The following is a 72,089-nucleotide window of genomic DNA, read 5'->3' as shown; positions in this document are numbered from 1 at the left end:
TAAACACAAATGCTTCATGTTGAAGTGTGCCCCTGGTTATCCGTAAATAAAAACTGTGCCGTCTGGTTTGCATAATATAAGCAAATTGAAATGATTAATACTTTTACTTTTGATACTTAAGTATATTTTAGCAATTCCATTTACTTTTGATACTTAAGTATATTGAAAACAAAATACTTTTAGACTTTTACTCAAGTAGTATGACATTTGAGTACTTTTTCCACCACTGGTTGAAGCATACATCATCAATAGGAATGACAACCGTTTTGTTCTCAGATATTCAAAAACGTGTCTTGTAAGAGTAAGAGAACAAGAAAAAAGCCATAGATATTATAATTCAGAGGAAGGGAAGGGAAAGAGGATACCTAGTCAGTTGCACAACAGAATGCGTTCAACCGAAATGTGTCTTCTGCATTTAACCCACTCCCCCTGAATCAGATGTATAGTAGCTGTGCTCTATTTTTTTCCAGAGTCAGTGTCAGCTGAGGTAAAATAACTAGAGCAGCTCATAGCCCAGCCTTTCAACCAGTCAGTCAGTCAGCCTAGCACAGTCTCTGCCCAGAGCACAGTCAGCAGTGGTGGAAAATATATACTTAAAATATACTTAAGTATCAAAAGTAAAAGTAGGAATAATTTCTAAATTATTATTATTAAGCAAAGCAGGTGGTACTATTTTCTTGTTTTTAAAATGTACAGATAGTGGCACACTTCAACATAATTTACAAAAGATGCATTTGTGTTTAATGAGTCCACCAGATCAGAGGCAGTAGGGATGACCACATATTCTTTTGTGTGTGAATTGGACCATTTTCCTGTCCTGCTAAGCATTCAAAATGTAACAAGTACTTTTGGGTGTCAGGGAAAATGTATGGAGTAAAACATACAATATTTTCTTTAGGAATTTTGCGAAGTAAAAGTTAAGTAGTCAAAAATATAAATAGTAAAGTACAAATACCCCCAAAAACCACTTAAGTAGTTAAAGATAAAGTTTTTTACTTATGTATCTTTACATCACTGCCAGTCAGTCCAGACAAACATAGCTCAGCCCAGTGGAGACATGTTCCCAGCACAGAAAGATGTGCAGACACAACACTGAGTTCAGCAGGAGTGTGGACTAACACTGAGGATTTGCCTTCCACACAAACACACACACACACACACACACATTAAAGGGCAGGCATAGCGGGGTGCCTGTGACTCATGCCTTGATAAAACAGGTCTGACAATGTAATGGGAAATTATTTGATAAATTATTTTCCTGGATTTTATTTACTGTTGATATAGATTGATATGGAACGTCTAGGAGCAACAACGGTTCAGCCGCGAAGTGGTAGGCCACACAAGCTCACAGAATGGGACCGCCGAGTGCTGAAGCGTGTAGCGTGTGTAAATCGTCTGTTGCAACACTCACTACTGAGTTCCAAACTGCCTCTGGAAGCAACGTCAGCACAATGTTCGTCGGAAGCTTCATAAAATGGGGTTTTATGGCAGAGCAGCCGCACACAAGCCTACGTTTGGTGGAGGAGGAAAAATGGTCTGGGGCTGTTTTTCATGGTTCGGGTTAGGCCCCTTAGTTCCAGTGAAGCGGAATCTTAACGCTATAGCATACAATGACATTCTAGACGATTATGCTTCCAACTTTGATGTAACAGTTTGGGGAAGGCCCTTTCCTGTTTCAGCATGACAATGCCCCCGTGCAGAAAGTGAGGTTCATACAGAAATGGTTTGTTGAGATCGGTGTGGAAGAACTTGACTGGCCTAACCTCAACCCCATCAAACACCTTGGGGATGAATTGGAACGCCCGCTGCGAGCCAGGCCTAATCGCCCAACATCAGTGCCTGACCTCACTAATGCTCTTGTGGCTGAATGGAAGCAAGTCCCCGCAGCAATGTTCCAACATCCAGTGGAATGCCTTCCCATTAGAGTGGAGGCTGTTATAGCAGCAAAAGGGGGACCAAATCCATATTAATGGCCATGATTTTGGAATGAGATGTTCGACGAGCAGGTGTCCTCATACTTTTGATCATGTAGTGTATGTAATAAACATAATTGTATGTGGGGGAAGATGCAGACAAGACGCAGACAAGACGCAGACAGACACATTCCCTTGGGCCAAGGGAAACAGGAGTTAACCATGTAAGTAAAATATTTTATTACGTCGTTTTCACTTTACAGTTACATTGACATTTTAGTCATTTATCAGTTGCTCTTATTCAGAGCGACTTACAGTTAGTGCATTCATCTTCATCACTTGTTAGTCTATAAGTACTGATGTTCCTAACTTTGACCTGTTTAACTGCCAGTATCAAATGTCTGCCATTGTTGAAGACTGAGCCGTGGGCACATTGATAATGTATGGAAATCTGGAAAAATTTGGAAAAAGTGAAGGGGTCTGAATACTTTCCGAATGCACTGTACTTAATGAAACCACAGTAGCAGGGCAGGAGCTCAGCAACCAACGTGAAATAGGCTACAGATCTGAGAGGTCCTTACTGTACAAGCATTAGACAGCCTTACATTGTGTTTTAATATCTCAACATCATAATAACTGAAAGTAGAATATCGTTTATAAGTCTACTTACTGCAGGCCTACTGTTTCTGCCTGAACTCTTGACCTGTAACAGACCCATATCCTCATCAACATTAATCACTGCAGGATTCTGTCGAGACCTCCTCTCCATCACCGGCATTTAGAGAACTTACCCACAAACCCCTCCTCTCTCTCTAATCATCCTGTTGTGTGTGGCGCCATGGTGATGAGGTCTTAATCTCTGACACCACGCTAAGGCAGGACAGATGGCCACCACCTGACCAAGGAGCCATAGAAACAACACCCCGCCTCTGAGGTCAGATATGTCATTCAACATGGACACTGGAGAAATCTACCACGATCCACCTGATAAGGAAGCTAAGGTGCAAGAAGGTCAGAGAGTAAATGACATCATATAACTTTTCCGGTGTATAACTTCTCTAAATGTATGATCCCATTTGCCAATTTTTTTTTACGTTTTTTTTTAAAATAATTGTTCAAAAATGTATAAAGACCAAAACATTCAGTCCAGGTGCCCCTTTATTGTATTTTTTATAATTTTTTTAGCAATTCTCAATAAGTCTTTTAGGGGCTCTGACAGTCCTTTTTGGTCGTTCTGCTGAAGTGCTTCCTGAAACAGTTGGACAGTGTTCGTTGTCAGTCGGGGTGTTCTGACTGAATTGTCCATTTCTAAAGGCATTTTACGCTTCAGCAGTATCCTCCTGATGATCCTCAGTCCCTTGAGTGAATGGCTGAAGCCTTAGATCCACTCTGTTTCATCTCAGTTGTGATCCATGCTCTGTTTGGATCTCATAGGATCGCGATGCAACTTCCCTCTGCACACACCCTTGTTGCATCCAGGTTCCTGTAGTGATGTCTCTGAGTCGTACATGATCTCCAGGTTTCAGTTCAGGTAAGTGTCTTGCACTTTTGTCGTGTCGCTGTTTTTGTTTGTCTTTCTGTTTTTCCTTCGAGTTTGACTTTGTGAGCACCTCTGGGTGTTAGCAAGTCCTCATGGATGGGTAGATTGGTTCTGATGCGATGTCCCATCAACATTTGTGCAGGTGAAAGTCCGTTCTGCAGCGGTGTGCTGCAGCAGATCATAAGATTTTTTAGGAAATCCTCCTTTCCATCATGTGCCTTTTTCATCAGACCTTTCACAATTTTGACTGAACTCTCTGCTAAGCCGTTGGACCTTGGGTAGTTGGGGCTGGAGGTGTTGTGTCGGAATCCCCAGTCGTTAGTGAACGATCAGAATTCGGAACTTGAGAACTCCGGGCCTTTGTCCGAGTACATTTCAGACGCAACCCCATGTCTTGCAAAGACTGATTTCAGGTAGGAGATTACAGCTTTGCTGGAGGTAGTTGGCAGTGTTGCTACTTCAGGGTAGTTTGAGTAGTAGTCGGTAACAACAATGTGACTTTTGCCATTGCAGTCAAAAAGGTCAACTCCAACTTTGTAGTCGGGTCTGTTGGGTACTGGATGAGGCATTAGCACGTCGTCCTTGTTCTTTGGGCACTCCATGTTGTTGATGGCTGATGTTTTCCTCTGGTCTGGTTTGACTCCATCCTCTGAAAGTACGTTTCCCACGAAGGTAAGTGTTTTCACACCAAACTCGCATTTGTCCTTGTTTAGTTTTAGGTTGACTTTCCGTGTCAGGTCCAGCACTTGTCTCACTCTCGCATCGTGTTCTTCTTTTGTGGACCCCCAGACAATGATGTCATCCATCATGGTCTCCACTCCAGGAATGTGCTCGAAGATCATGTGGATTGTCTTGTGGTAGACCTCTGGCACTGAGAGAATCCCATATGGTAGACGAAGAAATCTGTACCTGCCCTCAGGTGTGTTGAATGTGCATAGCCTTGAGCTTGCATCGTCTAGCTTCATTTGCCAGAATCCTGATGAGGCATCAAGCTTACTGAACCACTTTGCTCCAGCAAACTGCAACATTATCTCTTCTCTGGTTGGCAACTTGAAATGCTCTCTTGATTGCTTTGTTGAGGGGTCTAGACATATCCTGAGATCGCTGTTCTTTTTCACCACAATAACCAGTGAGCTTACCCAGTCTGTAGGTTCATCCAGTTTTGTGATGACATCCATCTTTTCCATGCGTCCGAGTTCCTCCTTGAGCTTTTTCTTCAGTGCAAATGGAACTTTTCTGCATGCATGCACAACTGGAGTACTTTTGTCATCAGTACATATTTTGTGTTCTCCTGGTAAACATCCAAGACCCTCAAACACGTCCTCATACTCAGCCAGGATCGATTCTTGGTCATTTTCAGTCTGTGATGTCACTACATACACTCTTTTCAACAAATTGACCTTTTCACATGCATTGATTCCTAGAATAGGCTGTACACTCTTTTCCACAATCAGCAGCTGTGCTCTGAACTGTTTTCCTTTGTGTTGTAAAGTTACTATGCAGCTTCCTTTGACTGGTACGTTCTCCCCAGTATAACCAGAAACCTTAATTTCCATCGGGTGTATTTTGCTCTTCACGTTCAGTGTTTTGTAGTCATCCAGCGCCAACAGGTTTACCTGTGCTCCAGTATCAAGCTTGAATGGTATTATAGTTTAATTCATAGTCAATGGCACAATCCATTCAGCATTTACTGCATTGCATATTTCCACAGAATCAACAAAGAATTCTTCAATCTCCTCCTTGACTGTGTGAACCTTTTTTCTTTGTAGCCTTAGCTTTGCAGAATTTTGAGAAATTATTATTTTTTCCCACAGTTGTTATATGATTTGCCATATGCAGGGCAATGTTTTGGCTTGTGGATGAATCCACATTTTCCACATGTAGTGTTTTGATTTCTCTCTTTTGCTTGTTTTTGTTTTGTAAGGAGTTGTGTGTGGTGCTCCTGTCTTTTTATTGCATACACTGACGTCTCATCCCTGCACAGCTATTTAGCTTGTGCTCTGGTGGTTTCAGCTGCTCGACACATATTCACTGTTTTATCCAAAGTTAAATCTTGCTCACGCAGCAATCTCTCCTTGAGTCCATTATCAAGTTTGCCACAGACTATCCTGTCTTTCACTAGTGTGTCTTTCAGATTTTCAAATTCACACGTTTTGCTCAGTGTGTTCAGCTCAGCCAAATACTGGTCAAAACTGACTCCCTGTTTCTGATCATGAGAGAAACTTGTATCTCTCAAACATGACCTTTCTGGCTTGGTACAAAGTACTCCTCAAATGTATCCATTAGCACAGTCAATGTCAAGTTTGCCTCGTCTTGCTGAAAGCTATTGTAAATGTCCAATGCTTCCTCTCCAATAACATGCAGAAAAATGGAAGCTTTCAATTTGTCATCATCTCCCCCTGCACCACTGGCTGCTAGGTAGATATTGAATGTCTGCTTGAAACGTTTCCAATTGTCAGCTAGATTGCCTGTTAACTGCATAGGAGTAGGAGGACTAAGCCTATCCATGACGGAGAACAGGAACAGTGTCAATTCCTCTTACTTCAGTATGTTGCTCATCAACTTGATTGTCAACAGATCCCAATGCAGCCTTGCTCTCGCTGCTGTCACTCTCGCAGCTGTGGCTCGTTGCCCTCGCTCTTGCAAGCTAGCATCTTCGACTACTCACGTCACTTGACTTGTGTTAGAATGTTCAATTTTCGTCACGGGAATTTGCAATTACTCCTTTCTTTTCTCTGTCTCGTCATAGCGACTACCAATCTAACACCATGTTATGTTTGTTCCTTGTATAATGACAAACCGGGGCGTAGGTTTAACTACTTTTAATGAACATATTCTTCAGCTAGAAAACTCTTTGTTTAGCCATGCAAGGCATTCTTCAACCACCTTCCCCGCCCGCATAGCCTGCTGGGTAACGTAGTGTAAATGTTATTAACACATAACAACACACACCCTACCTCTACAGTGCACTCTCTTATTGTGTAACCGGGACAAGGGGACATGGCAAGACAAGGGATTCTCCAAAGAGCAAACATGTGATTCACATGATAAAGGATATATATGGTGTGTATCGTGTGGATGGATGCTTCAATTCCCTATATTTAGTTCCAACTCATCAATACATTTGATTTCCGTTGACAGACACTTCTTGGTGAATTAGGAGAGGAGTAGGATATTTTGACATGCTCTCTCACAGACCTGCATCTTTACTTATTAAAATCCTTCCACCCCCCAAACACCCCACCCCGTACACTCCCTCGCCATCCCTCCCCCCGCCCTGCTCCTCTCCATTCCTCCTCCCCTTGTCTGTGTCTGAGAGACCAGGAGACTGACAGTGAAAGCTTGTTGCATATCTAATGTGTTCGTACTTTCCCATCTGTGGGTGATGAATGTTTGATGTGCTGCATCAACCTAGGACTCCAGTGGCCTGAAGACAACATGACCATGCCCAGCCCGCTCCAACCCAGACCTGGGCCTGTATTTACATGACATATCTGGGATCAGTTTTGCCTTTTAGATCATAATGAATAAGATTACTTCAACAGGAGGGAACTGATCCTAGATCAGCACTCCTAGTCTGCCCAGCCCCTTCCAAACAAGCTCTCTGGCTTTGTCTGGAAGTGTAAACGCTTTCAAGTCACTGGGTTCGTTTGATTGGTAAGGCGAAAGCAACCGACTGCAGACGAAAGTTCAGGAGTGAAGTCGGGGGAGGTGCATCTGCGACAGCCGAAAGTCGGACACTGATGTGGCTCAGTGCAACATGGCAGTGCTGCCATTGTTTATAACATTTATTCTTTATAATGTTGAAATAAAAATGTCTCTGACAGCCATATCACACACTCACAAATTGAAAATATATACACTGAGTGTACAAAACATTAAAACATCTTCCTAATATCCTTCTTTAACCTGTCTCCTCCCCTTCATCTACACTGATTGAAGTGGATTTAACAAGTGACATCAATAAGGGATCATAGCTTTCACCTGGATTCACCTGGTCAGTGTATGTAATTATTACCCTAGAACGTCCGTTATTCCAGAGAACGATTCGGACGGGATTCTATTTTTCCAAACTGCCCCCTGTAATTATAATTTTTCAATAAATTGACAGTTATGACAGAAGCCTGGATTTTTTTTTTTCCTAGGCATGAAGATATTTAAAGTCCAGGCGATAACAGGCTACACTGATAACTCGAGTTTGGTTTCCAAGTTTCTTAACCATACCAAACCATCTTTGGTATTGATGGTGTCGCCATAATATTTGAATTGAGGAAGTGCAATAATTGTATTTATAATTGTATTTTTTATTATTTTCACCAATATTACTCATCAATACATGGATATTCCTGTGTATACAATGAAACAATTACAATTTTAATAATAAAACACCAGGCAAGGATAAGAATAATGACATTTAACATCGTCAAAAGTAAATATAGGTAATTTTGGAGATTTTATACACAACCATTCATGAATTTCAATCAAGGGTTTACTAGAATGGCGGCATGAAAAAAATGCTCTATAGATTCTGAATCAGAGGAGCAAAAAAAACAAAAGTTTTTTTGTCAAAATTATACCTTTTGTGCAAGAAATCATTAACAGGGTAGATGGAAAGGGGATTGTACTTAAATCCCATTTTCCAGAAAAATATAATTTGTTGGTGAAACTTAGACAATTTCACAGGGAGTTTTGGAGCATCAAAATCACATTTCATTATCAATTCAAGTCCACCAAGTTCATTAAACGGAACGTTAGGGATATGATACGACATAGAAGTAGGATTAGATAGACATAATTTCAACCATTTCATCTTAAAAGTACCCACTAACGACTCAAAATCAAGAGCCTGTAAACCTCCATGATCATAGTCTTTTACTAATTGAGATTTCCGAATATGTGTTTTATTCCTCAAAATAAATCTAAATATACCAAAACTGACTTTTGTGATTTTATTACAGAAAGAAGAAAGAAGGGACTGACTTGAATAAATGATTCTAGATAAAACCATCAGTCTTGGACAAAGAATACGACCCACAATTGAGATATTGCGTTTCAGCCTCTGACTTAAAGAAACTCTCAGGGAATGAATTATACTATCAATGTTTAAAGATTCTCTATCTGAATCACTATCGTTTTTAGTTATAACAATTCTTAAATATGTAACTTCCTTTATAATAGGTATGGAGAGTTAACCCAGAGGGCATAGGAAATGTCTTTATTCTGTCAATAGCCAAGGGAATAGCCACCCTATCGTTTAGGAAAAGGGCATTATCATCTGCAAATTGACTGATATTTATATCTTGACCAAAAATACAGATCCCTTTTAAATTCTCAGATGTGTTAAGAAATACGACTAATAAATCTGTGGCTACAATAAATAAAAGATGGGTGGGAGATTGGACAACCATGTCTAATTCCTCTAGTAATTGTCACATCATGACCATTGAGTGCTCTTATTTTCTATGGTAGAGTAGGTCAGGGTGTGACTGGGGGGTTTATTCTAGTTGAATTTTTCTATGTTGTTTTTTGTCAAGTTTCTGTTTTTCTATGTTGGGTTTTTTGGATGATCCCCAATTAGAGGCAGCTGGTCATCGTTGTCTCTAATTGGGGATCATATTTAAGTAGTTGTTTTTCGCACCTTTGTTTTGTGGGAGATTATTTTTAGTTAGTGCATGTAGCACCTCTTTGTCACGTTTTGTTTATGGTTATTTGTATGTCTTGCAAAGTTTCACATTATAATCAAATATGTGGAACGATATTCACGCTGCGCCTTGGTCCGTTCCTACACACAAACGTGACAGTAATAGAGAAACGAGGGGATGTTCTATCTACCACCAAACTGCTAGTATCAATATACATCATCCTTATCACTTTACAGAAATTCTCCCCGCACCCAAAAGTAGAGAGAGTTCTTAATAAAAAGTTGTGCTCTAAAGTGTCAAAAAAATGTTTTAAACAATGTAAAGCCATCTTCTATGAACTCACTGTAACCTGTTTTCAGCCTATTAACATAGACATTGGCTAGTGACTTATAGCCAGTTGCCAACAACGTGATTGGTCTCCAATTGTCAGAGTAAAGAGAGTCCTTCTTTGGTTTGGGTATAAGAACTGTCATGTAGTAACTATCATTAATGTGTTCTCCTTTTAAGTTATGGATGAGAAAGGGAACTTGACATTTCCAAACGTTTAGCTCAGTTGTATGCGGCTTCGCGATCTATTAACAGCAAGGGTTGCATTAAATAGGCGCAATATTCTTTTTATGATGCATTTGATGTGAATTAATTCGCAAAAAACGTACAAACAAAGCATTCACTCTGAAATTTGATACAAGTAGGCCCTTCATACTATATATAGGTCATGCACAGCACTTTGTTCAATATATCGAATCAGTTATTGCTTTCTTGCTCAAATCGCGAGCAACACCTGCCAAACTCAGACATTTCTCTCAAAACACAGAAATGTCAATTCGCACGGGACTACTTTGCCCTAAAAAACAGTAGGTCATTCTGGCTGGAATTGATACTCTCCTGCCATGTAAAAATTACTGACATGACAGATTCGGACGGGATGAAAACTTACAGATGTGGTGTTTTGTGCTCGTGCGCGTAATTACATTACTCCACCTCCCCCAGTAAAACGAATTTTGTCCGAATAGGGTTTATGTCATGGATAGAGTATGTGTTCTTAATGTTTTGTACACTCCGTGTGTGTGTGTGTGTGTACATTGTACAATCAATTGGTGAAAGAGAGCCTCAAATACCACATTAGTTTGTACATATCCACTGTATACATGAATTGCGGCAAAGTTGGTTCCTGTTTGAAACACGTCTTTGGTCACATTTGTGTGGGTCAATCAAAAATACCCTAATGATTGGATGACAATAGAGCCGCCCACAATGCAGGTAATGGCTGCAGAATGAACTTGGAGAAGAGCAACTGCAGAAACTTGCAGTTGACTGCAGTCAAAACTTAATTACCTTTGATCACATGATTTTTTTGATAAAGTTCATGCACTTGACATGTAGGCGCAAGTTGGACCATTTTTATCCCAATAATGCAACACACTTTGAAAGGCGGTGACCAACGTGCCCACTGACTTCACATCTCCTTAATTCATTGTAAAACCAAGTAAGTTCTGGCTACTCAAACATTTTGATGAAAGCAATTACCAAAACAAAAAATCTGTTAAGAAACGTATAAAGCTGAAGGGAACAGTACTACCTTAATATGAGGAGTACAAATGTTTTTTAGAGTAATGTATATGTAAATTTAACGACCCCACTATGCCACACATGCAATAATTTCCCAGTGTGCCTTGCCTTTTCGATTGAATTGTAGAGTTACCACCCATGACTGTATTTGTTAGTGACAGAGACATGGTTGTTGAATTCATGCTTTGTCAGTTCTGTGGCCTTCAACAAGTGAGACCTATCTAATCACACTTAATATATCTGAATACATTTATTTAAAGTGATTCTGTAGTCATTACTCAAACTGATAGTGTCACAGTGGGTCCAAATTTGAGAGGTATCAGCTGTAAAAAAATAAAAACAATTAATAATTATACATTTTTGTCCGCCCCAGTTTTATCATTGGAAAGTGATACGAAACGAGGCAAAGGTGTGCTTTAGGACCAAGCGGATGCCTCCAAGCGGTCGGGTAGGCTGTTTGGAGTGTTTATCCAACTGGATAAAAGGAATATATATATATAAGTTAAGTCCCCCCGACTTCTAAAACCACAGTGGCGCCCCTGGTTTCCACCCATGACTGTATTTGTTTGTGACAGAGACATGGTTGTCAAATTTGTTTAGTTTCAGCCATGTGGCCTTCACCGAGTGAGTTCCTAGATGGATGTTATCATTATAATTAAATTCTTTATGACAATACATTACATATCTCATAAGGACTTATTTTGATGCCTAGCTTTACCCTAATAGAGTGGCCTGAAACTCATAGTTTACATGCCACATCAGGTCTGTGAGTTGGGTTGCAGAATTCTGTTCATTTTCCCCAAATTCCCAGATTTTCAAAACATCCTGGTTGAAAGATTTCTGGGAATCTTCCAACTCGGATTTCTAGGACGCTTGGGCAATTTATTAGAATTTTGCAACCCTACCTGCAAGTCACGTTATGCTGATTTGCAAAGTGATGTGTAATTCCTATACATTTGATACCGGAGCTCCGAGGCATGCGTCGAAATCGATAAGCAGTTTACTTTGAAGCAGTGTGCCGATGCTTGTATCACTTTATCAGAAGCATGTGATCAAGGATGTCCGAAGCTTAATTTTGTCAAACAACCACCTGAATGGTTTTGTATTGGTTTCAGTAAAAGACAAAAAGGCTACCCTGCGCATGTGCTGTGGCATGTGCGATGTCATCTATAATAATATTGACCAGTAAGTGCGACAAAATAAATAACGTAATTTTCTAAACTAATCTAATATGTTGGATTTAATGCACCCGTTACTGTGATGGTTGTTCCACTTTAGATGATTGAGGTAGTCTCAATATTTCATCTTCCTTACTCAGGCAGTCATTTTTTATGCAGGTTGTGTGGTGATTAACAATGCTACTTCTTAGACATCCTAATTCTGGTTGTATTTCAATAGGACTTACACATCACTTTGCCTGCCAATATAATGTGGTTTGCTGTCCTGATGTGGCTTTTAAATCAGGAGATTCCTAACACTGCTGTGTTAGGTTATAACTAGGTCCTCAAAGAAAGGCCTTATGATGTATGTAATGTATTGTCACAAATAATACAATTATAAAGACTAATAAGGCTGGTGAAATTGTTCATTGAGGGTTCTAGGAAGAACCCTCCAAAGATAAAAGGGTTCTCGGTACCGCACCTTCATAAACTGTTCTATGAAGCACCTTTAGGTGATCAAATGTTTCTTGGTAGAACCCTTCATAGAGGGTTTTAGGCAGAACCCTTCATAGTGGGTTCTAGGTAAAACCATACACAGGGGATTCTCTAAGAACCCTACATAGAGGGGTCTAGATTGGACCCTCTGTAAAGGGTTCTACCCAGCACCAAAAAAGGTTCCCCTATGAGGACAAACCGAAGAACCCTGTATGGTTATGCTTAGCACCTTTTTTTCTAAGAGTGTAGCTGTCTGGCTTTCATGTCCTTTTCTTTTGAATACTCCTTTCATGTCAAAAGCTTCTTTTTTTTTTACATAATTGTCAGACAGTCAAAGATAGGATTTGTTCTAATTAATATGCACAGATCTGTTTTTGTTATGTATCTTACCATATCAACAACTGGGGAGTCACAATGAGCAAAAAAGAGGGGAGCTGGAGAATGTAATTAAGGGAATACTAGGGAATGCCGTGATATTATCAAATAAAATAAAATGTTATTTGTCACATGCGCCAAATACAATAGGTCATTTGACTTAAGTCACTTGGAAATGAACGGCATATATGCAGTTGTAAAAAAAAACATCTAATGCAATATATCGATTTACAAATACAACTAAAAAGGTGTTTGTTTGTGGATAGCGAATTGCATTTGTGGAAAAGGATTTAAGTTTTGGATTGATGGTTTACATTTGCGGAAAGTGATTTACATTTATGGATTGGTGATTTACATTTATGCGAAGTGATTTACATTTGTGGAAAGTGATTTACATTTGGCATGATATTGATCACATACTTTGATTCGCTGTAGATGGGAGCGCGAGCGCACCAGAGCACCGATTTCTAGTGTCCCTCTCCTCCCCCGGTTAAAAATCATGACACAATGTCTAGGGGTATAAAAGCAGGACCACTCCTTTCACGGCGCACTGTAAGTCTGGTGACGATCACTCAACTCCGTAGCCGGACAGGGGTGTGTGCTGCCTGGTGTGAATGCGAGGATGGCGACGCTTGTGGAGTCCGCAGATATTGAGACTTTAAGCAGCTCTAGCAACGTTATGGCATCCCCGATGTCCGCGAGTCTCTCGCACCGTTTTGTTGACAACAAATTTTACCTGCTTGTGGTTATTGGGGAAATGGTCACGGAGGATCACTTGAAGTGTGCCATTGCCGATATAGAAAAAGGTAAGAAGATTGAGGGATGCGATATCCTATTACCATTTTGAGGATGTGGTGTAGGCTAGCCCATGATGGTAGCGGCAGCAACAACACTATGTGCTGAATGCTTTGTCATAGGCTACAACTATACTCTATCTTATTTGGAATATTGTGAGAAGAACTGGCCTAGGTCTACATCATGCGCCAAGTCTGGATCCATGTTTTTGTAACTTAGGTTACTTTACGCATAACACTATCTAATTTTGGATACATGTACTTCCATTGCCATTATTGGCAATGAAGCTCTCGGGCAACCAGAAAAACGTGAAAATAATTGTGTTGTTGTTAGTGATGTGATATTGCATGCTGCGCGCACGGCCCATCCCAGTGTGGTATCTGCAAATCTGTGGTTAGCGCAAATCAAACAGATGGCATCGGTCCACACCTCAACACCCTTTCCTCCTTACCTTCCTCCATACACAATTTCTATAGGAGAGAATATATTATGTTATGGAAAGGTAAAGCCTACCTTTCTATAACACAATATCTTCTGCAGTGTTACTTTAAATCAGTCACCCACGTGGAAAAGCTGTCGGGATTCGGGAATGATTCAGCATTCTTATTGTGCGTCAATAAGACATGTTTTTGCTTTTCTTCGAGATGTGATGCGGATCAGGGCCAGGATATAGACCACCTGCGTCAATACATTTTTCATGTTTTGGTTTAGTGCATCCGTTGTTTAGTTGTCGGAAATGTATTCATAGGCCTACTGTTATAGAGGGGCCCGAGCCTATATTGTGCCCTTTACCCACACCTAAACCATAAAAAATGTATATATTTTTGGTGTTATATAACATTGCTACACTTTGTATTACTGAGACAGCTTTTGTTCCACTGTGTCACATTTTGCCAACAGAACAACAAAGGAGGGTGTAGGTTAGTCTACTTATTGGCAGGTGCGCGCACTCCAATAGTTCCATATTTTCAACATGATGTTGCTTTATGTACATGCGTGATAACACTCCTATTGCTGCTGCATCTTAAATCATCCACCGTGCCCGCCCTAACAGGACCCATCCCATTCCTCATCCTTGCTTTCTCATTCCTGTATCATGGTCTCTCTCATCCGACACCGGCATGTAGGCGTGGCCCACTCCGCACTGCGGTCCCTACGTAAAGTCGTAGGGAGCATTATTCAAACAAAACATAAAGGCGTTTGGGAATGACGGTGCTTGTGTCGTATGTCAGCATTGGGTGGGTCCTGGGTGGTCATACAGGTTGGCATGACAAGAAACTGTGGCGGAAGAAAAAATGTGTGGGCGGATTAAAGGGCCATGTTTCGTAAACTTGTGGAACATTGAAAAACCTGCTGAGGCCTACTGCACTCCAATGAAAATGAATGCTATGGTTTTCTCCTGCATTTGATTGTTTACAGTATAAAAACACTAACAGAATTGCATGGATTATAAAAACAACATATGATGGAATCTGACACGTTCATATTTTAGGCCATATTCACTAAATTGTTGGTTATGCTTAGTAGATGGGGCCTATATTTTGAAGAGTTATTTATTCATTACGATGTCAAATCTGTTCAAATGCTTTTGCCAAAAATGCATGCTTTACATGAATTCCCTAAGGGATTTTAAAGGGAAAACTAGACATTTGTTTTGAAACCTATTATTATATGTATTTATTATTATTATGTTTGGTTGCGTAGCCTATTATGTGTAAAGGAACTTCATCGAAAAAAAACGTACTTAGGTTGTTGCATGTGTTGTTGAATGTCTGGTTTGAATGGGTCATGTCAGATATCAATCAGGAATTGGACACAGCTGCATCATGCTGTAATACTTCGTCATCTTCTAGGAGGGCATTTTCTCTCCTGATGAATCAATCAGCACAGACCCTTTGGTTTTCTACTGTTTGTGACTTAATCACCTCCATGATGTTATCCCAGGCCCTGACCGTGTCCAGACTGCTCGTCAATACGTTGCACCTTATTTTGTCCTTTAGGCCTACTGGTTGTTATCTGCACTTTGGGGTCAATGTTGTTACTGCCAAGAGATGTGTTGGGTCATTGTCCTGTTGAAAAACAAATGATAGTCCCACTAAGAGCAAACAAGATGGTATGGCGTATCACTGCAGAATGCTATATATATATATATATATATATATATATATATATATATATATATATATATATATGCAGCAGTGCCAAGGAGAGCTGATAAACAACAACATACCCCTGGTTATCATGACTCAGCCTTGGCCAGCAGCACCACCCACAGCACCTGGCAAACTGAAGTTAAAACACTTTATAGATATTTCCATTTATAGATTTCCTCTCTCATGCCAAATGGTATATTTTAATTCCAGGACAGGCCCAATGAACTGGAAGAGTGAGACCAATGTTTAATAGATGCTCATGACAACATTGAAACTTATAAATTGAACAAATCTGGACCTGTTGCCAACCCAGCTAACACATTTGGTTCCTTAGAAGTTGTGGGAATGTACATTTTTGGTTTTCCAGGACGAGTGAGACCAATGTTTAATAGATGCTGGTGACAACATTGAAACTTATAAATTGAACAAAACTGGACCTGTTGCCAACCCAGCTAACACAGTTGGTTCCTTGGAAGTTGTGGGAATGTACATTTTTGGTTTCCTATTGGTTCTGGGAATGAAGCCATAAGTTTCCTGACCGGTAAAACTGAATGTTTTTTCAAATTTCTGAGAACAGAAGTGAATATTTAGCCTGTTCTGGGAATGTTAATTTTACATTGCAAATAAACAAGGTAATTATGTTTTTTATTTTTAATAAATTTGCAAACATAAAAAAAAAAACGTTTTTGCTTTGTCATTATGGGGTATTGTGTGTAGATTGCTGTAAAAACAAATCTATTTTAGAATAAGGCTGCAACATAACAAAATGTGGAAAAAGTAATGGGTTCTGAATACTTTCCGAAGGCACTGTATATCCTGCCTCAAACATCATTATGCCTAGACCAATATACAGCTACACCTGCATCAAAAGACGTTCAAATCCAAAAATAATCACTGCTGCAGACCAAAGCAACGGAGGTTCTGAGAATATTTTACTTTCCTGTGAGGTTTTATTTTCCTTCTGAGAACAGAAATGATAAGTTATTTGAAGGTAATTCAATAATGTTCTGAGAACATGTTTCAATGAGTCTTTCAATAACACTGCTAGCTTAGGTTAACTGTTTTGAACTCCAGGCACAGATAGGACATATGGAAATTCATATCCTTAGGCACTAATCATGCAAACACATTTATTTTTTATTGTGACATGACGTCAGTGAGATTCAAATCTATGATCTCCTGTTCTCTATCAATGGAATTAGTCCACTGATGGAGCTAGCATGACATGTTGTTTTAACTCATACATAGCTGTTCATTTTAGTCTATTCAAACAGACCCTATTTCAAAGGAAACAAGTGCTCATTAAGATCACGATGGGCCAATTAGTGCGCACAGCCAACACACCTCTGCACACGTAACAAGATAGAGGATAGACAGAGTTTTGTTGATGCTGAGAACGGAATGTAAATGTTTTTAAATAACATTTTTAGAATGTTCTTTGAACATTACTAATGTTTTCTTGTGTTTTTTTATGGAACGTTATCTTAATGTTCTAAGAACATTAATTTAAATAAAACCATGAGGAAACCTGCAGAAAGCGTTATGCTAAAGTACTGAAATTCCCATAGAAGAACATTGTCTTCTCCGAACATTCTGGGAACATGACTTTAAATAGAACCATGAGGAAACCTGTAGGAAACGTTATGCTGAAGTACTGAAATTCCCACTTAAGAAACATATGGTTCTCCGAACATTATGTGCTAGCTGGGTATCCTGCAGCATTCCCAGAACGCTATGGGAAGGTTGTATGCAAATTAACCATAGGACAACCACACTCTCACCAAGCTCTAAGAAACATATGGCTCTCACAATGTTATGTGCTAGCTGGGAAGGCCCTTGATGCAACATGTATGGGGAATATTCATAGTGTGCCAGCTTCTGCCTGACTTGCCTAGTGATAGAAGAAGTGGGCTTTTGCACTGATGTCTTTCTGTTCCTCAATCTTTTTGTTTTGTTTTCTGTGCAGGGATTCGCTCATGGGACACCAACCTCATCGACTGTAACCTAGACCAGGAACTCAAGCTCTTTGTCTCCAGACATTCAGCCCGTTTCTCTGCAGACGTACGAGGTAAAGTCAAGCACAAAGTAAATGTGAAGATGTGACAATGCACTATTGGCAACTTTACAGTCTATGCGTGTTTAATGTTGAATATTCACCCTCCTTTATTTTACCTTTACTTCTTTACATTTTCAGAGGATACCTCTCGCTCTCTCTCTTGCTCTCTCTCTCCTAACTCTGTCTCTGTACCTTCGTTAGGTACTAGGTGCAGTAACCCCCCAGCAGTGTTTAGTGTGTGATCACTGTGCTGTCTGTGATTGTATTATGTATCCCTGGATCTGTAGTGTCAGCAGTGAGCTTGGCTGTCTCCCTATAGCGTGGGCAATAAAGGAGTGGTCCTGATGGACTAATAACTAGCAGGACATGTGGCATGGCAGTGGACAGGGTGACCTTGACCGGGAACAGACGTGCAGCCGACCTTTTGGCTTCACAAGGTGTCCCATTTTATAGGCCTTATTCCATACGGATAATCTACCTAATATCCATGTTATTACATTGGAATATACAGCTTTTATTACTATGGAATATTGTCTCTGTATTGTAAAGTATAACCCATACAGGTCATGATCAGCTAGGCTGCCGATTGGGCTGATGGCTCCCGCCAAAAGAGAATAGATCGCAGGTGTCGTGTTTTGTGTTAGTTACAAGCACACATCTACCTGGTGTAAGTTTGAACTGCACCTTGACAGTATACATAGATTCATATTTTTACTGTCCTTGAAAGAGAACATTTCCCACATCTCCATGAGTACAAAGGCTATTTTAAGCTTAGGAGTTAGGTTTAGGGTTACAATTAGGGTTACAATTATGGTTAGGGTAAGGGGTTAGGTTTATGAGTTAGGGTCACGGGTCACAGGTTAAGGTTTAGGGGTTAGGGAAAATAGGGTTTTGAATGGAAATCAATTTTAAGTCACCATGAGGATAGAAAAACAAGTGTGTTTGTTTGTGTGTGTGTTTGCCTTTATGATCTCACCTCTCTGACCTTGGGTTGTGTCATTGTCAACTGACAGCTGGTGAATCAGCAGCAGTTTGTATATTTACATACCTAGAGGTTTGCATATTCAATTTGTTTTGATTATTCTTGTCAATGATTGTGTGATGTTGGGATATCCTTGGTGGATGCAGTGGAATACATTGAGGCATGCTACATTCAAATCATATGAAATCCTCACAAACAAACCAAAATAAATGCTAAATATAGATGAAAACCAAAGCCATTTATTACAATAGTGGTCGAAACTGGATTCTAGCTTTGTGGATTCTAGCTGTGTGTCTAGCCAAAATACACTTTGACACTTCTAATGTCGACCGCTAAACAGTGACACAGCAGGGGTCAGTAGCCATTTTACTTTCACCTCACTGAGCATAAAAGCCTTTAAGTGAGGCGCACTGTCCTCCTCTTTATTCCTCCTGTTATCCCTCTCGCTCCTCCAGACAGCCTCTCCCTCTCTTTCTCTCCTCCAGCCTCTCCCTCTCTTTCTCTCCTCCAGCCTCGCTCTCTCTTCCTCTGTGTGTGTGTGTTGCTGCCGAGCAATGTGGCCAGGGTGCAGATGCACAGGAGACCCGTGGGTAATTAGCTCGATGAACCCCCCCTCCCCCCAGTGGCCTGGGTCTGGGGCTCACAATGAAGGATGGAGGGAGGGATAAAAGGAGGGAGTTGGGGGAATGAGAGAAAGATGAACTCCTCAGTAGCCTGGGTCTCACAATAAAAGGAGAGAAGAGAGGGATGCACTGTAAAAAAAAAAAGAAGAAGAAGAATTAAAAATAAACATGTTGATTCAACGTACAATATGATTGTGGGTTTGCTCAATTGAAGTTGATTCAACATACGATTGTAATGCAACCAGCTGCAATAGGATTGTGAGTTGGCACAACATTTGGGAATATAGCTGACCCAACATACATTTTCAAGTTAAATTGTATGTTCACTCAACTTTGAATTTTAGGTTGAGTGAACATACAATTCAACTTGAGAATGTATTCTACCTTATTTGCATATTTCCCAGAGTGCCTTTCCAGTGAATTGTAGTTACCACCCATGACTGTATTTGTTAGCGACAGAGATAGTATTGTTGTATTCGATGCATTTTAGTACTTTAGCCATCACCAAGTGAGTGCCTAAGTCAACTTTGGGCAAAGGTTGGCCTGGGGGCTATACATGGACTGCAACTTGATTCAGTATGGTCTGTGGAATAATGCTCAGATCACATGAAGAATTTGGTTTACAACATTTTTGAGAAATGTATTTGTTATTCAAATTAAACGGCCATTGAATACATGCCTTTGTGTAATGATTTAACTCCTACAGCTTGTGGGACATTTATTTTGAAGGAAGGTATACATAACTGCATGAGGACAGACAGTGACTGACAGGCTAACACATGTCACGGTTACAAATAGTAGCTAGCTATAAATTGCGCAAAAATGAGTTTTTCAAAGATTTCAAAGAAAAGGAAAGTAGACAATGAATGTAGGGTGTTCCAGCAAGAGTGGACATCGAAATATTTCCTTATTGAGGTATCAGGGAAAGCTGTTTGGTGTATGTTCTATGTTTTCTATTTCTCTGTGGGTTTTCTAGTTTTTCTATTTCTGTTAGTTTTGGGAACGACCTCCAATTCGAAGCAGCTGGTTGTCGTTGCTTCTAATTGGAGGCCATATTTAAGTGGGTTTATTTTCTCTTGTGTTTGTGGGTAGTTGTTTTTCGTATAGTCCTTACGTCACTGTTGGTTGACGTCGATTTATTTTGTTTAAGTGTTCACTTATATAAATAAAAGAAGATGAGCACAATACCCGCTGCGCCGTGGTCCACTTTCTACGACGCACCTGACAGAACTACCCACCAACCAAGGACCAAGCAACGGAAGAGGGAGCAGCGAGAAAGGTATCTGGAGTCGTGGACATGGGAGGAAATTTTGGACAGGGCAGGACCATGGCACCAGGCTGGGGAGTACAGACGCCCTATGGAGGTGCTGGAGGCAGCCAAGGCGGAGCGGCGCCATTACGAGGTGTTATACACGCCGAGTGGCAAGTGCGAGAGGCAGCCCCCAAATTTTTTTGGGGGGGGCACACGGGGAGTTGGGCAGAGTCAGGATGGAGACTTGAGCCAACTCCCCGTGCTTATTACGGGGAGAGACGGATCAAGAGAGCACCGTGCTATGCGGAAGTGCGCACGGTCTCGCCCATCCGCACGCACAGTCCGGTACGGGTGATACCAGCCCCCCGCAGGTGCCGTGCTAGAGTGGGCATCCAGCCAGGGAGAAGTATGCTTGCGCAATATATCTGGCCACCAGTGCATCTCCTGGGCCCAGGCTACCCTGCGCCTGCTCTACGCACGGCAGCCATCTTGCCTCAGCACAGCCCAGTTCGCCCTGTGCCAGCGATCCGCCCGTGCCGGGCTACAGTAACAATCCAGCCAGGACGGGTTGTGCAGGCTGTGCGCTCCAGACCTCCAGTGCGTGTTCAAGACCCGGTGTATCCTGTTCCTGCTCCTCGCACTAGCACTGAGGTGCGTGTCCCTAGTCTGGTGCCTCCAAAGCCAGCCCCATGCACCAGGCCTTTAGTGCGCCTGTCCAGTCCAGTACGTCCTGTTCCTGCTCCTCGCACTAGCCCTGTGGTGCGCGTCCCTAGTCTGGCGCCTCCAAAGCCAGCCCCACGCACCAGGCCTTTAGTGCGCAGTCCCCGTCTAGAGCTTCCGGAGACAGTGCCCCGTCTAGAGCTTCCGGAGACAGTGCCCCGTCTAGAGCTTCCGGCGACAGTGCCCCGTCTAGAGCTTCCGGCGACAGTGCGCCGTCTAGAGCTTCCGGCGACAGGGCCCCGTCTAGAGCTTCCGGCGACAGGGCCCCGTCTAGAGCTTCCGGCGACAGGGCCCCGTCTAGAGCTTCCGGCGACAGGGCCCCGTCTAGAGCTTCCGGCGACAGGGCCCCGTCTAGAGCTTCCGGCGACAGGGCCCCGTCTAGTGCTTCCGGCGACGGCCCACAGTCCGGAACTGACAGACGGCCCACAGTCCGGAACCGACAGACGGCCCACAGTCCGGAACCGGCGCAGCCAGAGTCGCCCTCCAGTCCTGCACCTCCAGAGACGTGCCTCAGCCCGAGGTCTCCAGCGACGCGCCTTAGCCCTGACCCTTCAGCGGGGGTGGACAGGTTAGGTTGGGGACTAGGGCCAGAACTAGAGCCACCTCCGTAGGGGGGAGTATTGGGGAAGGGGGGGTGTTTGCACAGGAACCGTCGTGACGGTGGCCACCCTCCCATCCCTCCCTGTAGTTGTGTTTTTTTTGTTGTGGGGTTTTTGTTTGTCTTATGGTTAAGGTGCATTCGGTGTCTGCACCTTTGGGGGGGGGGGGGGGGGGTACTGTCACGTCCTGACCAGAAAAGGGGTCATTTTGTTATTGTAGTTGGTCAGGACGTGGCAGGGGTGTGTTTGTTTTGTGTGTTTCAGGGTTTTTTGGGTTATGATCTATGTTAATATATTTCTATGTTTGTTCTAGTTCTTATATTTCTATGTTTAGTTTATTGGGCTGACCTTCAATTGGAGGCAGCTGTTCCTCGTTGCCTCTAATTGAAGGTTCTATTTAGTAGGGGTGTTTTTTCCATGGGTTTTGTGGGTAGTTGTTCCGTGTATAGCTGTGAGCTTTACAGGACTGTTTTTCGTCGTTGTTTTTGTATAAGTGTTTTTTTTTTTTCTAATAAAAGAAGATGAGTATTCATATACCCGCTGCGTTTTGGTCCACCTTTTACGACGCACCTGACAAGTTGGCTTTTTTACAATGTGGAGGGAGACAATAATAAGCTGTGTAAAGTCTTATAACATAGTAAGGATGATTTATGAGAAGCTTCTCATCTAGTATTCGCCACAATCAAAAATGTAATTAGATATGATATAAATAAATAATATGCTCCTAGGAGATAATTGACTAGAAATGTCATTACCATTTTGCATAGTGCATAAATTATGGCGTTATTCATGTTGAGAAATGTACTATGCTGGTGTGCTTTTAAACTGTCTTCATTGTGCTGTAAATTGGCCTGGTTTTAACACCGCTTCCCCAATAAACACAATTATTAACAAACATAAATAAGCAAGTGCATCTGTTCTCATGTTCATCCTCAATTAAAAGCTTTGAAAACATCAAAAGCCTACCATACTAACAGCGTTATCACATATGGTTAATAAAAACAATTTAATCCTGGGCAATGCCATGATAACGGAGTGACACTGAGACTCATACTTTTCACTTTAAAATGTATGTCCAACCAAAACCAATGATTGCAAAGTTAAACAAACTATACAAGTCTGTGCACAATTACTACGTTTAACAATTTCTACAGAACATTTTACAAAAATACATTTACTTGAAGAACAGTAGAGATGCAAAGTTCAGTAACAGAATGACAGTTTGTGCACAATACCGAAAGGACACTTTTCACCAGAACCACTAGTTATTGCTGAACGATTTAGGTTCCACGGAATAAATCAGGAATAGGGGGAATCAGTGACGATGGTTGCTGCTGCATTAAATAAACTATCAGAGCACTGTGAGTTGAATGATGTTCTAAATGACACCATTAGAAACAGACTAGCATGTGGGCTATGGAGTGAAGCTATACAAAAGACTATTGACTGAAAGTAATCTGACATTGGCAAAGGCCATTGAAGTCAGTGTGTCCATGGAACTAGCTGCTAAAGAGGCTCAGCAGTTAAGTTCATCAGTAAAAGTGTACAGAGTTGAAACTGAAATCAGAGACAGGGAAATTAAGGCACATTATTATTATATCTATATATTTAACTAGGCAAGTCAGTTAATTAAGAACAAATTCTTATTTATAATGACAGCCTACACCGGCCAAACCCAGACGACGCTGGGCACTGCCCTATGGGACTCCCAGACACGGCCGGTTGTGATACAGCCTGGATTCGAACCAGGGTGTCTGTAGTGAGGGCCACATCAAAGAAGCCTGCAGAAACAAAAAGAGCTCAGAGAAAATGTCAAAGACTGAAAACAAGAACGAGACATTCCAGGAGCAGATCATGCATTCTGGTGAAGAGAAGCGGATTGCTTTCGCATCGAGGACATTGAACAAAGCAGTAACTAACGCACAGATAGGACGAGAAGCACTAGGCATCATCTTTGGAGTGTTTCCGTTTCACCAGGATGTGTACTGGAGGAACTTACAGATCATCGCCCACTGACGAGCATCTTTGGATACTGGGGTTCCGTCACTTGCTGCAAGCATATCAAATAAAAATGGAATAAAATTTAAACAACAGGTGTAGACCAGCAGAGACTGCTGAGGGGAGGACAGCTCATAATAATGGATGGAACAGAGCAAATTGAATGGCATCAAACACATGGAAACCATGTGTTTGATATATTTAATACCATTTCACTTATTCCGCTCCAGCCATTACAACGAGCCCGTCCTCCCCAATTAAGGTAGCACCAACCTCCTGGGGTGTAGACTAACAGAATACAAAAGTTTTTACCCTTGTCGGATGGTCAAAATTAGGGCGACTAAATCAATGGAGGCCAGAGAAAAAAAGTGGTCATAAATCAGGAAAAAAGACTGGATGCTGTGGGAGAATTAAGGCTACCATTGAACTCGTCATCTTTCTTCTCAAATCCGGAGCACATAAAACAATACAGAGGTAAGATAGATATCGATTTTGAGACATGAGTATTTTCATATTTTAGTATAGGGTGTTCATATTAAATACAAAGTACCTGTTATTTTTCGAAGACTTCTCACAAAAACAAGCGTATCTCTGTAAAATGTCAATGGAGCACTGAGCATACCGCAAGATTTTTATTTTCAAAGCCTTTTACATTTAATTCAGCTTGTCATGCTTATTTTGCTATTTGTGACCCGCAGAAACAACTTGGAATACGACGACCACAAATCCCCCCCAACAAAAAACATTTTGGCGATAAAGCTGCACCGCTCTGTCAACTTAGTTCAGTGCTTATTATTGGAAGTATTAAACTATGAAATACAGCTTTTTTAAATAATGTTAATGATATGTTAGAGAAAGACCCCTTTGAACATTTCAAAACATGAAGAATTACATTTGTCTTGGTAAAGTCTATTTTATAACATAAGGATGTGAAATGTCCTCACCAAGCGCGTTTTCACCCATTTTGGGCAGAGTGGGTGGACACCCTAAAGAGGGGAGACGAGGTCAGTGAAATATCAAGGGACCTCTGAATTCAGTTCAGTTCAAATCAAATCCCCAAAAAATTGTCACATGCACATGGTTAGCAGATGTTATTGCGAGTGTAGCAAAGTGCTTCTAGTTCCGACAGTGCAGCAATATCTAACAAGTAATCTAACAATTCCATAACAACTTCCTAATACACACAAATCTAAGTAAAGGAATTGAATAAGAATATATACATATAAATACAGTTGAAGTCAGAAGTTTAAATACAACTTAGCCAAATACATTCAAACTCAGTTTTTCACAATTCCTTACATTTAATCCAAGTAAAATGTCCCTGTTTTAGGTCAGTTAGGATCCCACTTTATTTTAAAAATGTAGAGAGAATGATTTATTTCAGCTTTTATTTCTTTCATCACATTCCCAGTGGGTCAGAAGTTTACATACACTCAATTAGTATTTGGTAGCATTGCCTTTATATTGCTTAACTTGGGTCAAACGTTTTGGGTAGCCTTCCACAAGCTTCCCACAATAAGTTGGGTGAATTTTGGCCCATTCCTCCTGACAGAGCTGGTGTAACTGAGTCAGGTTTGTAGGCCTCCTTTCTCGCACACACTTTTTCAGATCTGCCCACAAATTTTCTATAGGATTGAGGTCAGGGCTTTGTGATAGTCACTCCAATACCTTGACTTTGTTGTCCTTAAGCCATTTTGCCACAACTTTAGAAGTATGCTTGGGGTCATTGTCCATTTGGAAGACCCATTTGTGACCAAGCTTTAACTTCCTCACTGATGTCTTGAGATGTCATCTATTTTGTGAAGTGCACCAGTTCCTCCTGCAGCAAAGCACCCCCACAACATGATGCTGCCACTCCCGTGCTTCACGATTAGGATGGTGTTCTTCGGCTTGCAAGCCACCCCTTTTTCCTCCAAACATAACGATGGTCATTATGACCAACGAGTTCTATTTTTGTTTCATTTGACCAGAGGACATTTCTCCAAAAAATACAATCTTTGTCACCATGTGCAGTTGGAAACCGTAGTCTGGCTTTTTTATGGCGGTTTTGGAGCAGTGGCTTCTTCCTTGCTGAGCGGCCTTTCAGGTTATGTCAATATAGGACTCATTTTACTGTGGATATAGATACTTTTGTACCTGTTTCCTCCAGCATCTTCACAGGGTCCTTTGCTGTTGTTCTGGGATTGATTTGCACTTTTCACACCAAAGTACGTTCATCTCTAGGAGACAGAACGCATCTCCTTCCTGAGCGGTATGATGGCTGGGTGGTCCCATGGTGTTTATAGTTGCGTACTATTGTTTGTACAGATGAACGTGGTACCTTCAGGCGTTTGAAAATTGCTCCCAAGGATGAACCAGACTTGTGGAGGTCTACAATTTTTTCTGAGGTCTTGGCTGATTTCTTTTGATTTTCACATGATGTCAAGCAAAGAGGCACTGAGTTTGAAGGTAGTCCTTGAAATACATCCACAAGTACACATCCAATTGACTCAAATTATGTCAATTAGCCTATCAGAAGCTTCTAAAGACATAATTTTCTGGAATTTTCCAAGCTGTTTGAAGGCACAGTCAACTTAGTGTATGTAAACTTCTGACCAATTCACTGGAATTGTGATACAGTGAATTACAAGTGAAATAATCTGTAGTTAAACAATTGTTGTAAAAATGACTTGTGTCATGTACAAAGTAGATGTCGTAACCAACTTGCCAAAACGATAGTTTGTTAACAAGAAATTTCTGGAGTGGTTGAAAAATGAGTTTTAATGACTCCAACCTAAGTGTATGTAAACTTCCGACTTCAACTGTATATGGATGAGCAATGACAGAGCGGCATAGGCAAGATGCAATAGATGGTATAAAATACAGTATATACATATGAGATGAGTGATGCAAGAAATGTAAACATTATTAAAGTGGCATTATTAAAGTGACTAGTGATCAGTTTATTAAAGTGGCCAATGATTTCAAGTCTGTATGTAGGCAGCAGCCTCTCTGTGTTAGTGATGGCTGTTTAACAGTCTGATGGCCTTGAGATAGAAGCTGTTTTTCAGTCTCTCGGCCCCAGCTTTGATGCACCTGTACTGACCTCACCTTCTGGATGGTAGCGGGGTGAACAGGCAGTGGCTCGGGTGGTTGTTGTCCTTGACGATCTTTTTGGCCTTCCTGTGACATCGGGTGCTGTAGGTTGTGCAGATCGCACTACCCTCTGGAGAGCCTTGTGGTTGTGGGCGGTGCAGTTGCCGTACCATGAGGTGATGCAGCCCGCCAGGATGCTCTCAATTGTGCATCTGTAAAAGGTTGTGTGGGTTTTAGGTGACAAGTCAAATTTCTTCAGCCTCCTTCTTCACCACACAGCGCCTGGGGAACAGTGGGTTAACTGCGTTGCTCAGGGTCAGAACAACAGATTTGTACCATGTCAGCTCAGGGATATGATCCAGCAACCTTCTGGTTACTGGCCCAACGTGCTAACCACTAGGCTACCTGCCACCTCTCACAGTGGGTGGTGTGCGTGCCTCTGAAGTCTGACCAGAAGACTGCTCAGTCTGCCTCTTCTCTGGTGGCGTTGTTTTGGGTCAGCCTCTGGAATCAGTTCAAATGCCCTGGGTGGTTCAGACAAAGGATCCGCATCGGGAAAGTCATATTCCTGGTCGTAGTGCTGGTAAGTTGACGTCGCTCTGATATCCAATAGTTATTCCCAGCTACATGTAATAACACTTAAGATTTTCTGGGATAACAATGTAAGAAATAATACATAAAAAAATAAAAAATACTGCAAAGTTTCCTAAGGACTAGAAGCGAGGCAGCCCTCTGTCAGCGCCATCTTATGAATGGCATGAAGGAGGATTTCTCTCTCATTCCATCTGTGATTTAAAAGGAACTCCCTTGCCTAATGGCTGAGATATTGGATAGCTAGTGAGGTACTTTGCTAACTGTGCTCTTTTTTCTGCTCAGTCATAAGGATAATGTGCAGTGATGCTTTTCACATAGGTTTACCGTATATACCATGTAACGGGGTATTTGGAAATAGCCACAGGTAAGGCTGGATTTTTTTTGCCGGTGTTTGTCAAGCAAATAACTGTCGGTCTCACGGTAATTGACTGTTAATTAACATAAACAGGTTTAGCATCTCCTGGCTCCCATGCATTTCCTACAAGCTGTTGATGCAGACCTTTGGAACATCTACATTTAAAAAGTCTAATAAATCCATGTAATATAGCCTACACCATCACAATAAATCCATTCTTTATTTTACACAGGTCTAAAGAAACATGATATGAAGAAAATGTAGTCTATTTCAGAAGAACAGAATAGCATACTTTGAGTTGTTCTTATGTTAGGCCCTGATTTGGCTATGCCATATGGCTGTGGGCTACACTAGTTCATTTAGCAGACAAGATTTTCTTAGAATTTCGTTGCATTATTTTATATTATTCAATGTAAATAGTCCGGGTGGCCATTTGATTAATTTAGTTGTCCAGCAGTCTTATGGCTTGGGGGTAGAAGCTGTTAAGGAGCCTTTTGGTCCTAGACTTGGCGCCCCGGTGCCGCTTGCCGTGCGGTAGCAGAGAGAACAGTCTATGACTTGGGTGACTGGAGTCTTTGACAATTTTTTGGACCTTCCTCTGACACCACCTAGCATATTGTCACCAGTAAAAGGGGTTATTTGTTATTGTAGTTTGGTCAGGACGTGGCAGGGGTGTGTTTGTTTTGTGTTGTCGGGGTTTTTGGGTAGTGTTCTATGTTTTGTATTTCTATGTTCTATTGTCTAGTTTTTCTATTTCTATGTCTAGTTTATTGTTTTGACCTTCAATTGGAGGCAGCTGTTCCTCGTTGTCTCTAATTGAAGGTCATATTTAGTAGGGGTGTTTTTCTATGGGTTTTGTGGGTAGTTGTTTCCTGTTTAGTGTTTGTTGCACCTGACAGGACTGTTTCTCGTCGATGTTTGTTGTTTTGTTAAGTGTTTACGTTTTCCTTCATTAAAGAAGATGAGTATTCACATTCCCGATGCATTTTGGTCCACTTCTTACGACGGCCGTGACACATATAGGTCCTGGATGTCAGGGAGCTTGGCCCAGTGATGTACTGGGCCGTACACACTACCCTCTGTAGTGCCTTCCGGTCAGAAGCTGAGCGGGTGCCATACCAGTCCGTAATGTAATTGGTCATGATGCTCTCGATGGTGCAGCTGTTGAACTTTTTGAGGATCTGGGGACCCATGCCAAATCTTTTCAGTCACCTGAGGGGGTAAAGGTGTTGTCGTGACCTCTACACAACTGTCTTGGTGTGTTTGGACCATGATAATTTGTTGGTGATGTGGACACCAAGGAACTTGAAACTCTCGACCCGCTCCACTTCAGTCCTGTCGATGTTAATGGGGGCCTGTTCGGCCCTCCTATTCCTTTTGTCACGATCAGCTCCTTTGTCTTGCCTGTATTTGTGCTTGGGGATTTTAATACGCTCTCCCACTCCGCGCACCTCCCCACTCTGCAACAGTATGTCACCTGTCCAACTCACTCAACTCGCATCCTGGACCAGTGTTATGGCAACGTAGAGTACGCATACAAGGCAGTGTGCAGTGCACCTATCGGGAAATGAGCCCATTACTTTATCCATCTCCTACCGAGATAAAGGCAGCAGGTGAAACGCGAAAAACACATTCAGGTATGGACAGAGGAGAGTAGGGAGGAACTCAAAGATTGCTTTGACGTCACAGACTGGGAGGTGTTCTTTGATTCGTGCAGGGATCCCCACGAATTGACAGACAGTATTACATCATACATCCAGTTCTGTGAGGATACTGTCGATAACATAAAAACTGTCAAAATATTTCATAACAACAAGCCCTGGGTGTCTTAGGACTTGAAAATGTGCCTCAATGAAAGGAAGTTTGCATTCCTGAAAGGAGATACTGAAAATGAATTCAGGTCAAAAATGTGGAAAGCAAAAAAAACGACTTCAAGGATAAAGTGGAGCAGAGGTTCTGTACAGGCAATCCAAGACAAGCATGGGAAGGGCTTAACCTCTATGGGCTAGGTGGGACGCTAGCGTGCCACCCGTGGTGCACTCCATCAACAGCAGGTGCATTTCAAGAGCGGCAAATTTGAATCCAAATAAATGTCAAAATTCAAATTTTTCAAAAATACAACTATTTTACACCATTTGAAAGATAAACATCTCCTTAATCTAACCACGTTTTACGATTTCAAAAAGGTTTTACGGCGAAAGCATAAATTTAGAGTATGTTAGGACAGTACATTTACAAGAGTTGTGTGTAATGTTTTGTCAAGTCAAAGACAGGGTCACGAAAACCATAAAACCAGCTAAAATGATGCACTAACCTTTTACAACCTCCATCAGATGACACTCCTAGGACATTATGTTAGACAATGCATGCATTTTTAGTTCTATCAAGTTCATATTTATATCCAAAAACAGCGTTTTACTATGGCATTGATGTTGAGGAAATCGTTTCCCTCCAATAACCGGCAGTCAAGTCAGCGTCACAAATTAAATAATTAAAATTAGAAAACATTGGTAAAATATTATATTGTCATTTAAAGAATTATAGATTTACATCTCTTGAACGCAATCAACTTGCCAGATTTAAAAATAACCTTACTGGGAAATCACACTTTGCAATAATCTGAGCACTGCGCCCAGAAAAATACGCGTTGCGATACAGACTAGACGTCATGTTGGGGAGATCTAAAATCGAAAATACTATGTAAATAATCCATTACCTTTGATTCTCTTCATCAGATGTCACTTCCAGGTATCACAGGTCCATAACGAATGTAGTTTTGTTCAAAAAAGCTCATCATTTATGTCCAAAAATCTCCGTCTTGTTCGCACATGATCTAAGCCAGCCGGACTTCTCGTCATGAACGAGGGGAAAAAATATATTTCCGTTCGTTCAAACATGTCAAACGTTGTATAGCATAAATCATTAGGGCCTTTTTTAACCAGAACATGAATAATATTCAAGGTGGACGAATGCATACTCTTTTATAACGTATTGGAACGAGGGTACCCAACATGAACTCGCGCGCCAGGTGTCTAATGGGACATCATCGTTCCATGGCTCTTGTTCGGTCAGATCTCCCTCCAGAAGACTCAAAACACTTTGGAAAGGCTGGTGACATCTAGTGGAAGCAATAGGAAGTGCCAAAATATTCCTAAACCCCTGTGTTTTTCAATGGGATAGGTTTAAAGTCAATACAACACATCAGGTATCCACTTCCTGTCAGAAAATGTCTCAGGGTTTTGCCTGCCAAATGAGTTCTGTTATACTCACAGACACCATTCAAACAGTTTTAGAAACTTTAGAGTGTTTTCTATCCATATATAATAAGTATATGCATATTCTAGTTACTGGGTAGGATTAGTAACCAGATTAAATCGGGTACATTTTTTTTATCCAGACGTGCAAATGCTGCCCCCTAGCCCTAACAGGTTAATGCAATGATGACATGAGAAGGGAAAAGAGAGAACAATAAAATTGAAGACTGTTCATTCTTTGTAAAATAACTGAACTGTTTTTATGGAAGATTTGACACCGTCTATTTTAAAGACGAATGTAAACAAATATGTGAGAGCATCCCCAAATCCTCTCCTGTCCAGATAACAGAGAACAAGGTGGCCTCATGCTTGTCAAATATTAAGCCACACAAAGCGCAGGGCCCAGATGGACTATGGGGCAAAGTACTGAAGGTCTGCGTCGACCAGCTCAAGGGAGTCTTCACAAGACTCCCACTGAGCATCTGTACAGTGCCAAAACTCCTGGAAGGTGTTGACCATTGTACCGGTGCCTAAGACGTCAGGGACCAAATCACCAAATGACTTTCGACCTGTGGCCCTCACGCCCCTTCTGGCCAAATGCATGGAAAGGGTTGTTAGGAAGCGTCTTACCTTTTCCATAGCAGATCAACTGGACCTGTTACAGTTTGCCTATAAGGCACAGAGGGGGACTGAGGATGCGCCCCTGACCTTGGTGAACATGGTGGCTAGTGACCTTCAACATGCTAAATCATATGCACACATTTTATTTATTGATTTTAGTTCAGCTTTCAATACAATGCATATACACACACTGCTGAAATGAATGTCAATGGAGGCCTCGCAGGTTGGATCAAGGACTTTTTAATTGACCGCCCACAGAGGGTCCTCATGAATGGGGCCCTCTCTGATGAACTGACCCTGAACACAGGGGCGCCCCAGGGGTGTGTCCTTTCCCTGTTGTTGTTATCTATCTACACTAATGAGATGAAGATCCAAGGAAACAATGTGAGCCTTTTCAAGTACGCGGATGACATGGCTCTGGTGGGACTCTTTTTTAAAGATGCTACGTCAGATGGGGACAGCTGTTTTAAACAGACCAACAACCTTCAAGAATGGTGCCGGTCAAGTGCACTCCACATCAATGTGGAAAAGACAAAGGAGCTGATCATCAATGGCAACAACTTACCAATGTCCCAACCACTCTCTCTGAACGACCAACCAGTGGAGGTGGTTGAGTGTTTCAAATACCTAGGGACACAAATTGATAACAAGCTGAGTTTTACAGAGAATGCTGCCAGCGCCTGTTTTTAATCAGGAAATTGAAGGGGTTTTGGGTCAGCAGCTTGGTGGAGAGCATCCTCACGTTCAATATGACAGTCTGGTATGGTAATCTGAGCATGAGGAGCAAAAGCAAACTGACCAGAATAGTAAACACAGCTAGCAAAATAATTGGTCGACCACAGGCACATTTGAGCAGTCTGTTCCACAAGGCAACCAAAAAGAAGGCACTGGCTGTCGTTAGCAACCCCTCCCACCCTCTACACACTCAGTTTGAGAGGCTTCCCTCTGGCCGGCGCTACAGAATGCCCATGGCCCAGAAGAACATGTTCAAACATTAATTTGTTTCTTGTGGTGTTGGACTACTAAATGCAAAGTAAATTGTGTCGGTGTATGTACTTATCTATCCAGTGCAGTTGGGACAGCGGTCGGTTGTGAGTGAATGTATTAATGTCCTCTATATTTTTAGTGTATGCAACATGATGGACTGACTGGTTTAAATGTGTATAATGTGAGAATGTATGTGTATGTGATCCTTTTAAGGGACGGTGATGCCAAAGAAAAATGTCCATCCTGGATGGACAATAAAGTTGTTTTCTATTCTATTCTATTGAAGATGTTAGAAGAACTGTCCACATTTACTTTTCGTCAGCCAACAAGATGATTAGGCTCAACAAACAGCAAAAGCACCAGCCTATGTCAATTTACTATCACCCATAGTACAAAAGTTGACCTATTCTATTGGTCAACTTGTCCTTCTGTGCGAGAAAGAACCCTATTCCAAACAGTCTGGGACAGTTGTGGGATGCGATAGATCCCAAATTAATACAACCACTCGCATCAAAACATTTTTTTAAAAGCAATGAGGCTGATGCAACAGATCAGAACGTTTAGCTTAAAATGTTGATAAACTATTAGGCTATTTCTTCAATTAACAATCAAACACCATTCTCAAAAGTGACCACAAATGCGATTATGCATGTAATGCTTTATTATAAAGGTGTTTTTTTTTTTATGGTGAAAATTATCTTCCCCTATCTTGTGCCGCCTATGTATGCCAGTTAGGCTCTACACCAGTTATAAAGCGGATTAATGTGCTTGTCACGTCCTGACCAACAGAGGGAGTAGTTGTTTAGTATTTGGTCAGGATGTGGCAGAAGTTGTGTGTTGTATGTCGTTTCTATGTTAGTCTTGTGACTCCCGATCAGGAACAGCTGGATATCGTTGTTCCTGATTGGGAGTCATATATTAGGTGTGTGTTTTTCTCTTGGGGTTGTGGGTTGTTTTACACTGCTGTAAGTATCTATATAGCATGTAGAACTGTCGGTTTGGCCTTCGTTATTTTCTTGTTTTTTCCGTGTTCTCATTATTTAATAAATTATGATGTTGAGCACGCAATCCGCTGCGCCTTGGTCTTCTCTACAGTACGACAACCGTTACAGTGCTTCATTTTAAGAAGTTCTTTGGCCACTTTAGTTGTGATGCAAACCTTATCAAACATATAGGTCTATGGGCTAGGCTACATGAGGTGTTCGACTATGATTTGAAAAAGTCACAAAAAAAGGCATGTGCTGTTTCTGCTTTACTGCACACTTTGGGCATCATTCGCAAGTGATAATATATAATTCACAAGTGATAGGTTAATATTGTCACCCATCAGACTATTCTTAATTTAATATTGTCTTTACATATACTAAATAATATATGTGTAAAATTAGTTTTGATTTAGAGTGGACCATTATAATGCACCTGTCGTAGAAAAGGGGAATGGACGCATTTCCTGTGGTTCATTTTCATGTCAGCTAGCTAGGCTATACTCCTGTTGTGAAGTGAAGTAATGTGCTTAATATTAGGAAAGTTCAGAAAAAATATAGTAGGCCTAGCCTATAGAAAGCTGATGGGATCCTCCTATTTTTCATAGAGGCCATCACTCTGTTTTCTCACGCAATTGCAAAGCCTATAGAAATGTTGCACAACATGAGCTCTCAGGAAGTGTTTGATTTGATGTTTGATTACATTTTCATTGATGTCAGAGTGATTAGAGGGACAATAGAGTGCTGAGTACCAGGCAGTTAGCAAGCTTGGTCGGCTACTATTGACCATCAGCAGCATCAGAGCTTGGAGAAGCCTAGTTACTGTGACTAAACAGTCACGTAGAATTTGACTGTGGTCATTTTATTTATTTTTTATTTAACCAGGCAAGTCAGTTAAAAATAAATTCTTATTTACAATGACAGCGGGTTAACTGCCTTGTTCAGGGGCAGAATGACAGATTTTTACCTTGTCAGTTCAGGGATTCGATCTAGCAACCTTTCGGTTACTGGTCCAACGCTCTAACCACTAGGCTACCTGCCACCCCTACGAATGAGTCGTGACCGCCGGTGTGGCAGTAATACAGTCACCGTAACAGCCCTAGCCAGCCACGGGATGTTTTTTCCTCACTGTCAATGCCATTGAAACTATTTCTTTGAAGTTTTTCAATACATTTGAATATTTGTAGCTACTTTTTAAGTAAATACCTGCAGTCAACTTGTGCAATACGTTAGGAGATGAAGCAGATCACGTTCTTCATTTCACTTTATTTTACATTATGAAGCTTACTGTAGTTCCCCAGTTGAGTATTGACAGGGGTCGCATTTTATATAAGTAAAGTGTGTTTTTGATTCATTAGAGTAATCAGGGTGTGCAACTATAGTTTTCCGTCGCAGAAAATATATTAGTGCAACACATTCGGCAGGAAATAGCTTCATTTTCATCAGATGACAACATAAGTGCAACGCTATTTGGACTGCAGCCACACAAGTAAATGCTTCCAATGAAAAATCAAGCTCTTTTTTGCAAAAATGATGCATGGCCATCGTATTTCTAATGTTTATCATAGAACTAAATGTAGCCAGCTACATTTCCTAAAATTAATCTTGCATTTTACCAGAGAAAGTAGGCTGGGTACACTGAGAAATGTACCAGAGAAAAGTAACTACACATCAGTCAGAGCATTGTCTGCTGATAGAATGCTGTTCATGAATTCTCATCCGAGTGGAGAGGTGCAACTGAAGAACAAAATTTGTCTGATGCCGAGCAGAAATTGCAATAAGAAAATTTTAGATTTGCGTTTACAAAACGCAGCAAGAGATTTATGCGTTCTTTTTTTCCTGCGTGAAAAAAGAATTCTGCATTAACACAAGCCTTAAGATCAACTTGCTAGTTGTCTAAGTAAGTTACTGAATTAATAAGGTGACAGGGCATTGTAACGCGGGTCGTACAAAGGGGACCAAGGCGCGGCGTGTGAAGTGCTCAATTTACTTTTAATGAAACACTAATACAAAAACATACAAAGACGACCGTCAACAGTTCTGTCAGGTACAAGGAACAAAACTACCCACAAACCACAGGAAAAAAAACACCCCTACTAAATATGACCTCCAATTAGAGTCAACGAGGAGCAGCTGCCTCCAATTGAAGGTCAACCCAATAAACCCCAACCTAGAAATATAAAACAAACACAACACCCCCTGTCACGCCCTGACCACTCTACCATAGAAAATAACAACTTATATTGGTCAGGACGTGACAGTACCCTCCCCCAAAGGTGCAGACTCCGAATGCAAACTAAACAACAAAAAAAACACAAAAACAACCCCAAACCTAAAGGGAGGGAAGGGAGGGTGAAAAAATGTCTATGGCGGCGGCTCTGGTTCCGGCCGTAGTACCCCCACCGCCCGCTGATCCCCCCGCTTCTGTTTGTCCGGAGGAACCAGACCATGGATCATCTTCGGAGGCTTCGGACCGCCAACCGCCGCCGAAGACTCTGGGCTAAAAGCCGCCGCCGAGGGCTCTGGGCTGCAGACCACCGCTGAGGGCCCTGGGTTGCAGACCACCGCTGAGGGCCCTGGGTTGCAGACCACCGCTGAGGGCCGAGTGCTCACAGCAGGCACTGGCTGGACCGGGTTATGGATGCGCATTGGAGGGAGAGTGCGTGGAGCAGGAATCGGTCTCACCAGACTGGGAAGACGCACTAATGGCCGAGTGCTCACAGCAGGCACAGGACTTACTCGACTATGGTGGCGCACTGGAGGGAGAGTGCGAGGAGCAGGCACTGGACGTACTGGATTATGGAGGCGTACTGGAGAGAGACTGTGAGAAGCAGGCACATGCTCACTACAATAAGCACGGGGAGTTGGCTCAGGGCTCAACCCTGGCCCAGCCAAATTACCCGTGTGCCCCCCCAAAACAATTTGAGGCTGCCTCTCGTTCTTCCCCGGTAGGCTCCGATATCTCTCAATGACTTGCCCCCAAGTCCAGTTTCTCCTCTCCATCCATTCCATGTATGACCAGGTGTCCATCTCTGCCTGGGCACGCCGCTTGATCCAGTCATGGTGGGTAGTTCTGTAACGCGGGTCATACAAAGGGGACCAAGGCACGGCGTGTGAAGTGCTCATAATTTACTTTTAATGAAACACTAATACAAAAACGACCGTCAACAGTTCTGTCAGGTACAAGGAACAAAACAGAAAACAACTACCCACAAACCACAGGAAAAAACACCCCTACTAAATATGACCTCCAATTAGAGGCAACGAGGAACAGCTGCCTCCAATTGAAGTTCAACCCAATAAACCCCAACCTAGAAATAGACAAACTAGAAATCCAACATAGAAATAGAAAACATAGAACAAACACACAAACACCCCCTGTCACGCCCTGACCACTCTACCATAGAAAATAACAACTTATATTGGTCAGGACGTGACAGGCATCATATTGTGTCAGCTTTCTGCCATGTTTGAGAGGTCAAAGCCCTTTGGATGAGTTATATGTACAGCTGCCACTGATATCTTTTGATTTCCTTTTTTTTGTTTTTTTCTCCTCTCCCTTCTTGGCTCGTTTGCTCCTACCCCAACTTCTCTGAGCAGAAAAGTCAGGCCCATTGCCCTAGTGACTCCAGACTCCACACAGAAACAGGGTGAACACACAATGCTTCAGAGTCAGTACTGTTCTTCCTTCAGACAAGCATGAGTCAATATTTTGTTCATTTGCACAATGTCTCTCGTTCACATATGCTTGTAAATGTCCAAACTCACCAACAATTATATTTGGTAGCTCCTATCTATATATGTATAACTTTATGAGCTGGATTGCCTGTCTTTGCAATTTGTTTATTTTCTTATGCATATTTAGCTAGCAGCCTCTCTGGAAATTCGCTATTACTTATGCTAATTTTGTTAGCATTCTGGTAACAGACACCCAATAGTATTTTTGGTGCCCCCTTGTGTACTAATCTGGTAATACCTTAAATCCCTGGCTAAGAGAAGGACGGTATGACCTTATGAAAATCTGGATACCGCCCAACCCTAGTTTCACATTACTTTTCTTTCCCACTGAGAGAGAGATGGAGGGGTTGGAAGGACAGAGGGGTAGAGGGATGCAGGAGGTAAAAGAGGGTAGCAGAGAGGGCTCTTTTATCATCCAAGCAACTGTAATTGTCAGGGGTCAATCTAGCTTCAGTGGCCCTTCCTTTATTGTTATCTCTTTCTTTTAAGGGGTAAAGTAAAGGGATAAAGTAAACAGAGGCATTTTCCAAGGTGCACGGGATGGGTGTGTTAGTTGTGTTTATAGAAAATGTTTGCTGGGACTGTGGCCTAGTACTGCATATAGCTGAGTTTTAACATTTTATTTTTGGGTTGAACTGTTCCCTCTGTTCTCTGCAGAAAAGTAAAGTAGGGCACTAACCACAGCATTTGATCTACATAGAAACCCTGAAAAAGGGGACAAAACACCCACTTTTTCATTCCATTAGCTGCAGGGCTGTGCACAGTCCTTTTGGGGGGCATGTGCTCAACCCAACAAAAGAAAACACTCAAACGCTGTCACAGACTCGTTAAGCAATTATTACAAGAGGGGAATGCAGCACAATCTGATGAGTAAAGTATTTTCCTAAACAATTTTGAAGTGGAAATGCTGCACTTATTAATAATGGCCAACACTATTCCAGTTAAAATAGACGATTGTAAGAAATACTGTAACCTACTATTACTATTTCCAACCCAACTCCACTTGTTGCCATGCGCAAACAATCACTGTGCAATTGTAGCCTGTCATTACAGCCATAAACGGTTATGCATTTTCTAAGTGCAAGATAGGCTACAGAAATAAACTGTGTTTTATACCTGCATTTGGTGCTGAAAGTCATTCATGTTAGCAGACAATTTCAACTAGAGATATATCATGTCACTTCTCTGGAGTCCAAAGCAAGCAAAATCATACGGCCTAATTGGTAACGGAGGTTGCAGGATTGGATGGAAAGCATGTTCTGTCTGCATCACCCCATCAGCCTGCCTGGAGTATGCTCGTTGCCAGCGAGGTAGTGACAAAAACTTTGTTGAATCTCAAGCTAACGATAGCAACGCCACAACTAGCAAGATTAGCATTAGCTCTGAGAGCACCAACGACAGTTCAACACTGTTCCTCTCCGCAGCCACTTCCAATTCTTCTGGCATGCTTGCTACTCTCCTCCGGGAAATTCAAGATGGTAAAAAAGGTCTTTCACTAAAAATGTACAAGAAATCGGCTGAACTTCATTCTTCCTTTGATGGCCTGAAATCCTCCCTGAATGATGTGCTTTTGAGAGCAACTGAGGCTGAGTTGCACATCAGCACCATTGAAGATACCATCACATGACATGACCAGGTGATCAAACAGCTACAGAAGGACAATACCTATCTCAAAAACAAGGTGGACCAGATGGAGAACCAGAGCAGATGTAGCAACATCCATGTGGTGGGATTGAAGGAGGACAGCGAGGGCCTTGATCCCATCGTTTCTTCACTAAGTGGATCCCTGATGTCCTGGGCATAAACAACTTCACCAAGCCACTAGAAATCGAACGTGCCAACAGAACCTTGATGCCAAAACCCACACCAGATAAGCCCACACGGTTCCTCCATTTCCAGGAAAGGGAGAAGATACTGTGACTTGAAAGAGCCAAAGGGGACATCACCGTTGCTGGCAAGAGGGTCTGTCTTTTCCCGGATATGAGCGCTGATCTCGCAAGTCGTCGCAAGCAGTTCACGCCAGCCACCATAGACCTGAAGGAGAAGAATATCACTGACTACCTCATTCACCCCACGCGGATGAAAGTTCAGTACAATGGCCGATGCCATCTCTTCGACACGCCGAGAGAAGAACTGAACCGCGTTTGAATTACAAAGGTATATCGGTGGAATTTGGCGCAGTTTATTGGATTTATCTTGTTTTTGCTGTCCTGGGACTGAACTGCTAATGTCTATTTTGAATTTGGAAGTGATTACTCCACGATTTGGCCGCTACATGTGAGTGGGACAGTTTCAGTTACTGTTACTGAGTTCTATAACACTCGTTATTATGGGACATTTACGGGAGAGTATATTCTGGTGTTGATATTGACTGGGCGACGCAAAAATCAGTAGGCCTAGGCCTATTGCTTTTTCCCTCATTTATATTTCTCCTCTTCTCCTGAAAAGAGACTGAAGCGGCCCTTATCGTTGACAGTAAAATATTCAGCATAGAGAGCTCGTAGGTTTTAGTTTGTCAAAGTTTAGTTAGTAAGAGCAAGATGGAAAGCGAGCAACAAATGTATCTCTACAAATGTTTTTATGATTGATTGTTGTTTTAGTCCAACAATCGGGTTGGGTTTTTTCTATGGTAAATGTTGTTTCCTTCCTAAAGAGACACATAGGTCACTTCAGTATTACCTCATTATTTTCATAATAGTGTATACCATTGTTATCTGTTTGAAACCCAGCCCATGCTTAATCCACTAAAATAGGTCACATTATACTAAAAGGTCTTAACAGCCCGGTTAAGAGGAAACGAGTGTATACATACTGTACCTTAAGAAATGAAAGGCTGACATTGTGTTCATTTTACAGCCAGTAAACACAAGAAATTAAAGAGAGAATGGGTGGGACAAGTTCTTGCGTCTTCTTTTAACTCCAAAGCAAGAGGAGCCGCAAAGTAGAAACATCCCCTTTTGTGTCAGCAACACCATATACGATCACTCAGGCAGGTTTGTTTTTGTGCAGGGACATATGCTCCCAAACTTTGATGACCATATGTTTATTCAGAATGTCTTCCTTCAGATTGCTCAAGCACCAGGATGGCCACTGGCTGGAGGAGATTGAAATGTTTGTTTAGATACAGTTCTTGACAGGTCCTCTGATAAAACCTCCCCTCTTACAAAAGCCGCCAAACTCACCATGTCATTCATGAAGGATTTCAATTTACTAGACGCTTGGAGATAGAGGCACCCACAGTATAGGGACTACTGTTTTTATTCACACCCACACACAACACACACACACACACACATAGCCTTTTGCTATAAACCCAACTGTTTCACAAATTGTTAGATACTGAATATCTCCCCAGATTGCTTACTGACCATTCTCTGGTATTATCACTCTCCATCCCTACCAAGGTAAATGGAGCATATAAATGGAAAATAAATTCTACTCTTGAAGCAACCTGAATGTTGTGCATCCATCGACGAGCAGATTCATATGTTTTTCTTTGACAAACAAACCCTCTGCTCCTGACAGTTTCATTCTTTGGGACGCATTGAAAACCTATCTGATGGGACAAATCATTGCCTTTACTAAAGGGTTGAAGAGAAAACACGGTGCTGGAATAGATGTCCTTGAATCTGACATTCTTGAGCTCGATAAAAACCTACCAAAGACGCCCGACTAAAGACCTGTACAGGCTCTTGGTAAATAAAAAAACTGCAATATAGTACGCTGAACACATATCAAACTGAGAGGGCCATTCCTAGATCAAAACAGCGACCCTACGAACTTGGAGAGAAAGCCCATATAGTATTGGAATGGCAACTGAAAACAGAGGAAAGTAAGACAATTCATGCTATAGAAACTCTTACTAATGAGATATCCTTACACCCTACTGAAATGAATGATACTTTGAAGAAATACTCTATACTTTCAGAGATCAGCTAATTTCTCTCCTCTCTCAACCTCCCATGCCAGAGGAGGACAGAGAGTGCCTGAGTGATCATTTCTCAGTCCCAGAATTGTTGGATGTTTAATGTTTACCTTCTAATAAATCTCCTGGGGCGGATGGTTTCCCCCCAGAGTTCTATAAAGAATTTAAGGAGCTATTGGTACCCTACCTTACGGAGGTACTTAAAAAACCCGGGAACCTCAACTGCTTTTCAGAGTCTTTTTCTGAAGATGTGATTACAGTGATTCACAAGAAAGGGGAAAACTCCCTAAAGTGCACCTCCTATTGGCCACCAAGATGCTATCTAAGAGACTTGGAGTCACGCCTCCCTCTGCTGGTCAACCCAGATCAGACTGGCTTCATAATTAATAGATTGTCCTCCAATAATCTCAGAAAAGTATTTGATACAAAAACAATACCTAATGTTGCAGTGTCCCGCAACACCGAAAAGGCCTTTTCTTTATCTTTTTTACAAAAGTTTGGTTTAGATATTGTGTTTTTAATCTTGATAAAATCACTCTCGTAAAGATAAGATCTCCTAAAACTAGGATTGCTATCAATGGGATTACTTCCTCTTCTTTCTCTCTCTATAGGGGGAACAGACAGGGTTTCCCTATTATCCCCCACTTCTTCGCCCTCGCCATTGAACCGTGGGCTGAGGCTATTACATACAGTGCCTTCAGAATCTGTGCTTTGAAATTCACTGCTCGACTGAGGGACCTTACAGATCATTTACAAATAATTGTATTCGTTGGGTACAGAGATGAGGTATTCATTCAAAAATTATGCTTATCTTATGTGACTTGTTGAGCACATTTTTACTCCTGAATTTATTTAGGCTTGCCATAACAAAATGGTTGAATACTTATTGACAGTTCAGCTTTTCATTTTTAATGAAGTTGTAAACATTTCGAAAAAACATAATTCCACTTTGACATTATGGGGCATTGTGTGTAGGCCAGTGAAAAAAAATCTCAATTGAATCCATTTTAAATTCAGGCTGTAACACAACAAAATGTGGAAAAAGTCAAGTAGTGTGAATACTTTCTGAAGGCACTGAACATGGCTTTGAGTTTGGGCTATCAGTTTTTGTGGACGACCGTATCTTGTTTCTAACGAACCCAGAACATTCCCTCTCTCACTTGCAGAACCTATTAGAGTGTTATAGTTCATTTTCTGGATACAAGATACATTTAAAGAAAAGTGAAATTTGACCTTTGTCTGTGTTTGACCATCATACCATCAAGCATAATGCTTTAAAATATTTGGGCATATTGATGGATGGTAACCTGAAGAACCTCTATAAACTCAATTTGGCCAGCTTGTTGCCGAAGGTGGAGGGTGACCTGTGTAAATGGAAGGACTTGCCACTCATTTTACTGCGTAGAATTCATGTAATTCAAACGAATGACCTTCCCATGTTTCCATATTTGTTTAAATCTCTCCCCATCCCTGTACCCGCAGCATTCTTTTTCCCTCTCAACAAGCTGACTAGACACTATCTGGCACAGTAAAACGCCTAGGGTTAGCCAGGACAAACTGACCCTTGATTACGGTCAAGGGGGCTTAAACCTCCCTAATTTTAGAATGTATTACTGGGTTGTGCAGTCTAGACAATGGCCCTTCGCCCTCATGGTTGAACTTTCAAAGGTTTCATGTACATGAGGACACTGGGGCATATTTGTTTTACAAATGGGACATGAAATCTATAAAAACTATCACAGACAACCCTTTAATTATACATTCCGTCCTGACTTGGTTTAAACTGCATGAGCTGTTCAGACGAGAGGGATTTACCTCCCCTAAAACCACTCTATGGAACAATAGATTGCTTCCAATGTTTCTCCAGAACAGTAACTTTAGATCATGGCCTGATAAGGGTATTACTCTTCTGAAACATTGTTATGAGGAGGGAATTCTTATGTCCTTTGAACTGCTGAAACAGCAATACCACTTGTCTAACAAGGACATCTTTAGTTACCTACAACCTAATTTTATCAGGGTGAATCTCAAGGGCCAGTGGAACATACCTACGATGTCACCTATTGAACAATGCCATGCAGGCCAACCACTGTTCAAGACCATTTCCTATGTTTACGATCTATTTATGTCAGGATTACCACTGCCTGAGTTAGATAGACCCTGAATTAGATGGGAATTAGATGGAAAAAGATATCTGGGTATCAATCTTGATGAGGGGTTATGGAGTGACCTATGCAGGGATGGTGTTACATCCACATTGAACTCCAGATGCAGACGGATAGTTTAACTTTCTCCATCAGCTCTATATCACCCCATCTAGACTGCACAGGTTCCACCCTGGTATCTCCTCCCTAATTTTTAGATGAACAGTAGATGAAGGAACATTCCTCAATTCAACTTGGCAGATGTTGCCATATCCTCAATCCATGGGGTTGCATTCCCCTTCGACCCAGAGGTTTGTGGGTAACTTTACTTGCTGGGTAACTTTACTAATTCCGATCTTAAGCAAAGCCACACTATAAAGCAGAAATATTACTAGCAATTGCCATAACATGTATTGCCTTAAAATGGAAAGCAGATACCCTGCTGCCAATTGGAATGCGACTATCCAAAGTTACTAGTTGTATCCCACTGGAGAAAATGACTTATTCGTTGAGGAACAAGTCAGAAACATTTTAAAGAATTTGGCAACCCTTTATTGATTTTATGGAGAATCTCCCCTCACATCCCATTGATTGCATCTCTGTATAATCCTCATCTAATGTTTCACACTCAATGTGCAATATGTAGCCTCCTACATGTGACTGTGTGAGCCAATGTCTCATTTATTTTTTATTTTATAAGGTTATTGTCATATTGTTATATTGTTGTCAAATGTCTTTTTTTTCCATTTTTGAGTAAATTATATCACCACCGAAAAGGGGCATTTGCTCGACATAGGTAGAGCCCTATCTGTGCACGTGCCTGATTTAGCTGCAACCTGCTAAGAAGACGGGGCAGGTAGAGAAATAGCCTGTGTTTGTGTTTGTGATGGAGATTGTGTTTCCCACAGTCAATTATTATTCTCATACAGAAACACTGAGGCTCTAGTTCTAGGCTGCAGGGTTCTGCTGATCAATCTTCATGAAGACTGTGGGGTTGAAACATTTTCCCTGGACTTTAAAGTAATACATCTGATGCTGTTAAGCCGGCCTTTGAAAATGAATGAATACACAGCAAGAGAATACAGTATTAGCTCCAGCTTTGAACTGCGCTAAGAAGTACAACACAGAGTCAAAGAGACAACCAGTTATTTTGAACATGAACTAAACTAAACTTGTTCCGCAATTTCTAAATCACAGATCTCTCCCTGGAATAAAATAAACACTGTGCATTTCCAATAGCAGTCTGCGTGTCAGTATCAAAAGCTGTAATTCTTATAGGCAGCTATCCAAGACAAACAACAACTCAGAAATGATGGATATCTGCATTTCCACCATGAATTAAAAAGAAGTCCTTCGACTAGGAAATACGTCTGCTTAACCTATTCCTCCTTTCTAATTTGGAGTGCCTGATCCATTGGCCGTTGAAGGTATAAAAAATATATATACATTACAGGATATGCAACCGCAAAAAGAAACATTACTATCGAGCTAAATCTATTCCTCTGATATGTGAGCCAGTCTTGCATTAGTGGCAGTAGGTTGAGCTCCTCCTCCATAGTGAGTGACAGCCCTCAGGTGGAGGGTACAGCAGGTGTGTTAATGGGTAGGAGGATCTATCTGGAATATGAAATATGTATGGCCATATCAGCCCTGAGGCCAGAACCTACTGCTGTATGGAGCCCCCCAGACATTCTCCCTCTCTCTGAGATAATCACGACTGGTAGTCTTTCTATATACCTGCAGAGCAGATCCCCAACCCTGCCCTCAACCTCCAAGAAAGCATCATGCATTTCAGTTATTTATGTTCTGTTGCAATCACGGTGTTAGTTTTACAAATCTGGCCTGGTTTTCCAGTAGTGATAGAACTTTTACGAGTGTTTCCATGTTATGATATGTGATAAATCAAGTAGAGTTTTTTGTAAATTATGAGGAACATAAACACCAGTCTCTTGAATCAAGTAATGTAGCAGCAGTATACCATGGCTGTAGAACCTCTTGGTAAATACCACCACGACTCACCACGATGAGTGAAAGGAGGAGAGAAGGAGACAGAGAGAAATATCGATTACCACTGGGCACACACTGGTTGAATGAACATTGTTTCCACATAATTTCAATGAAATTACGCTGAACCCGTGTGGAATAAACATGGAATTGAAGTCTGTGCCCAGTGATTTGGGATGCCACTCAGGTGATTTAAAGGAAGGCATCACAACTACTGTAGGTGAATGATGACTGTGGTTGCCCTCAGTGTGTTGGTGCAACTTGGACCAGAGGAGCACAAACAAAAGGCAGAGGCACACAGTCAGATTAAATAGAGACTACATGACAGTTTTCTATTGTTTTATTCCGATGCAGGATTGACTCACTCCTTGCTCTTGATTGGGTAGTTGTCAGGAAGCACAGGTCCTGTTTTCTCATTACATTATGTGTGGCTTAAGAACACTGAATTCATGCATTAACATGTTGAAGGGTTACCCAGTTGGTTCTTAATATATAATAATGGTGAAGGAAAGTATTCAGATAAAGCAAGCTGCTGAAAGTTCCTAAAACAGTGATGTCTTGTTTACTCAGATTCTGAGTAGCTGGGCTGACTCTCGGATCCAGCCATTTCATGGCTATATTGGACAGGCAGTGATAAAGGCCACCTCTGGAGGAACATTACCATTTACATAGTCACATTAAGACTATCAGAAACATCTGTATCTGAACAGTTTGATTAATAATATGTAGCCTAATGGAGATAGATAGACAGACAGTGGAGAGAGAGAGAGTGAATACATGAGATTCCACAATAAATTATTAATGATTGCCTTTTGATATTAAAGGAGAGAATTATGAAGTTGGCGTTACATGATTAACGATTTAATGAAGAAACACTGGATTCATAAGATTCATACTGAAACAAATAAACTACAAAGAGATTTCTCTGCTTCACTGATTCCCTGGTTGAATTGGGAGTGACTGGTGGTAACTGGTGTTAATGGCTTCTCGGTGACAGTCTGTGGCTGGTGGTAGGTGGGTGATTAGTAGGCAGTGTGGGTAATTGGGTGTGTGCATCCTTGATGGTTGAGTAGAGGAGACTACTAAGAACATTTCTTCTCTGGAGGACAGACATGCCATACTGGCCTGACAGGGCAAAGGAAAAAAGTATCTGCTGCAACTGTAGCCTCTGATTTAATAGGGCCATCGAAAGTTTTCAGCTATTTAAGGTATGCTTTTACATGCACCCACTATCAAAAAAACATTTAACAAATCAGAAAAAAATGTAAGCATTTCATTTATATATTTTCCACAGCACACATTGATTGAGTTGTTCTGTTTCCCTTTCTTGTTTTCAGGGCAGAGAATTCTTCACCACAAAAGCAGCGTTCTCGAGACAGTAGTGCTTATCAACCCTTCAGATGCAGCTGTCAGCACTGAGGTAAGTACATTCCATAAGTACGTAAGTGGTCTAAGGCACTGCAATGCTTGAGGCGTCACTACAGATCCGGGTTCGAACCCAGGCTGTGTTGCATCCGGCCGCAACCAGGAGACCCATGAGGCGACACACAATTGGCCCAGCGTCGTCTGGGTTAGGGGAGGGCTTGGCCGGCCGGGATGTCCTTGTCCCATTGCGCTCTAGCGACTCCTGTGGCAGGCCGGGCACATGCACGCTGACACGGTCGCCAGTTGTACGGTGCTTCCTCCCACACAATGGTACGGCTGGCTTCTGGGTTAAGCGAGCAGTGTGTCAAGAAGCAGTGCGGCTTGGCAGGGTCCTGTTTCAGAGGATGCATGGCTCTCGACCTTCGCCTCTCCTGAGTCCATACGGGAGTTGCAGCGATGGGACAAGACTGTAACAACCAATTGGATATCACGAAATTGGGGAGAAAAAGGGCTATATATATATATATATATATAAAAAAAGAAGTGGGGGGGCCATAATACAAAAATGTTAACAATTATTATAAATTATTTTAGTGGGTAGATCAGCTTTAACATTGCAGATGTATTGTGGCTTCCATCAATGTAATTGTCTGCATCATTTCCAATCACCCATATAGATTTTTGTAAATATATACAGTGCATTGGACACAAAGGTTTGGACACACCTACTCATTCAAGGGTTTTTCTTTATTTTTACTATTTTCTACATTGTAGAATAATAGTCAATACATCAAAACTATGAAATAACACACATGGAATCATGTAGTAACCAGAAAAGTTATATTTTATATAATGTAGTAACCAAAAAATCTATTTTATATTTGAGATTCTTCAAAGTAGCCACCCTTTGCCTTGGTGACAGCTTTGCACTCTCGTGGCATTCTCTCAACCAGCTTCACCTGGAATGATTTTCCAACAGTCTTAAAGGAGTTCCCACATATGCTGAGTAATTGTTGGCTGCTTTTCCTTAACTCTGCGGTCCAACTCATCTCAAACCATCTCAATTGGGTTGAGGTTTTGTGTTTGTGGAGGCCAGGTCATCTGATGCAGCACTCCATCACTCTCCTTCTTGGTCAAAGAGCCCTTACACAGCCTGGAGGTGTGTTGGGTCATTGTCCTGTTGAAAAACAAATAATAGTCCCACTAAGCGCAAACCAGGGATGGTGTATCACTGCAGAATGCTGCGGTAGCCATGGTGGTTAAGTGTGCCTTGAATTCTAAATAAATCAAAGACAGTGCCCCAGCAAAGCACCCACACCATCACACCTCCTCCTCCATGCTTCACGGTGGGAACCACACATGCGGAGATCATCCGTTCACCTACTCTGCGTCTCACAAAGACACTGCGGTTGGAACCAGAATTCTCAAATTTGGACTCATCAGACCAAAGGACAGATTTCCACCAGTTTAATGTCCATTGCTCATGTTTCTTGGCCCAAGCAAGTCTTTTCTTCTTATTGGTGTCCTTTAGTAGTGGTTTATTTGCAGCAATTCGACCATGAAGGCCTGATTCACGCAGTCTCCTCTGAACAGTTGATGATTATGTGTCTGTTATTTGAACTCTGTGAAGCATTTATTTGGGCTGCATTTGGGTCTTTTACCAAATAGGGCTATCTTCTGTATCCTTCTTAATGCGTTTGAGCCAATCAGTTGTGTTGTGACAAGGTTGTGACAAGGTTGTCACAACACAACTGATTGGCTCAAACGCATTAAGAAGGAAATAAATTACACAAATTAACTTTTAACAAAGCACACCTGTTAATTTAAATGCATTCCAGGCGACTACCTCATGAAGCTGGTTGAGAGAATGCCAAGAGTGTGCAAAGCTGTCATCAAGGCAAAGGGTTGCTACTTTGAGTATTTGTTTAACACTTTTTTGGTTACTACATGATTTCATATGTTATTTCAAAGTTTTGATGTCTTCACTATTATTCTACAATGTAGAAAATAGTAAAAATAAAGATAAGCCCTGGAATGAGTAGCTGTGTCCAAACATTTGACTGGTACTGTATATACAGTTTTATATATTACCCTTTATTATTTTCTCCTAACCCTACCACCCCTTCCCTAAAAGAGTAAACTAATGGACAACAACACTTAGGCATCTACTTCCAGCTTATAGAAAATATATACAGTGCATTCGGAAAGTATCCAGACCCCGTGACTTTTTCCAAGTTTTGTTAAGTTACAGCCTTATTTTAAAATGGATCAAATAGTTTTTTTCTCTCATCAAGCTGCACACAATACTCCATAATGACAAAGCAAAAACAGGTTATTAGACATTTTTGCTAATTTAAAAACTGAAATATTACATTTACATATATTACATTTACATCAGTACTTTGTTGAAGCACCTTTGGCAGTGATTACAGCCTCGAGTCTTCTTGGGTATGACGCTACAAGCTTGGCACACCTGTATTTGGGGAGTTTCTCCCATTCTTCTCTGCAAATCCTCGCAAGCTCTGTCAGGTTGCATGGGGAGCGTCACTGCACAGCTAGTTTCAGGTCTCTCCAGAGATGTTCAGTCAGGTTCAAGTCCGGGCTCTGGCTGGGCCACTCAAAGACATTCAGAGACTTGTCCCGAAGCCAGTCCAGCGTTGTCTTGGCTGCGTGCTTAGGGTCGTTGTCCTGTTGGGTGGTGAACCTTCGCCTCAGTCTGAAGTTCTGAGCGCTCTGGAGCAGGTTATCATCAAGGATCTCTCTGTACTCTGCTCCATTCATCCTTCTCTCAATCTTGACTAGTCTCCCAGTTCCTGCCACTGAAAAACATCTCCACAGCATGATGCTGCCACTACCATGCTTCACCGTAGGGATGGTGCCAGCTTTCCTCCAGATGTGACGCTTGGCATTGAGGCCAAATAGTTCAATCTTGGTTTCATCAGACCAGAATATCTTGTTTCTCATGATCGGATTCCTTTAGGTGCCTTTTGGCAAAGTCCAAGTTGGGCTATAATGTGCCTTTTCTTGAGGAGTGGCTTCCGTCTGGCAACTCTACCATAAAGGCCAGATTGGTGGAGTGCTGCAGAGATGGTTGTCCTTCTGGAAGGTTCCCATCTCCACAGAGGAACTCTGGAGCTCTTTCAGAGTGACCATCGGGTTCTTGGTCACCTCCCTGACTAAGGCCCTCCTTCCCCGATTGCTCAGTTTGGCCGGGCGGCCAGCTCTAGGAAGAGTCTTGGTGGTTCCAAACTTCTTCCATTTAATGGAAGAATGCCACTGTGTTCTTGGGGACCTTCAATGCTGTAGACATTTTTTGGTACCATTCCCCTGACCTGTGCCTCGACACAATCCTGTCTCTGAGCTCTACGGACAATTCCTTTGACCTCATGGCTTAGTTTTTGCTCTGACATGCACTGTCAACTGTGGGACCTTATACAGACAGGTGTGTGCCTTTTCCAAAGCTGTATTTACCACAAGTGGACTCCAGTCAACTTGTAGACACATCTCAAGGATTATCAATGGAAACAGGCTGCACCTGAGCTGAATTTAGAGTCGCATAGCAAATAATGCAAATTATGCAAATAAGGTATTTCTGTTTTTTATTTTTAATACATTTGCAAAATTTCGAAAAACCTGTTTTCGCTTTGTCAATGTAGGGTATTGTGTGTAAAGTGATGAGGGAAAAACATATTTAATACATTTTAGAAGAAGGATTTAACATAACACAATTTGGAAAAGGGGAAGGGGTCTGAATACTTTCCGAATGCACTGTACATTTTCTACGAACACAGTATATTTTACAATAGTTATGTTTTGTTCAACTCCTCCCATCTGTCTCTGAACACCATCCAGTTTTGATTTATATTTGCCATATATTTTTCAACTGTGCTGTCATGTTTCACAAAAGTTCTGAACCTTTCTATTCTCATAAATTACATGTACAATATGTAGAATCTTTTTCTTTCTAACAGTATTATATTATTGATCGATTGACTATGACTTTTTAATAAAAAAGTAACACAATAAAATAACAATAACGAGGCTATATACAGGGGGTACTGGTACCGAGTCAATGTGCGGGGGTACAGGTTAGTCGAGGTAATTGTTCAGCCGTCTTATGGCTTGGGGGTAGAAGCTGTAAATCACCCAGCAGTGCTATTTGCAGAGGGGGACATAACTTGGCAGGGGGTCTGGGGGCCCTCCCATTTTGGGGGGCATCTAAAGCACATTTCCTGCATTTCTACACAATATAATATGACCCATGGCCCTTCTAGCCATCTCTATTTAGAACAACAAAAAGTAAGCAAAAATGCCCACAGTCATCAAGCTAGGTAAGAGATCATTAAATATGTTTAAGTGATTGATAAGACTAAACTAGATCCATGATAATGCACTAATTAATATTGTGTTGCACCTTTAACCAATAGCCTAACAAATGAACAACTCTTACAAATAAAATACAAATACAACTTTTGATTGTCTTTAAAACATCCTCTATATCAAATTTCAGCCAGACCGCCCAGCCAACCCGAGCCACCTACACGCCCGACCCCCACCAGTCTAGTCAATAACTCAACTTTCTCCCCAACACAACTTCCTTCCCATCTTTTTTTTATGCCTCAAAGGAAAGGTTTGGAAAACACCTAAACATTAACACACAGAAACAGTACACCCTCCATATAATTAATATCATAGGCCTAATAGTACTGTAGTGTTCTTTTTACTTGCACACAATATAGCTGGGTCACCCCGTCCTGCCCCTAGGGGTCCACGGCGACATAGCGCCACAGCCTAACACACCCCACTCAGCTTTAGGATCTTAGTGAAACATTCATTATTGGTTTCAGGTGTGTTAGCAGTACAGCAGACCCCCAGGGCCAGGACTGAGCAGCCCAGCAACTAGGAATTGCCTCAATCTCCCCTGACGTGGGCATGTTTTCAATATAGACTCCTTTTGTCATACAGTATTCCATATATGACATCCAGACTTTATGAAAGTTGCACAGTATACCCTTAATCTTAAAACAAATCTAGTGATACTGTACATAACTTCACATTTATTCGATACATTGTGGGTGGATAACCAACCTTCCAATTCATTTTGTATATATATTTTTTTATTTAACCTTTATTTAACGAGGTAAAACCTGTTGAGGGTTTTCTTGGATAATATAATGTATAAATGTACACCAAGGTAATTCTTTGAAAACCCGACTGAAATGGAGATAAAACTGAGTTATTACAAAGAAGGTCTTTCAACTGTGAGTTTTTCCAAAACCTTTGCCAGTACAGTCAGTTCATAAATGATAGGTTACACAGTTTCTTCTGTCTCCAGTATCAACATTTCAACGCAAACAAAAACAGGGAGAAGGGAGAATCTGTAGACATGCTGAGATTAAAGAATTGAGCCAGCCTTCAAGACCGCAACATATGCAAATATGTCCCCATTTGTGCTTTACACCTCCAGCAGAATAATACAGTTTCTGAGTGCATGATATTCAGTTTCACTGGCGTATAGCACATTCTATTGATGGTCTTAAACTGCAGTAATTTATGTCTGAGATTATATGAACATGACTGGGCATTCTAACATATCTGTATACATTCATCATCATCAATAGCGTCTCCCAGGTCTTCCTCACATTTTTGTTTGACATGTTTTGTGTCATCGGGAAAAACCTCTATCAACCCTTAATATAGTTTGGAAATCAACTTTAGAGGTTTGTCAGACTGCCTTAAAATAGCATCTGGCTTGTCCAGTGTTTGCTGTATAGAGAGAATAAAGTATTGTATCTGCAAAAATTCACCTCACAGACTGGTCTACCCTGGCTGCCTGACTCTGCTGAGACCCCAGTCACCATTTGATCCTACTAAAATGAGGCATGACAAAGAATTACCTTGGTGTACATTTATACATTATATTATCCAAGAATGTAATCAATGGTTCAATAATCGAAATGACCATTATTCCCAGATCCCAGACTGTAGCTTTAATCTTAAACTGCTACTGTAGGTCTACCCATCAATTCAAGATGGAACTTTGTATCATTCACTGAATATAATGCAAAATTCACTTGAGCTCCATACACTGGTCTTCCCTGGCTGTCTGACCCTGCTGGGACCCCTGTCACCATCTGATCCTGCTGGGACCCTTGTCACCATCTGATCCTGCTAAGACATGATGAGCATAGATCATTGCGGCGTGACTCACAAGTCCTCAACTGGCGCTTCATTAAATAGTACCCGCAAAACACCAGTCTCAACGTCAACAGTGAAGAGACGACTCCGGGATGCTGGCCTTCTAGGCAGAGTTCCTCTGTCCAGTGTCTGTGTTCTTTTGCCCATCTTAATATTTTATTTTTATTGGCCCGTCTGAGATATTGCTTTTTCTTTGCAACTCTGCCTAGAAGGCCAGCATCCCGGAGTCGCCTCTTCACTGTTGACGTTGAGACTCCCATGATTACTCGACTATGCATGCCTCTCCCTAACGTCAATATGCCTTGTCCATTGCTGTTTTGGTTAGTATTTATTGCCTTATTTCACTGTAGAGCCTCTAGCCCTGCTCAATACGCCTTAGTGAACACTTTAATTCCATCTCCAACACATTCAGTGACATCACCTGGTTTAAATTATATTCCTAGAGACAATATCTCTTTCATCGTCACTCTATGCTCAGGTTTACACCCACTGTATTCACATCCTACCATACCTTTGTCTGTACATTATGCCTTGAATCTTTTCTACCATGCTCAGAAATCTGTTCCTTTTACTCTGTTCTGAACGTACTAGGCGTCCAGTTCTTTTAGCCTTTAGCTGTACCCTTATCCTACACCTCCTCTGTTCCTATGGTGATGTGGAGGTTAACCCAGGCCCTGCAGTGCCTAGCTCCACTCCCATTCCCCTGGCGCTATCATTTGTTGACTTCTGTAACCGTAAAAGCCTTGGTTTCATTCATGTTAACATTAGAAGCTTCCTCCCTAAGTTTGTTTTATTCACTGCCCTAGCACACTCTGCCAACCCGGATGTCCTAGCTGTGTCTGAATCCTGGCTCAGGAAGACTACCAAAAATCCAGAAATTTCCATCCCTAACTATAACATTTTCCGACAAGATAGAACTGCCAAAGGGGGCCGCTTGCTATAGGCCACCCTCTGCCATCAGCTGTGCCCTGGACACCATATGTTAACTGATTGCCCCCCCATCTATCTTCAGAGCTCGTGCTGCTAGGTGACCTAAACTGGGTCATGCTTAACACCCCGGCCATCCTACAATCAAAGCTTGATGCCCTCAATCTCACACAAATTATCAATGAACCTACCAGGTACAACCCCAAATCTATTAACACAGACACCCTCATAGATATCATCCTAACCAACTTGCCCTCCAAATACACCTCTGCTGTTTTCAACCAAGATCTCAGCAATCACTGCCTCATTGCCTGCATCCGTAATGGGTCCGCGGTCAAACGACCAACCCTCATCACTGTCAAACGCTCCCTAAAACACTTCAGCGAGCAGGCCTTCCTAATCGACCTGGCCCGGGTATGCTGGAAGGATATTGACCTCATCCCGTCAGTAGAGGATGCCTGGTCATTCTTTAAAAGTGCCTTCCTCACCATCTTAAATTAGCATGCCCCGTTCAAAAAATGTAAAACCAGGAACAGATATAGCCTTGGTTCTCTCCAGACCTGACTGCCCTTGACCAGCACAAAAACATCCTGTGACATTCTGTATTAGCATCGAATATGCAACTTTTCAGGAAAGTTAGGAACCAATATACACAGGCAGTTAGGAAAGCTAAGGCTAGATTTTTCAAGCAGAAATTTGCATCCTGTAGCACAAACTCAAAAAAGTTCTGGGACACTGTAAAGGCCATGGAGAATAAGAGCACCTCCTCCCAGCTGCCCATTGCACTGAGGCTAGGAAACAATGTCACCACTGATAAATCGACTATAATTGAGAATTTCAATAAGCATTTTTCTACGGCTGGCCATGCTTTCCACTTGGCTACCCCTACCCCGGTCAACAGCCCTGCACTCCCCACAGCAACTTGCCCAAGCCTCCCCGATTTCTCCTTCACCCAAATCCAGATAGCTGATGTTCTGAAAGAGCTGCAAAATCTGGACCCCTACAAATCAGCCGGGCTAGACAATCTGGACCCTCTCTTTCTAAAATTATCTGCCGAAATTGTTGCAACCCCTATCACTAGCCTGTTCAACCTCTTTTGTATCATCTGAGATTCCCAAAGATTGAAAAGCTTCCGCGGTCATCCCCCTCTTCAAAGGGGGAGACACTAGACCCAAACTGCTACAGACCTATATCTATTCTACCCTGCCTTTCTAAGGTCTTCGAAAGCCAAGTTAACAAACAGATTACCAACCATTTCGAATCCCACCGTACCTTCTCCGCTATGCAATCTGGTTTCAGAGCTGGTCATGGGTGCACCTCAGCCACACTTAAGGTCCTAAATAATATCATAACTGCCATCGATAAGAGACATTACTGTGCAGCTGTATTCATCGACCTGGCCAAGGCTTTCGACTCTGTCAATCACCACATTCTTATTGGCAGACTCAACAGCCTTGGTTTCTCAAATGATTGTCTCACCTGGTTTACCAACTACTTCTCTGATAGAGTTCAGTGTGTCAAATTAGAGGGCCTGTTGTCCGGACCTCTGGCAGTCTTTATGGGGGTGCCACATGGTTCAATTCTCGGGCCGACTCTCTTCTCTGTATACATCAATGATGTCGCTCTTGCTGCTAGTGATTCTCTGATCCACCTCTACACAGACGACACCATTCTGCAAACTTCTGGCCCTTCATTGGACACTGTGTTAACTAACCTCCAGATGAGCTTCAATGCCATACAACTCTCCTTCTGTGGCCTCCAACTGCTCTTAAATGCAAGTAAAACTAAATGCATGCTCATCAACCGATCACAGCCCGCACCTGCCCTTCCGTCCAGCATCACTACTCTGGACGGCTCTGACTTAGAATATGTGGATAACTACAAATACCAGGTGTCTGGTTAGACTGAAAACTCTCCTTCCAGACTCACATTAAGCATCTCCAATCCAAAATGAAATCTAGATTCGGCTTCCTATTTCGCATCAAAGCATCCTTCACTCATGCTGCCAAACATACCCTCGTAAAACTGACCATCCTACCGATCCTCGACTTTGGCGATGTCATTTACAAAATAGCCTCCAACACTCTACTCAACAAATTGGATGCAGTCTATCACAGTGCCATCCGTTTTGTCACCAAAGCCCCATATACTCCCCACCACTGCGACCTGTACTCTCTTGTTGGCTGGCCCTCGCTCCATTCTCGTCGCCAAACCCACTGGCTCCAGGTCATCTCCAAGTCTCTGCTAGGTAAAGCCCCGCCTTACCTCAGCTTTCTGGTCACCATAGCAGCACCCGCTCGTAGCATGCGCTCCAGCAGGTATTTCTCACTGGTCACCCCCAAAGCCACTTCATCCTTTGGCCGCCTTTCCTTCCAGTTCTCTGCTGCCAATGACTGGAACGAACTGCAAAAATCTCTGAAGCTGGAGACTCATATCTCCCTCACTAGCTTTAAGCACCAGCTGTCAGAGCAGCTCACAGATCACTTCACCTGTACATAGCCAATATGAAAACAGCCCATCCATCCAACTACCTCATCCCCATACTGTATTTATTTATTTATCTTGCTCCTTTGCACCCCAGTATCTCTACTTGCACATTCATCTTCTGCACATCGACCATTCCAGTGTTTAATTGCTATATTGTAATTACTATGCAACCATGGCCTGTTTATTGCCTTAACTCCCTTATCTTACCTCATTTGCACTCACTGTATTTTCTGTATTTTCACTCACTTTTTATTTTCTTTTTGTTTTCTTTTTTTCTACTGTATTACTGACTGTATGTTTTGTTTAGTCCATGTGTAACTCTGTGTTGTTGTATATGTCGAACGGCTATGCTTTATCTTGGCCAGGTCGCAGTTGGAAATGAGAACTTGTTCTCAACTAGCCTACCTGGTAAATAAAGGTTAAATAAAAAAAATCTAATAAAAAAACTTCTGAAACGTGACAAAACAAAGGCTACACAACATGTCCATACAAACATCTGCTGTTAGATAGCAACTAGAGGCTAGAGTTGACCTGGCTGTGATAGCTACTCACTAGCATAGCTTATTCATTCACCTCAGTCGAGAGGGTATGAAACATTAGCTAACGTTACATGCGGGTTACAATACTAGCTCAGCACTGCGAATAAACACTAGTTTAGTTTTTTTCTGTTAAGTTAAACAGCAGTTACCTTGCCAGCTACATCAGTCAACTAAAGAGTAGCCAGTTTCTATTCCTTTTACAAGCCGGTGACCGAGCGCAGCGTGTACACTGAACTATGCTCAACTCTCCCGTGCTGGTCCAGCCAGCCTTCCAGAAGTTTTGCCCTCACACAGTCCATCAGCCCGCTCTGTGGCGTCAGAGTGGTCCTAAATCCAGTCGGATAAACACCCAAAACAGCCTACCCCACCGCTGCCTTGTTTTGTATCACATTCCAATGATAAAACTGAGGAGGACAAAAATGCAATTTCAGAATGTGGGGGGACATGTCCTGTCCGTCCGTCCCCATCCCCAGTGAAAGTTGCAATCCTGTGAAGACTTGGGCATCGAGTGGGCATTGACATAACAAATTCACTTTGAAATGGACTATAAGGATTACACACAGACTACTTCACATACAGTACAACATGACACTTGAGGGATAGTCGTACAACCCCTTTTCATTTTCCATTGCATCTGACTTTCTCATGTCTGTTTGTTTTTTAAAGCTAACAGTATTTTCCAAGCATAAGCATAAGTATTGTCTCTGAGCATAAGTGTCAAGTTGTAATGTCACAAGTACAGTGAAATGCCTTTTTTGCAAACTCAAAACCCAACAATGCAATAACCAATAACAATGTATTGCTAGATAAAAACACAAGAGAATAAGAATAGGAAATATGAAATACACAATAAAGTAAGTAAGTAAGTTTACATGTACAGGGATACTGGAGTGAAGGAGGTAGATATGGATTGGGGCAATGGGACTAGGCAACAGGATATAAGATAAACAGAGTAGCAGCAGCTTGTATGTGAGTATGTGTGTGGGTGTGTAAAGTAAGTATAAATGTATGTGCATATTATGTGTGAGTGAACAAATTATGGAGTGTTTGTGTGTGTGGTGGAGGGACAGTGTGTGTGTAGGGCCCTGTGAGTGTGTAGAGAGACAGTGCAAAGATAAAAGGTCAATAAAGATACAAGGTAAACTCAGTCCGTGTAGCTATTTTGTTAGCTATTTATCAGTCGTATTGCTTGAGGATAGAAGCTGTTCAAGAAACTGTTGGTGTCAGACTTGATGCACTGGTACCTCTTGCCATGTAGCAGCAGAGAAAATAGTCTATGGCTTGTGGTTGGAGTCTTTGACGATTTTTCGGGCCTTCTTTTCACACCACCTGATATAGAGGTCCTGGATGGCAGAGAGCTCAGCCCCAGTGATGTACTAGGCTTTCCGCACAACGCTCTGTAGCACCATGCGATCGAGGGCGGTGCTATTGCCATACCAAGCGGTGATGCAACCAGTCAATATACTCTCAATGTACAGCTGTAGAAACTTTTCAGGATTTGAGGGCCCATGCCAAACTTTTTCAAGTCTTCTTCATGACCATGTGTGTGTGTTTTGACCATTTTAAGTCTTAAGTGATTTGGACATCGAGGAACTTGAAGCTGTCTACCTGCTCCACTGCCGCCCCTTCAATGTGGATGGGGGCATGCTCGCCCCCGCCTCCCATTTCCTGTAGTCCACTGTCAGCTCCTTGGTCTTGCTGACGTTGAGGGAGAGGTTGTTGCTCCGGCACCACACTGCAAGGTCACTGACCTCCTCCCTGTAGGCTGACTCATCGTTGCCGGTGATCAGGCCTACCAACTTCGTGTCGTCATACGAACTTGATAATGGTTTTGGAGTCGTGTGTGGCCACACAGTTGTGGGTGAACAGTGGGGGGCCCTGTGTTAAGGGTCAACGTGGCGGAGTTGATGTTGCCTACCCTCACCACCTGGGGTCAGCCCATCAGGAAGTCCAGGATCCAGTTGCAGAGGGAGGTGTTCAGACCCAGAGTCCAAAGCTTGGTGACGAGCTTGGAAGGGACAATGGTGTTGAACGCTGAGCTGTAGTCAATGAACAGCATTCTCACATAGGTATGTATTCCTCTTATCTAGATGGGTGAGGGCAGTGTGGAGAGCATTTGAGATTGCGCCGTCTATGGATCTGTTGTGGCGGTATGCAAATTGGAGTGGGTCTAGGGTGGCTGGAATGGAGGAGTTAATGTGTGCCATAACCAGCCTCTCAAAGCACTTGATTACAGAAGTGAGTGCTACAGGATGGTATTCATTGTGGCATGAAGCCTTAGAGTTCTTAGGAACAGGAATTATTGTGGCCATCTTAAAACGTGGGGATTACAGACTAGGACAAGGAGAGGTTGAAAATTACCATGAATATGCCTGCCAGCTGTTTTGCGCATGCTCTGAGAATGCGCCCTGGAATACTGTCGGGGCCCGCGGCCTTGCGGGTGTTGACCTGATTAAAGACCCTTCTCACGTCAACCTCGGAGAGCGAGATCACACAATCCTCTGGGTCGGTGGTAGCCCGGCTCAACATTGTTGTTGTCAAAATTAAATGCATTTAGTTTGTCTGGTAGAGAGGCTTTGTTGGGCAGATCACGGTTGGGTCTTCCTTGCAATCCGTAATGGATTGTAGCCCCTGCCACATGCTTCGGGTGTCGGAGCCTGTGTAATATGATTCCACCTTTTTCCTATATTGTCCTTTTGCTAGTTTGACTCTGGGCCTTCTTGTATTTATTCCTGTTTTTGGCAGTAGCATAAACTATGATTGCAAAAGAGATTCATGTCACAATTGCACTGAAACTCCAATGAAACATGTCTTTCTGACATGTTTGATACCTTTTTTCTGCCTAGGTTTGTCAAATGATCTCAGACACAGCCAGACACAAGCTGCTGGTGCTTTCGGGACAATGCTTTGAAAACACAGGAGAGCTGATTCTGCAGTCCGGCTCATTCTCTTTCTTCAACTTCATAGATATATTCACAGACCCCGAGGTGAGTCAAATTGAGCAAATTGTTTGCTAAACAATTACTATACAATTATAATTGTAAAGTTTGTAATACTATTCTTAATCTGCTGAAGATTACTGACCTATCAATGAGCAACTCTCATCAATACATCAGATACAATACAATACATTTGTCATCTGTTATCTGTCATAATTGTGTTAATAATTATATTCTGTTTGATCAAACAGTCATGATTTTTATCTCAAGTCTCCAAATATCTCTCTCTTCCCCAGATTGGTGAATTGCTCATCACTATTCACCCAGCAAACAAAGCAAGCCTAACCCTCTACTGCCCTGAGCAAGGCGACTGGAAAAATTCAAACCTGGACAAACACAACCTACAAGATTTCATCAACATGAAGCTCAACTCACCCTTGATACTCCCAGAGATGGAAGGTCTCTCAGAGTTCACAGAATACCTGTCGGAGTCAGTAGAAATCCCATCGCCTTTTGACATGTTGGAGCCACCAACCTCTGGTGGTTTCCTGAAGCTCTCAAAACCATGCTGCTACATTTTCCCTGGCGGCCGCGGCGACTCGGCCCTCTTTGCGGTGAACGGGTTCAACATGCTTATCAACGGGGGCTCCGACCGTAAGTCCTGCTTCTGGAAGCTGGTGAGACACCTAGACCGGGTAGACTCCATCCTCCTGACCCACATCGGGGATGACAACCTGCCTGGCATCAACAGCATGCTCCAGAGGAAGATGGCTGAGCTGGAGGAAGAGCAGTCCCATGGATCCCAAGGTACCGGCGACTGGGTGAAGAACCTCATATCCCCAGACATTGGGGTTGTGTTCTTGAACATCCCTGAGAATCTAGAGAAGCCTGCTGAAACCAACTTCAGGGTGAGGAGAAACATTGAAGAGGTGGCACAAACTCTCCATTACCTGAGCAAGCTGAATCTGAGGCCCGAGCCTCTGCAGAGGCCGGTCGGGAACACAATCGAACCCATCATTCTGTTTCAGAAGATGGGCGTGGGGAAGCTTGAGATGTATGTGCTTAATCCATCAAAGACCAGCAAGGACCTGCAGCACTTTATGAAGCAGTGGACAGGTAGTGAGAAAGACAAAGCCTCTGTTCTTCTGCCCAATGGAAAAGAAGCAGAGCTCCCAATCTCTTACATGACCTCAATATCTTCATTGATCGTGTGGCACCCATCAAACCCTTCAGAGAAGATAGTGCGAGTTCTTTTCCCTGGAAATGCAACTCAGTATCACATTCTTGAAGGTTTGGAAAAACTAAAACACTTGGACTTTTTGAAGCAACCAGTTGTCACTCAGAAAGAGCTATCTTCTAACTTGGCTCCAGCCTTGAAGCAGGCAAAGTTGAAACATAAAACTGACAGCAAGGAGAGTCTGAAGTCAGTCTCAAGGCCATCACCAAGCAAAAGTTTCAAAAAGGAGTCAAAGGAGGAAGCTCCAGAGAAGGCAAAGACAGACGCAGAATCAGCTCGAGAAAAGACCGCAAAATTTGAGAAAAAAGATAAACCTTTGGTGAAAAAGGAAAAAGTGAAGGCACCGGAAAAAGAAGTGAAGGCTAAAGCAGAGCCGGCACCTGAAACTCCAGAAAAGAAGAAGCCTGAAATTAAAACAAAAGCTCTTAAGGAAAAGATTATCAAGAAAGAACCCAGGAAGTCTGTAGAAAAGAAGAATGATGAAAAGGAGGTAAAGAAAGAAGTAGCAAAGGAAGATGAGAAGCTAACATCTAAAAAGGAGGAAACACCCAAAAAGGAACAGAAGCAAGAAACACCCAAAAAGGAACAGAAGGTAAACAAAGAAGAGGTAAAGAAAGACATTTTAAAGAAAGACAAAGATTTCAGGAGAGATTCCCCAATGAAGATAAGGAAGGAAGAGAAAAAGGAGCAAAAGAAAGAAGATCTAAAGAAAGACATAAAGAAGCCATCCAAGGATGTAAAAAATGCTTCATCTGCATTAGGTGAAGGGAAAAAACTTGCACCAAAACCAAAACCTCTGAAAAAAGATGACACTACAAAGAAAGACTTTGGAAGCCCTTTTAAGTCCAAGGGAAAGCCAAAAGTCACCAAGAAGGACACCAAAGCCACAGATGCTAAATCTGCTGCTGCAGGAGCTGCAGCTATCACAGCAGGAGTGGTAGCCGCCGCCACTTGTGCTGCGGAGGTCCTTGAGACAGAAAGAGCCATGATGTCTTCTCCAGAGGACCTCACCAAGGACTTTGAGGAGCTCAAAGAAGAGGAGATCGTTCAGGAGGAAGAGCCGGTGGTGGTCCACAGAGAGGCCCTCCTGCACTCTAAGGAGTCTCCTGAAGCAGAAGAGTCTCTGGATGAGGGGATCACAACCACTGAGCATGAAGGAGAAAGCAGGGAGACCCCAGAGGAACAGGAGCATAAAGGCAAGTTGAGTGGCAGCAGCAGTGAGAAGTTTGAAGATGAGGGAACTGGGCTAGATTATGAAAAGAAGGGAGAGACAGAAGAGGTCCATGAGCCAATGAGAAGGGAAATGGAGAAGCATATACATGCTGTGGATAGTGAAGACAAGGACTCTGAGGACGAGGGTGCGGATGCAGACCAATATGTAAGAGATCATAACAGAAATGAAACAGAAGTACAGAAGCTGGGGCTGTCTGTGATACACCCTCACATAACATCTGAGCCTCTGTCTCCGGCTGCATCTATTCATGATGAGACCCTTCCAGCTGGCTCCGACGACGAAGTAGCCTCAGATGATGAGAACCGAGACGAGGCATACACTGCTACATCTGGCCACACCCAGTCAACTATTGAGATCTCCAGTGTGCCTACTCCAATGGATGAAATGTCCACTCCAAGGGACATTATGAGTGACGAAACCACTAACGATGAGACAGAGGATTCTCCCTCTCAGGACCTTGCCAGGTTTGGAGGAACCACATTAGGAGACTTTGAGAGGAAGAGGCTGTCTCCGCTACAAGACGGCCCAGAGTCAGACCATTCAAAGAGTAATGCCACTGAAGGCAGGGACTACCACGCTTCTGCGTCCACAATATCTCCACCATCGTCACTGGAAGAGGATAAAGAGGAAGGATTCAAGTCAGACAAATTTGGTCTTGATTCAGCAAGACTCAGCTCTGCACTCTCCACTACTTCTCCTCTCATACGCTCCCCTTCAGCTCCCAAAGGAACCTTTGACTCATACCCCTCTGGATTCGCTGTACCAATTGAACTGTGCACAACGCTTTCAGGATCATCAAAGGCAGCAGCAGGGTCTTCCACCAGCCCAGATGACAAGACATTGGAAGGAACCACCTCACCTCATTCCTCCGGTCACACACCTTACTTTCAGTCTCCTGTGGATGAGAAGTCTGGCTCTATACCACCTGCAAATGACCATGGTCCTGTAATCGTGGAGGTTACGGGTGACAAAGAGGATTCCATCAGGGTCAGCCCCGTGGATGACCCAATTCCAGACCACACCTCATCTGTAGAGAAGGTGCTCTCCCCAATGAAGAGCCCACCACCAGTAAGAGGAAAGACACACTTTGATTTAGATCAAATGTTAACAATACACTTGAGTCAAGATGAGAGGAAAAATGGAGCTAGCGACAGTAACTCAGTCTCATCCACAAACCCCTTCACAGGTTTCAAAGAGGAGAGTAAAATGTCGATCTCAGAGGGAACCACATCTGATAAATCGGGCAGCCCTGTTGATGAGGCTGTAGCAGAGGACACGTTTTCACACATCGCCTCGGCTTCCACCACCTCACTGGCCACCAGCTCATTCCCAGAGCCTACAACAGATGACGTTTCCCCTGCTCTCCACGCTGAAGCCGGCTCCCCTCAATCAACAGAGGTGGAGGACTCCTTGTCTGTCTCTGTGGTTCAGACTCCAACCCCATTCCAGGAGGCAGAGATCTCTCCCAAGGGGGACAGCCCCAGGCCCATGTCAATCTCTCCAGACATCTCACCAAAGACGGCCAAATCAAAGACACCAGTACAGGAGCCCAAATCCCCGGAACATTCGACCATGTCATTTGGTCAGGAGTCCCCTGACCACTCATTAGCCCTGGACTTCAACAAACAGTCTCCAGAGCACACTTGTGCAGGCAGCTTGCGCGCCACGGAGAATGGGCCGACAGAGGTGGACTACAGCCCGTCAGAGGACAATGATTTGAGACCCGCTGAGCAGCGCCCACCCACTATGGACAAGCCTATGCTCTTCAAAGACAATGACTCAAGTCACGCCACCTCTGTGTCCCCTTCAGATGCTTCCCAATCCACCCCCTCGACCACTACACCTTGTCAGATGAGGGAAATATCACCTGTCTTAGCTCAGCAGATGGACAAATCCCCTGCCATCCCCTCTTCATCCTCCTATTCTTGCTTCACACAGAAAACAGAGATGTCTCTGGGAGCAGAAACTAATCCCTTCAAATGTGGAGATTCCAAATCCCCTGTCAGTCCCAAGGTTCCCTCCCCATCCTACCTTCCACTCTCCTCAAACCTCTCTGACTATCAGAAGTCTGCAGGTAGCTCCAAGGACCCAGACTCCTCCAAGAAGAGCCCTTCTTCTGGTTCCAGAACAGATGTTGACCTATGCTTGGTGACTTCCTGTGAGTACCGACACCCTAAGACAGAGCTGTCCCCCTCCTTCATAAACCCCAGTCCCCTGGAGTACTTCATGAATGAGGAGAACCCTCTGGAGGAAGAGAAGCCCCTGGCTAAGTCAGATGGAGGACCTCCACCCCCCAGCAGTAAATTACACGCTAAGCAATGTGAAGAGACTCCACCAACCTCCATCAGTGAATCTGCCCCTTCCCAGACAGATTCGGATGTTCCCCCTGGGACTGAGGAGTGCCCTTCAATTACCGCAGATGCAAACATAGACTCTGAGGATGATTCTGAGACACTTCCCACTGACAGAACCCTAACGTACAGACACGCAGATCCTCCTCCCGTGCCCCCCAGGGACTCTGCTCCGTCTCCAGCCCACCCAGATGTCACCATGGTAGATCCGGAGGCCGACATGCCCCCCGCTGACGACAACAACCGGACCAAGGACAAGGACTCAAAGGGAGAGGGAGCTGAGAAAGCTAAGAAGAAGAAGCTCACCAAGACCAAGTCCTCCTCTCCGGCCAGAAAGACTGGGCTCTCAAAAGTAAAGGATTCAAAAGTAATAGCCTCTCCCAAAAAGAGTGCAGGAGAAGGGAAAGATGCCAAAAATGCAACCAATACCTCTGCGTCAAGGGGTGTGAAAAGTGCCACATCAGGTAAGACCTGGTCCTCATCACTCATCTTTTCATACTTGGCCATGTGTCTAGATCCTTTGCTTTGTTTTCTGATAAAATAAGTTTAACGTTTAAGCTCTATTTGCCTCGGTATAGTTTCACATTTCTTTCATCCATGATGTACGTCGATTTTCAAACATCTCTGTCTCAGGTTCAGGTAGTGGAAAGGCAGCAGCGGCAATGCCCGTACCTAACTGCCCTCCCACATACATGGACCTGGTTTACATCCCAAACCACTGCAGCGCCAAGAATGTGGATGCAGAGTTCTTCAAATGGGTCAGGTCCTCCTACTATGTAGTCAGTGGCAATGACCAGACAGCCCAGGAGCCCAGCAAAGCTGTCCTGGACTCACTGCTGGAGGGCAAAGCCATGTGGGGAAACAACATGCAGGTACAGGGAGACAGACAGTCAAAATGTATCGGAATAACTGTGTTATAATGCCATAGTATCAGAAAGATAGATAGGTGTCATAGAGACAATAGACAAGACTTAAAAAGTGTACATAGAGAAGAAAAAAAAATAAAAATATATATATATATATATATATATATATATATTTGCTTTTTAGAGCAGAACAAAACAAACCTCTGAGTTTTTGAAAAAATAGTATGCAAACCCTAACCTCTTTTCCCTGTTGGCAGGTGACCCTGATCCCGACTCATGACTCAGAGGTGATGAGGGAGTGGTACCAGGAGACTCATGAGAAGCAGCAGGACCTGAACATCATGGTGCTGGCCTCCAGCTCCACTGTTGTCATGCAGGACGAGTCCTTCCCCGCCTGCAAGATAGAGCTGTGAACTTGATCCTGGGCCTCGTTCCGTTCCAAATTATGCTTCTCTTCTTCCCTTCATTTCTCCTTTCACTGGAGTGTGCACTCTATTGACATTCCAAGATGCACTTTCAGAGTGAGGGGACTGATGGAGGGAAGGGGCTGTAATAATTTAGATTGGAACAACCCTCTGGACTCTAATGATCAAAGGATCTAGTAACCAAGAGATCTAGTGATCAAGTGGATCATGTTGTTAGTGGTATCTTTGAGTTGGGGTGAAGGATGACGTAGACATAGAGTAAAATTATGTAAACACGTAATTTAAACAAATGCTCTTTGCCAACATTAATGAAAAATACATAGCTTGCATTACAATTATGTTTGAGTTTGAAATGACAACCGCAAATGTAATTGTCCACAATACTCAAACAAACTATCTCACACAAGTTAACATCAGCTTTGTGGATCACTTTGAATAAGGAATGATGTTATAATAATATCCGGTATGCATGAAATATATGACCTAAACCAGTATGGAGAACATGAAAAGAAGGTCCCATCGTATATATTGGTGCTCTTGACGTAAATGTATTTATTCAGAAAACTCTCTTTCCCATGAGCACCAATTATATATGTATCAAGTAACATATAGATAGAAATATCCACGAGAATATACTTGTTCATACTGGGGAGAAAATAGGTCTGACAATAATAAAAATAGATATAATGAAATTCATTTATCCTTAAGGTTGGGACTACAAATTTAAAAGTTAAAGATTCTTCTGGTACATGCTGACAACTTACAGTGAGGGAAAAAAGTATTTGATCCCCTGCTGATTTTGTACGTTTGCCCACTGACAAAGAAATGATCAGTCTATAATTTTAATGGTAGGTTTATTTGAACAGTGAGAGACAGAATAACAACAAAAAAATCCAGAAAAACGCATGTCAAACATTTTATAAAATGATTTGCATTTTAATGAGGGAAATAAGTATTTGACCCCTCTGCAAAACATGACTTAGTACTTGGTGGTAAAACCCTTGTTGGCAATCACAGAGGTCAGACGTTTCTTGTAGTTGGCCAACGGGTTTGCACACATCTCAGGAGGGATTTTGTCCCACTCCTCTTTTCAGATCTTCTCCAAGTCATTAAGGTTTCGAGGCTGACATTTGGCAACTAGAACCTTCAGCTCCCTCCACAGATTTTATATGGGATTAAGGTCTGGAGACTGGCTAGGCCACTCCAGGACCTTAATGTGCTTCTTCTTGAGCCACTCCTTTGTTGCCTTGGCCGTGTGTTGTGGGTCATTATCATGCTGGAATACCCATCCACGACCCATTTTCAATGCCCTGGCTGAGGGAAGGAGGTTCTAACCCAAGATTTGACGGTACATGGCCCCGTCCATCGTCCCTTTGATGCTGTGAAGTTGTCCTGTCCCCTTAGCAGAAAAACACCCCCAAAGCATAATGTTTCCACCTCCATGTTTGACGGTGGGGATGATGTTCTTGAGGTCATTGGCAGCATTCCTCCTCCTCCAAACACGGCGAGTTGAGTTGATGCCAAAGAGCTCCATTTTGGTCTCATCTGACCACAACACTTTCACCCAGTTGTCCTCTGAATCATTCAAATGTTCATTGGCAAACTTCAGACGGGCATGTATATGTGCTTTCTTGAGCAGGGGGACCTTGCGGGCGCTGCAGGATTTCAGTCCTTCGCGGCTCATTGACAAGATTCTCCCGTGTAGTTCTGGGCTGATTCCTCACCGTTCTCATGATCATTGCAACTCCACGAGGTGAGATCTTGCATGGAGCCCAAGGCCGAGGGTGATTGACAGTTCTTTTGTGTTTCTTTCATTTGCGAATAAACTGTTGTTACCTTCTCACCAAGCTGCTTGGCGATGGTTTTGTAGCCCATTCCAGCCTTGTGTAGGTCTACAATCTTGTCCCTGACATCCTTGGAGAGCTCTTTGGTCTTGGCCATGGTGGAGAGTTTGGAATCCGATTGATTGATTGCTTCTGTGGACAGGTGTCTTTTATACAGGTAACAAACTGAGATTAGGAGCACTCCCTTTAAGAGTGTGCTCCTAATCTCCGCTCGTTACCTGTATAAAAGACACCTGAAAGCCAGAAATCTTTCTGATTGAGAGGGGCTCAAATACTTATTTCCCTCATTAAAATGCTAATCAATTTATAACATTTTTGAAATGCGTTTTTCTGGATTTTTGTTTTGTTTTTCTGTCTCTCACTGTTCAAATAAACCTACCATTAAAATTATAGACTGATAATTTCTTTGTCAGTGGGAAAACGTACAAAATCAGCAGGGGATCAAATCCTTTTTTCCCTCACTGTAGATATTGGGTGTGATAGTTTAATAGGTCATCAAGCAGTCTCAATCCACTGATTACATCTCTGTCCATAAAAATAACGAATTTATAAGATTGATTTAACCCAGCTGCATACACCAAAGGATTGAGGAGAACTCATTTAAGTTATTGCCTTAGGAAGTGAATTGAATGTAAAAGATTGATGCACTGAGGACAAATAGAAGGTAGCATAAACTTAAAATAAAATAAAACGAGTCTGTCCCCAACTATCAGATAATCTCTGTATAGAGCTAGTTTCGTTTGACACTGCAGTGACGAAGTATGAAGAAATACATAGAGCAAGATAAAGTTCAACTGCACTGAGGGGCCTGTGGATCATGTTAACTGTCTTATTCCATTGCGACTATTTTGAGAACAAACAATTCTAGTAAAGATGTATCCATTCGTTGTGATTCTGTTTGCGCAAAATATTGTGGATTGTTTTGCCCATTAGTTAATAATGGGCACCATGATTTATACATTTTATCTCAGTGTTTTTAAGAGTTGTTATTTATTTATTTTAAACTTATAAAATGCAGTATAAAAATAATGACCTTCTTGCAGGAGAATTGTTTAATGCAATGTCAATCGTGCATTACAAATAAGTAGAACTTGTTGGCCAAATGTCAAATATGTTTCTTGACCAATTTAATTTGAAAAGCACTGTTTCAAAATAATATCTGTAACATTCAGAAAGATTCAGAAATGGTCTGTTAATGTTTGTGTTGTACTGATTTCAAGAGAACTCTATGTACTGTATTCTCCTGCTCAGTCCGTCCTGCAGCCTTTTGTGTCAACCACAAATGGAGCCCTAGCGACTGCTTGAATGTGCCACAGTATGTTCAGGCTTGTGAAGCTAAATACTTTCCTAAGCTTAGAAAAATTATTATTATTTTTTTTTTAAACACTGTACTATAATTAAATATAGCTTTGTGGCAGGGTGACTGGTCGAAAGAAATGTGCATGAGTAATGTAAAATATACAAAGTCTTTTTTCTCTTTTTAAGGATGGGGAAATCTGCCCTTAACTGCCAAAAGAACAATGCAAGGCTGTGCTAATTAATATAAGACACTTACCCCACTGGGGACAGACGTCAGTTCAACATCTAGTTTTGATTTACATTTGGATTAGTTGTCAAACTATTGTGAATTCAACATGAAATCAACAAAAAGTGTTGACGTGATTAGATTTAGATTAAAAGTTGAGTGTAAAAAATTATAAATTCCCTTATGTTGATTACTTTTTGCAAATCCAATCAGTTTTTCACGTTGATTCAACGTCATCACATTGAATTTAATTGTTGAAATGTTGTGGAAACAATGTTGATTCAACCAGTTTTTGCCCAGTGGGAGGTACATTAATAGTTGGTTGTCTTTGGGGTGTATCCAGCTACGCCATTATGGCATGGAGTGAAAAGTGAAACGAGCGGCTCTGACTATGTTGGCCATTTTAAGGTCTTTAAATCTACTTCATCATAGTCCATGGCCCTGTAGCTACTCAAGGAGGATGTGTAGAACCTCGGCCAACCACAGGTCTGTAGAAAGAAGTGGTCAGATGCCTTGTGATGGAATATGGCAGTACCTCTGCCAAAATCGCTATGAGTCAGTTAAAGCGCTGTATAGATACGCTTTGAGAAGAGTAGAACACGGGGGAGAGTGACTGTTTTGGGTATGAGTTCCAGGTGTGAAAGACAAAAAAACTAGACACTTTAAAAGCCAGGACAAATAGTAATAACTGTAACGCGAAGCCATGAACAGAACAATAGAAAACACTAATGTTCAAACTCCAACCGCACACATCAACCACAAACGACCATGCCTATTTGGAGGCCATGAACATACAACCATCCTTTACTCAGAACAAACGGTCACTGTTAGGTGAAAACTCACAACGTAGACAAAATATTACAGTCAACCAACCAGAGGCAGGGACTTTGTTACTGTCTCCATGGCAACACAATTATCCAGTTGCCCGGTACAGCTCTGCAACAGGAACCTTTAACCATAAGCATGACCATTCTGCCGTTCAACTACAAACTATAGTGACCGACCGACCACACACACCACTCTTTCTTGACCTTTTCCTCACGCTACTACTATATTGTACTCCTTGCTTTCTATAATCTCTGTAATCTCTCTCTATCTTTCTCTCTTTTGGATGATTGTTAATACTGTCTGCAGCTGTGTGATATAAAATTGTCTCGTGATCTCTGCATCCTCCCTCTCGTTTTCCAAACTCATACCAAACGTAGCGGTTAGTTTCAAGTGAAAGTATTACTTAGTGCTTTTCTGATATTTGCGTGCAGTATCTCCTCTCCCCTCCTATAGGACATTTGATGTAAAGGGAACTACTATTAAAAAGGAAACCTACAAAAAGTGCCACAATAAACTCATGTTGTGGGAAATCATGAATGTATGTCTTGGTGTCTTCTTTCCTAAATGAATGTACAGTACCAGTCAAAAGTTTGGACACAGCTACTCCTTCAAGGGTTTTTCTTTATTTTGACTGTTTTCTACATTGTAGAATAATGGTGACGAACAGAGAGGATTGAAGGGAGGAGAGATTGAAGGGAGAGAGACGGAGATGAGGGAAGAGAGATTGTAGGCCCAGGAAGTTAACCTGTTTGTCACGCTGGTTATAACCACTGGGATGGATAGGGGTGCTAGTCTAGTCTAGGCTGCAGCCTGCCTTGAGACACACATTGTCCCATGAGGAACATGTTATGCAGAGTTTTAGACAATGAGGGTGTGAGAAGCATGATAATGTAATAATTTTACTTCATCTGAAAATTTTAACAAAACTCAAAAAGGTAAAACAAGCCATCAACAATCAATATTATTGAAACTGATGGAACAAATAATCAACCAACCATTATGATAAACTAGACTATGGGCATTGCACTTGCAGGTGGTCTATAGACTTTTTAAGGTGACCTTTCCCATGGCAGCATCATTACCAGCAGCACGTTAGCATGTGTCTGTCTGTTTGGGCCACAAGAACACATGTTCAGTTTGGAACAGGTTGGAACAGAGGCCTAATGAGCTCATTACAGGGGGAGATTATCACTGTAACCCCTCCAGATTGACACACGCACGCATTCAAGCTCACAAGAACACACACACACACACTTGTAACTCCTCCAGATGACATTAATTACTCACAAGTGCTGATGGGGAATTCCCCTAATTAACTGTGTCCAGCCCTGTAGCCATATGGGGTCATTCTGAGTGCAGACATTGTCACTTGCTATCTATTTTGAAAAATAAAATAAAACGCAACAAGCAACAATTTCAAAGATTTGGCTAAATTACAATTTATATAAGGAAATCAGTCAACTGAAATAAATAAATGATTTCCTAATCTATGGATTTCAAATGACTGGGCAGATGGGCAGCCATGGGTGGGCCTGGGAGGGCATAGGCCCACCCACTTGGGAGCCAGGATCAGCCAATCAGAATGAGTTTTCCCCCCACAATAGGGATTTATTACAGACAGAAATACTCCTCAGCCCCTCCCCCCACTGACGATCCTACAGGTGAAGAAGCCGGATGTGGAGGTCCTGGGCTGGCGTGGTTACATGTGGTCTGCGGTTGTGAGGCCGGTTGGACGTACTGCCAAATTCTCTAAAACGATGTTGGTGGCCGCT

General features: G+C 42.3%; 1 protein-coding gene across 1 annotated transcript; it reads left to right on the top strand.

The window, feature by feature from the left end:
• Positions 1-13,223: 13,223 nt before the first annotated feature.
• Positions 13,224-70,854, top strand: LOC106562968 (microtubule-associated protein 1B). The gene is made up of 7 exons (XM_014128121.3): positions 13,224-13,500; positions 17,609-17,710; positions 46,890-46,972; positions 59,915-60,055; positions 60,304-65,293; positions 65,463-65,701; positions 65,953-70,854. The coding sequence occupies exons 1-7, from the start codon at positions 13,317-13,319 to the stop codon at positions 66,106-66,108; spliced, it is 5,895 nt and encodes a 1,964-aa protein (XP_013983596.3). The 5' UTR covers positions 13,224-13,316; the 3' UTR covers positions 66,109-70,854.
• The last annotated feature ends 1,235 nt before the right edge of the window (positions 70,855-72,089 follow it).

This window comes from Salmo salar, chromosome 11, assembly GCF_965601325.2.
Source record: "Salmo salar chromosome 11, fSalSal1, whole genome shotgun sequence".
Classification (NCBI taxonomy): Eukaryota; Metazoa; Chordata; class Actinopteri; order Salmoniformes; family Salmonidae; genus Salmo; species Salmo salar.
This window is presented reverse-complemented; position numbering and strand designations above follow the sequence as displayed.

Bases quoted from the DNA above. Each gene is read 5' to 3' on its own strand.
- LOC106562968 (XM_014128121.3), top strand. From the start codon at position 13,317: ATGGCGACGCTTGTGGAGTCCGCAGATATTGAGACTTTAAGCAGCTCT. The intron at 17,711-46,889 runs GTAAAGTCAAGC...TCTTGTTTTCAG, and splicing joins TTTCTCTGCAGACGTACGAG to GGCAGAGAATTCTTCACCAC. The intron at 46,973-59,914 runs GTAAGTACATTC...TTTTCTGCCTAG, and splicing joins ATGCAGCTGTCAGCACTGAG to GTTTGTCAAATGATCTCAGA.